We start from the raw sequence: 72089 nt of genomic DNA, 5'->3' as shown, positions 1-72089 counted from the left end.
GGAATACAGGTCAATAAAGTACAGACTTCCTCATAATAACTCCTTCCATGCATTTTGGATTTTTTTTTTTTGGAGGGGGGGGTCCTTGCGGGGTGTCCCTACTTGCTGGTGCCCTGTGCATGTGCTCAAACGTATGTTTGTACTGACAGGTACTGACAGGTGAATGGAGAGACATTGTGCTGGAAGGGTGATAGGGGACAAAGGATGAGTGGCCTTGAGCACCAATAACAATAGCATGCATTCTTTTGTTCTTAGTATTCTAGGCACTTTTCATGTATTAACTCATTTAACCATTCAACAATCCTGTGAGGTAGGTAATATGATTACTTTACAAACGAGAGGAAAACTGTTTACACATTTCTTCAGATTCACGTGGCTGGTGGGGGCAGGGATAGGATTGAAGCCCAGGAAACCCCGCCCCAGAGTCTGCTCCTCTAACCACAATGATTGTCACTAATCAAAGGAGTTTGTAGTGCAGCCCAGAGATGATAGGGAGTGATTTATTAGAAAACGAAATTTGATTAAAATGAAAGTAGGGAGTTCCTACTAGAATCTTCTGACCTGATTTCGGATCCTATGGGAACACTGACTCAAGTATTAAGTGTTAACATCCGTCAACAAGAACAATACAGGCCCCAAACGACATTGCTCAGGTTAAAGCCCCAAGTCAGTAAACCAAGACTTAATACCTAACCTAAATGCAGTTTCAACCCCCCAGGAATGTAACCTTTAACCACTCCGCACGGGAATTCCCGGTCAGCACTAGGAAGTTTGCTGATAGACCTCTTCCATTCCCTTTGGGAGAGCGACACTGCCTAAAATAGTGAGTTCTCTCCTAAAGATTTCCTTTTTCCTGCTCCCTCTCTACCTTGAAAACCTCTTCCTGTTCTGTAGCCCCTTGGCTTTCTCCTCTACTTGCTAGATGGGATGCTGCCTGATTCATGAGTCAATAATAAAGCCAATTAAATCTTTAAAATGTACTCGGCTGAATTTTTGTCACTTAGCACATCCTTCAATTTTTTGCAGCATAATATACATACAGTTGTTATACATATAATAAAGTGCACTAGTTTTCAGTGTACAACTTGAAGAATGTTTATGTATGTATATACCCATATGGTTATCCCCAGATCAACATGTAGACTAATTCCTGTGCCACCAGGCTTTCCCACGTGCTTTTCGCCATCACAATATCCAGCCTCAGGGAACCACCATTGTAGCCTCTGCCACCTCCATCGCCTGTTCCTGGACTTCATGAAATGGTACTCAAATTTGTCTTTGTGAAAGATCACTCATCACCATGTCTGTGACATCCATTTTGCCTGTAGCTGTAGTTAATTCTTTTCCGTTGCTTTGCTACCAATGCATTCTATGATTACACCACAAACTGTCTGTTGATGAACGTTTGGGGTCTTTTCTGCGTTTGAGTGGTTACGAATAAAGTAGTTGTGTACATTCTGGTACCTCTCTCTTGGCAACACACCTACCAGTGGAATCACCGGGTGGCAGGTGGGCTATACCTTCACTGATTCAATTCCGAATTTCCGAAGCAAGAAAGTTAATCATTCTTTGAGTTTCATCCCAGGCCCCCAAACACCTGCTAACATCTAAGAAGAACCAGCCCCCAAACGTGTTCCAGTACGTTAGCTTTGAACAAACCTTGGCCACACTGGCATGAATACCCCTCACCTTCAATGATGTATGAAATTGCACCTGTTTTTCACCTGTCACTCACTTTTGATGGTCTCTACCTTGGATTCCTAAAGGAACGCACACCCTGGACCCCTTTCCCATATAAACCCCTCACCCTTAATGATGACGAGACTCCCTCTTCTCTCCTTTCAGAGTCTCCAGGACACTCAGTCTGCTATAATCTGTCACTCAATGCTATTCAATAAATTTTGCTTTCACTTCCTCCTGGCTTGCATTTGACTTCTATCCTGTGTGAAATAAAGTATCTCCTGGCTGGCCCTGCGGGTTCCCCTCTGAGTTCTCAGACCCGGCCTGCCTATATCGCAACCTTTTGCTATCACAAATACAGACAAGCTGAATAGTCTTGTATATATGTCATTCTGCATATGTGCAAAGGTATCTTTAGAATCTTGGAATTTCTGGGATGGAGGAATATGAAATTTGATTTTCTGAAAGATATTGCTCAATTGCCCTACTTAGGAGTTTATCAAAAACAATGACACTGATCCTCAAACTAAAACTGGACAGGATTAAGAGGACACTTTAGTTTTTGTATCATATGTGTTCCCATCTCATCCTCTTTCTCTGAGAGTCCCCTTCTACATCTTCTCTTCCTCTGTATTCCCTTAGTTCACCAGATCCTGGGTATCAGTCAGGATGAGCTGGGCTATGCTGTGTAAAAAGTGACCCCTGTATCTTAGTGGAAAGTTTCCTTCCTGATCACGTACATGCCCATGGTGAGTCTGTGTCTTGTGCAGGTCTCAGCTTATTAATTACCAATTTTGTGGTTCTGATTATGATTGCAAGATGCACTCCAGGAACAGCCATCAGCAAACCCTGAAAAAGCAGAGACTTATTACTTACAAGACCGAGAAATTATGCAACACACCTGGAGTCACACAGTGAGGTTCAGGGAAGAGACAGAAAGAGTGAGCATGGGCCATGAGTTCTACTTTTATTGGGGTCAAGGGGGCGGGGCTAGAGTTTTGCAGGTTCACTCCTTACTGGCAGGTTGAAGACATAAGTGGGAGAATTTAAAGTGTGGGGAAGAGGGGCCCCTGAATGTCTCAGTCAGTTAAGCATCCAGATTTCAGCTCAGCTCATGGTTTGTGAGTTCGAGCACTGCATTGGGTTCTTTGCTGTCTGCATGGAGCCAGCTTCACATCACTGTCTCCCCCTCTCTGGCCTCTCCCTTGCTCGCTCTCTCTCTCAAAAATAAGTAAAAACGTAAAAAAAAAATAAATAAATACATTGTGGGGAAGAGAAAAGACAAGTGGCCCAAATAGTTATGGAATCAACCAAGATTTCTAAATCAAAGGATCCTCAGCGGGAGGGAGTGGCCTGGCTCTTTACGTAGCCCTGGGGCCTTTGAAGTGGATGCCTCTTTGAAATGGAGGCCTTGGCAATGAAACCTTAAGTCAGGCACTTGCACTGAGAGAGGGGGAGAGAGAAACCAGCCCTCAAGCCTTACACTAAGGTCCGCTGAGGTCCCCACCCCTCACTTTCTTCATGCCAGGACCCAGGCTATTGGAGATGCCTCAGCGTGGGGCATTGCTCATCCTAAGGCACAAGGAAAAGAGGTATGATAAACCACACACTGATTTCTACAGTTTTTGCTTAGTATGTCACATGTCACTTCGGCCCACATTTCATTGTTTATGCAAATGTTACGGCCACTCCTGAGCTCTACCGAGCATAGACATTTAATCTGTCTTCAAGGTGGGGTACCACAGAGGTGCGAACAATAATTCAATCTACCACGGCCCTATTCTCTTCTTACCTTGCAGTGTAGACCTGGGGCCCACACCCTCTCTCTTTCCCTAGGGTGACCCCATGAACTCCCATGGTCTCTGCTGTTGTGGTAGGAACCCCTCCCTAAGGAGAAAGAAAAAAAATGAAGAAGAGAGGAGAGAAGACTTCAAGGTCACTTAGATATGTTTTCATTTTCCTACATCCCCCATGTTCTTTTAAACTGATTCAACTTAATCAGACTTCATGTTTATGTGTGTTACCATATATGGGAGACAAAGAAATAGAAAATGTATAAAAAAACTATGCCATGTGATGTGGGCCGCTCAGTTCTTTTGGGTACGAACCCAACTGAGCGGTGCCGGCACGAATAAAGTTGCTTCCTGGAAAGAAAAGCCTCAGCGTCACGACTCTCTGTGCGAGAATCCTGCAACACTGTCTCAGGTCTGACAAGCCGACAATTGCAGTGCATGCTGGGATGGTCTACTGCACTCCCTAGCCAGGACCTCAAACCCAACACAACTAAAATGGAACCCATTTCGTTCCCTGTCCCCAGCCCAACCTGCCTCTTGTCTTGTGCCTACACCCCCCTGGGTCACATTCAAGTCACATTTGCCTCTGTTGCCTCTCCTATTCCCTCCCCTTCCAACCAGTACTTTGCCAAGTCACACTGAGTCTACACTTACCTCGTCTCTGGATTCCGGCCTCCCTCTGCTCCATTTCTGTCTGCCCTTAGGGCCCTAATTTTGAAATCTGTTCCCTTCATTACTAAACCACCTGGAACATGGGAGGTGTGCAAAAAAATATTTCTGAAATGATGGATTAACTTTCCATAATTCTGTAATGTGTTTTCGGCGAACTAGCGGTAAATTCAGTCCTAGGGATACACCCGGGAACAGTGTTATTCCTGTTTCCTAACTGGGCAAACTGCCTCCTCTCTCGCCCCTCTTCTGTCACGTGTCAGAGAGAGATTGTGGAGATCTTCCTGATGCAGGACTGCTCAATTCCCTGCTACAAAGCCAATCGCGGCTCCCCACTTCCAGCTGGACAGAGTCCAATCCGATCCTGTCTTCTCTTCCAATTCTCATCTTCACCTACCTGCACAGTAGCCAAATCAAACAACTAATCATCTGTGCCCTTGCTAATGTCGTAAGAGTGAAATGGACATATCCAAACACACACACACACACCTACTCTTCCATGAAGCCTTCCTGGATGCCCACCCCTACTCATCTCCTTCTAAATTTCCATAGCAGTGTGGTTGAAACTCTTCTGTACTGCATGCCATTTTCTCCTGTTACAGCTAAGTGTGTTCATGTCTTCTCCCTCCCTCAGGTGGTGAGTTTCTTATGTGCTAGAGCTGTGTCTGCTGTATCCTTGTGCCCAACAGTACCCTAAGCAGAGGAAACACTCCATAAGCGTTTGTTGAATGGATACAAAGTAAACAGGAAGTAAGAAAATGAGGTATGTTCTCCACAAAAGGTAATTTGATCCAGGATGATGCCTGGTCCATACTCTTCTGAGCGCTTACAATATACTAAGCCCAGGCCTGAAGTCCACTCCTTCCTAGGTAGGCAACGGTGGGAGCTCTCACCTCCCTTACAGATCACATGTTTTAACCCAGAAATGTCACAGACCGAGTGGTGCCATGGCTGGTGGGGCTGCACGTGGGCAGTAAGGGTACAAATAGCTTTTCACAGGTCCTTAAACAGACATTTTGAGAATCACAGGTGTTTTCAAAAGCCAAAAACGCCTTCTCGATGGCGGAAAGGCTCAAAGTTGCTAAATGGCTGATGCTGCAGCTCTGAGCCCCCAAGACAGTTCAGTTTCCTTCCTGGGAGGAACCTCGAGATCAAAGCTTATTTGTCTGCCTCAAAGGGGGATGTGACCACCTCAAATATACGAACACACCCTGAAATCCATGGCCTCTGTTTTGGCTACATCTCTGCGCTAAAGTAATAGGGGAAGGGCTATCTGACCAGCTGCCTCCTTCAGAAGGTGGAATTGCTTTGTGAAACTGTGTCCTTTAAGGAAGGACAAAGAACCGAAGATATCCACTCCCTTGGCTAGAATTATTTATACACAGTTCTAAAAAGAGGAGCTTAAAAGGTAGGGTAGCTGGCAAGAAGGTAAGAAAGGCACAGGCAGGCCACTCCTCTCGGGAGTATCTGCACAGCCGCCTCCAGGTAACGGGAGAAAATGGAAGCTTGGAAGGGCAGCCAGCGCCAACATGTCTCCTCCCGCGCCAGCGCGCCGCTCGCGGGCGCCACCTGCTGGAAGAGCTCGGAACACCCCCTTCTGCGAGCCCTGCCTTCTCGATGCACGAGGCTGGTAAGCGGCGTAAGGGCAAGACGTTTGTCCCTTGCCTGGTAGTCAGCAAGGGGCTCAGTTGGCCACGGAGTCACGGAGAGACGCCGACGGGAGGGAGAAACATGTCGCTCCTCATACTATCTACAGTACTGTCCCTGCACCACGCCTAGGGTCAGTAGATTTCCCCATGAATTCTGGAATTGTAAACCCCACAAGCACATCACATTTTATGTGCATGTTAAAATCATTGATTTGGTAAAGGGAAACAAAAAATACTCTGTAACTGGGATTTGTTTTGTTTTGTTTTGTTTTGTTTTAACACACAGGGAGGATTAGAAAATGGAAGCCCTGGGGGCGCCTGGGTGGCTTAGTCGGTTAAGCGTCCGACTTTTGCTTAGGCCATGATCTCGCGGTTCGTGGGTTCGAGCCCCGCGTCGGGCTCTGTGCTGACTGCCGGCTCAGAGCCTGGAGCCTGTTTCAGTCTGTGACTCCCTCTCTCTCTGACCCTCCCCTGCTCACGCTGTCTCTCTCTCTCTCTCCTAGAAATAAATAAAAATATTTAAAAAATAATAATAATAATAATAATAAAGAAAGTGGAAGCCCTGGGGTTGAATACAGAAAAGTAAGATTACCTGTCATCGAATCAGGATTGACACATTGCAACCATTGAATTGATACGTTTTGATTCAAACAAAACCCAAATAGTTCTGATGAACACAAAATGGAATTGGTTTTGAGGCAGGGTGCGTGTGTGCGTGTGTGCGTGTGTGTGTGCGTGTGTGTGTTGCAGGGAGGTGCTTTTGTGTCCACAGCCCGGAGTCAGAGAACTCACCCCCTGGACCAGAAGAGAAGACCACCACCACCAGCTATAGACCTGAGCCCTCTCCTGGAAAAGGTGAGAGCTACATGGTATGACTACTTCCAGGGGTGTGCCCTGGACTCAGACTCCCCAGGTTCAAATCCCGGTGTCTGAAGGTTGTTGTTTCCATTTGACATTAGCATGTTGTCTGACACGCAGATGTCTTTGACAGGAGTAGAAATATTTGGTAGAAATAATGGTGCAGAAGGAATGCTTTTCAATGTTACTGTGTCTTTGCCATGACCAATCTAGCACTGTTCCATAGAACTTTCTGAGAGGATAGAAAAGTTCTATATCTGCCATGAACAGTTGAAATGTGGCTAGTGTGACCAAGGAATTTAAATTTTCGTTAATTTACATTTAAGTAGCCATGTGTAGTTCGTGGTTACTGTATTGGACTGCACAGTTTTAGCCCCAAATGCCACCAGTTTTCTGTGGAAAAATCAATTGTATGAAAATGTTTATTCCATCTGACACTCAGCCTTTTATGGATGTTCCTCTTGGATATTATATATGATTAAAATTTTGAAGAAATAGTGTCGATATTATTAGTTAGAATAGGTAATAGGATCCTACTGGACATTTTTACTTAAAAGTTTTATATGTGGGATGCCTGGGTGGCTCAGTTGATTAAGCAGCTGACTTAGGCTCTGGTCATAATTTCGTGGTTTGTGAGTTGGAGCCCTACATCGGGCTCTGTGCTGACAGCTCAGAGCTTGGAGCCTGCCTCGGATTCTGTGTCTCCCTCTCTCTCTGACCTTCCCCCATTCACACTCTGTCTCTCTCAAAAATAAACAAACGGTAAAATTTTTTTTAATTTATACATCCTTCCTCCCAAGGAAGAAATATAGGCTTTCTTATTTCTGACAGTCACACTCTCTGTTCAGCAGCCACCAGCCCTTGCTTTTCTCATAAGTTTCAGTGAGTAGCAATGAAACTTCCCTTCCTGCCAGGAAGTGGAACATTTCCCAGGAACCACAAATAATAGAACATGTTGTACGTGTTCCAGCTTTCTGCTTTTTGCTCTTAGATGGACAATGTTCTAAAAATTGCATTGCTTTTCTTCTGTTATCACTTTCCAGTTGTCCTTCTGACCATTTAATGTCTTTGGCATAACATTTATACACACAAATTCATCTCCAAGGGGAAGAGGTCATATGACAACTGCAAACTACTAATTCAATGTCAAGTGCTTTGGGAAGGCAGTGGTCTTTCTTTGCAGCTTGCTTTGGTGGAGGAGGTATGGAGGGGTCCTTTGTATCTCCCCCAGGCTCCAAGTAGCATCATACAAAGTACATATCAGAAGAAAACCAATTATATATTTTTAACAACATTTTAATGTTTTATTTATTTTTGAGAGACAGCAAGCTAGAAAGGGGCAGAGAGAGAAGGGAACAGAGGATCCGAAGTGGGCTCTGCACTGACAGTGGCGAGCCCGATGTGGGGCTTGAACTCACCACCGTGAGATCACGTGAGATCATGACCTGAGCTGAAGTCGGACACTCAACAGGCTGAGCCACCCAGGTGCCCCAAGGAAACTGATTGTATTAAAAGATCCATGGGGTGGGGAGAAGGGATCATGTTAGAGTTCATGTCACTGACAGAAAAGTTCTTAGAGCTATACAAAATCTGTGTGATTACCATTGAACTTTTTTTTTTCTTTTTCTGCTCTCATCAAAGGAAGATATCGGTATGTATCCTTGTATTCTTGTAACAAGTCCACCACTGATAGCAATAAAAACAACAGCCACAGTTTATTGAGCACTAACTTATGTGGCACTTGACAATTGTTATTGGTCTCACACTTTGTTATCTTCATTTTAAGGATGAGAAGGCTGAGGTGTTCAGAAATTCAACATTTGTCGTCTGTGTGTATTTTTTTTTATTTTAAGCCTTTAAAATAATTTTTTAAACGTTTATTTATTTTTGAGACAGAGAGAGAGAAAGAGCACGAGCGGGGGAGGGGCAAAGAGATATGGAGACACAGAATCCAAAGCAGGCTCCAGGCTCCAGGCTCCGAGCTGTCAGCACAGAGCCCAACGTGGGGCTCAAACCTATGAACCATGAGATCATGACCTGAGCCAAAGTCAGACCCTTAACCAACTGAACCACCCAGGCGCCCCAAACTTTAAACTTTATTTTGAATAGATTACAGATTCACAGGGAGTTGCAGAAGTAGTATAGAGCAGTGTAGAGCATGCTTATAGTACAACATCAAAACCAGGAATCTGACAATGCGTGTGTGTTTGTGAGCATGTGTGCAGTTCTGTGTCATGGGAGGAGATTCATGTAATCCAGTGCAATCAACGTACAGGATTATTCTATCACCACAAGGATCTCCTACTACCACTTTATAGTCAAAATCATTCCCCTTTCTCCCATTCTTAACTAACCCTGGCAACCATTAATCTGTCATTTCAAGAATGTTATATAAATGGAATCGTAAGTAGGTGATCTTTCGAGGTTGGCTTTTTTCACTCAGCATACTCCTGAGAGTCAGTCAAATGATTGCATGAATCAATGGGTCGTTCCTTTTCCTTGTTATGAAGTAATTCATGGTGTGGATGTACCATAGTGTGTTTAAGCATGAGGGCATGTTGGTTGATTTCAGTTTTTGTCTATCACAAATAAAGAATCTATGAACAATTGCATTCGGGTTTTCACTTTTCCATAAGTTTCTAATTCTTTGGGATAAACGCAATTACTGGGTTTTATGTTTAGTGTTTTGTTTTATTTTGAGAAACTATCAAACTGTTTTCAGGAGTGGCTGTACCATTTTACATTCCCATCAACAGTGTGTGAGAAGTCTACTTTAATTTCTTCTTTTCCAATTTGTATGCCCTTTATTTCCTTGCCTTGCTTTATTGCTCTGGCCAGAACATCTAGCATTAGATTAAATAGCATCAGTGAGGTGCACATACTTGTCTTACCCAATTTTATAGGGAAAGCATTTGGTCTTTATTACGTACAAGGATAGCTGTGGGTTTTTCATAGATGCTGTTTATCAGATTGAGAAAGTCTCCTTTTATTCCTAGTTTGTTGAATTTTTTTTATCATTAATAAGTATTTGATTTTGTCAAAATATTTTTCTGCACCAATCGCTATGGCCATGTTTTATTTTCTTCATTAACCTCTTATTATCATGGATTGCATTGATTTTCAAATATTGGAACAGCCTTGCATCCCTGGGATAAACTTCACTTGGTTGTGGTCTATAATTCCTTTCATATATTGCTGGATTGCTAGTGTTTTGCTAAGAAGTGTTGCCTCTATTTTTAGGAGGGAGGCTGATCTGTAGGTCTGTAGTGATACCCCGATTCATTACTGGTATTAGTAATTTGTGTCTTCCCTCTTTTTGGTCAGTGTTGCTACAGGTTTATCAATTTTATTTACCTTTTGAAAGAACTTTTTGTTTCGTTAATTTTCTCCACTGCTTTCAAATGTCATTGATTTCTGGAGCACCTGGGTGGCTCAGTCAGTTAAGCATCCGATTCTTGATTTCAGCTCAGGTCATGATCTCACAGTTGTGAGACTGAGCCCTGCATCGCTCTCCACACTGAGCAAGGAGCCTGCTTGGGGTTATCTCTCCCTCTCCCTCTGCCCCTCCCCCGCTCACACTTTCTCTCTCTCTCTCAAAATAAATAAATAAGCATAGCTTAAAAATAAAATTTCATTGGTTTCTGCTATCTTTGTTATTTTCTTCTGCTTGCTCTGGGGTTATTTTACTCTTTTTTTTTTTCTCATTTATTTTTAGCTTGTTTGCTCTGAGACTGTTTCCTTTTCTAATGTACGCAGTGTTACAAATTTCCCTCTCAGCACCACCGTGGCTGTGTCCCACAGGTTTCCGTATATTGTATTCTCGTTTTCATTCAGTTCATTTATTTTTTTACTCTATATAACTTCAATTCTTTTAAATTTGTTAAGGTGGGTTTTTTATGTCTTGGTCTGTCTTGGTCTGTGTTCTGCAAATGTTTAAAAAGAATGTGTTTTCTGTTGTTGTTGCCGTTGGGGAGTGTTCTACACATGTTGACTAAATTTCTGGTTGATGGAATTGTTGAACTCTTCCATGACATGCGGGGTGGGAGTTGGCCTTACTGCTGCTGAGCGGTGGTAAAAGTCCTGACTCTTCATCTACTTCCCTCTAAGACCACCCTAGAGAGGAAGGAGGGGGTACCTCCTTACTATCAATAGGGGGTGGAAGTTCAGGTTCCCCATATGGAATCACAACACCATATTGGTGAGAGTCTTCTGCCCAAGGAAAATGGAAGTCCAGCTCTCCACTTAGCCTTCTCTGACATTATATCAGCAGAGGGAGGAAAAGGGTAGTGGTGTCCCTTTAGAGCTTACCTTGAGAGGAAGCCTAAGCTTTGTCTTTGCTGGCAGGGGTGGGTGTGGGGCTAAATATTTTTCAGAGGTTTTGGCTAGAGTAGAGCCAATTTAAATTTTCTGTCTTCCAAAGCTGCCCCTTTCTTGGTATATCTAGTTAGAGGGAGCAGCGGTCTTTTCTTGGGGGCTTTGTCTTTGCATGTAGGCATTTCTAGATTGCCTGCCTCTCTAGTACCAGTCTGGGGTCATGAGGCAAAAACAAAAACAAACCTCAGGGAACTCAGCACCATGTTGTTCCCAAGGCCCTAGCCAGTCTGCCTTCTCTCCACTTTTCAGACACTTTTTATGCTTTTTAAATAAAAAGGGTTTTTAGTGGTACTCAGCAAAAGGAAAAGTGTGTCTATTCTATCTTCCTAGTAAGTCCCGGTCCCATTTTCATTGAAAGCCATGGTGCTGTGCTAGCCTGGGGTCAGTTTGTATATATCCTGGCTGGGAAGTTAGAGTTCTTCACTTGCATTTGACAGAAGATCCAACTCAAATTGGTTGTAAAAACATTGGAATTTATTGTCTTGCTTCCAGAATGACTCCAAGCAGGGCTGGAGTGTATGTTAGCTAAAGGGATGGATGACGGCTTGGAAAAATAACCCTAGAAAACTGGCTCAGTCTTGCAGTAAGGACTCAGGATCATATTGGGTTTATTATTGGGACATTTGCACTTTCTGAACTAGCAAGTAGGAGTCTAGAGTTTCCAGAACAGTGGAGAAGGGACAGGAGGGTCTACAAGTTCCTGTAAAAATATCTAAGGAAAGCATATGAAACATATTATTTGAAAAGATCAGCTAACATTTAGTTTAAAATATAATTTCCTGTTTCTAGATTTTCTGAGTACTTGTGGGGCTTTCCATGAAATATTAACTGGCTAAAGTGAATAAAAGCAATGCACAGAGCAGTACCTACTGTATGCTGTTTGTACAAGGCACAGTGGGGAGAATGGCAAATATATAAGTAATTGCTTGATTATGCATAAGACAGCGACGGAAAGACAAACACAGCTCATGGCATTGTTACCTAGTGGGAAGAGAACTGGGGACCTGAGAACAGGAAGGCAGACTTTTTAACTTACAATACTTTTGCCATCTCTTGAGTTCTGATCTATGAGAATTCTCAGCTTATCAACATCCTGTTTCCACAGTTCCACTACAAACAACTTCAGATCTTTTTAAAATTTTACTGGTAAGAATTACTTATATCTTCTCAATAAGAATCATTTTCAGATACATGTACAGCAAATATCTTCTCCACTCTCTTGCTTGCACTGTACTCTCTTTTGTCTTTCCGAGTTTTAAATTTAAGGACGGCAGTGTATCAGCCTTTGCCTTTAGGGTCGGTACTTTTTTGTGTCCTGCTAAAAAGGATCTCCCCATTCCACGGTCACAACGTCGCGCTGTTATTTTCTAGAATTGTACCTTTCACTGAAGAGCCAAAAATTAAGTCCTCCATTAAGAGAAACCTCGGGCTGCACGTAGCCCCAATCCCAGTCCCAATCTCAGACTGTTCAAGGCTAAAGCCATCCTTGGACCGCCCTCAGTTCAGCTAATCAAAAAACATTCCTATGGTCTGAGTCAAGGCTGGGAACTGCAGATACAAACTAGCCGATTTCTCACCGCTTGCCTGAACCCCACGTGGGCCCTTTGAACTCACCTCATAATTGGTCATTTTCAAAGCATTCTCAAAAGTCTTGATTGGGTCCCACCAAACGTAATGAACACCTCACAGATACTGAATGGTCTAAGTTGTAATTGTAATTGGTGCTTACGTGATGATGTTGCATGTGCTGTAACACCCCCAATCCCTTACTCCTTAAAAACCCTATTCGCTATTGTTCTTGACTTCATCTTGCTGCCAGACACCGGTAGGCGGATGAGCCCCTGCTCGAGCTTGTAATAAAGACCCTTTTGTATTTGCATCGGTGTCGGCTCCTTGGAGGTCTCTGGGAACTCGCGAATCGGGCACAACATCACATTTAGGTGTACTCTTGAACTGATTTTTTTTGTATGAGGTAGAAGTCAAGGCTCTTTACCCACCTCCACTCCCCTACTGTCATTCAAGTGATCTAGCACCACTTACCAAAAATAACTTTCCTATTGCCTTACGATGGCTCCTTTGCGGGGGGGCGGGGGGGTAATGCGTCTACAAACCTATGGATTTATCTCTAGCCTCTCCTTTTCCAGTGATCTTTTCATTTATCTTTGCTGTTTTAATTATGTCTTTATAATTTATAATAAGTCTTGATAACTGTAGCAGATATTCTCCAGTGTCCGGACCACGTTCCCCACCCTCGACCCGAACACGCTAACCGAGAGAGCGCTCGAAACCCAAACCACGACCTTCCGAATTGCCCTTCAGAAGATGGAAGGAAGGTAATTAGGAGGAGTCAGCCTTTCTGCCCTCAGAGTCCTGCGCGTCCTACCTGCGCCTTGAGGGGCGCAACGCGGCACGCATGCGCGGCCTGAAGGCCGGGATTGGACCGAGCCGCACGGGCTGGGCGAGGGAGGTCTCGCGTCACTTCCGAGGTGGGAGGAGGAAGTTGATTGACCACGGTCACTGAGGCGACCAGGTAGGGGCTACGGAGGAAGCGACCTTGGTGGCGAGGGGCGGAGGGACGCTCCCGGAGCTGAGCGGGCGTGTCCTGACTCGAGTGCTCTCTTGGCCCCTGGTGAGGGGAGGGAAGCGGGTGTGGAGGCCGCGGACCCCGAGGGGCCTCCGGCGGCCCGCCGCCCCTCATTTTGAAGGAAGGCTCAGCGCCAGCATTTACCCTGCGGTTCCGCCTCTGGAGCTTTCCCCAGGGCCGCCGGCGCCTTCGCTGAGGTCCCAGCGGCGGTGTGTGCGGCCGGAAGGGGCTGTGACCGGCCCGGGCTGTGCCGAGCGCCAGCTGTGCGCTCCCAGCTCGGGCCTGTCCATTTCCCCGAATCCGCATTCGCGGACGTAGGCCGCACAGCGCACGCGCGACCAGGGCTCCAGCGCCGGAGGCTGGTGGCGCTGGCGCCAGGTGTCAGAGACCTGGGGCTAGCAAGAGAGATCCCGTTTTCGCACGGCAGGCGAGAGTATTGACTGTTGGGCGCCCGCAGCAGGGGCTGTTTTATTAGCCTACTCGTCCAGTCCTTGCCGTGACGCTTCTTGCCCATGTGACTTTGGGCAAATGCCTTAACTCTTGGCGCCTGTGTACTCTGCTGTAATTTTGGGAATAATACGCCCACATTCGTGAGGTTGTTGTAAAACGTAAATGAGATTGCCTGTAGAATGCACCCTCCCCCCCGCCCCCGCAATGTCTGGCACATAGTAGTTACTCAGTAAATGGTACCTGCACAATTCTCCTTTAATTTCCCTTTGGTATAGTGATTTGAGAGTTGAGAAGTTACTTTTGGAGTAACTTCTGGGCTTCATGTACACCGTGTTTGTGAACGAATAATTGATTCTCGTAGTGGAATTGTCAGGAAGTGCTTTTCACGTCTATCCCAAGCTGTATGGACCTAGAGCAGGGGCAGAGTTGGTGGTGAGGAGAACAAAGAGGAAGTCAGTTTCTGCAGAAGTGGCAGGTGGAAAAAGGGATCCTCAGCTGGATGATCCAGAGATACAATGAGTAAAATGGTGGAAATCTTGAGAAGGATAGGGAGGGGAACTAGGTTTTTGAACACCCACCAGAATGTTTTCTCTCTTACTCCTCACCACAAAAGAGCAGAGTGGGTGATATCTTCATGTGCTTTCAGTGGAGTTATGCAACAAAGAAGTGGAGGAGGCAGGCTTTGAGAACTGTGTAAAATCTAGTCATTCTGGTACGGAGGTTGCCTTTGAAGAGGTCCTTGTTAAAGAAGTTATTATTCAAAAGGTAATCTGGAGGCTTGTCATAATGTAGTTTTATGTACCTACAGAGGTCCCCCAACTTTTTTCCCAAGGTAGTGCTGCTTTTTATTTCTCCTGAGGCTTACGATAGGAAGGAGTGGAGATGGGAAAAGAAGTCGGGTCATGACTGGGCCTTGGTCAGGGTTGATCAGTAAGACTGAGTGCTCCTTGGCGGGGTTTTCTGAGATGGTATTCTGCCATCCCCCAAAACAATGTGATAAGGCTTCCACATTAACAGTTGACTACAGTTTATGTAGTCCCGATAAGCTTCCTTTAAAAGGAGGCATTATAAAAATGGATTTGCATAAATTACGTCTTGTTGAATTTCAAATCTTTTTCAGTAAGCAGAAGACCACCTAATTTGTTTCATTGTTTTCCTTTGCCACATTTAAAGCTTCATTAGAATCATTCCTTTTATTCCTTGGTGGGGATTTCTTTTATTGTAGAAAACACAGTCTTTGGAGAAGAAAACACATTTATACCATTGAAAAGGATCTTTGTTGTAATTTTTTTTCTGGATTGTAGATTGATTAGGAACCTGGTCAACACATTAACACAGTAGTTACCGTATGTTAATTTTATGGCATATACTGAGCCATTTACCCAAGAGGGAAGTACTATTTTACTTCCATTTTTACAGAGGAAGAAACTGAGGCTCAGAGAAAGTCAAATGATGTGTCTACATTTGGAGAATCTGAGAACAGAAACAATGTTAAAGGGAGGGTCTCTTAGGATGCCAGACAGCACTGGAACAAAGGGACATTTTCTCATGAAGGCAGTTTCCTACTGGGAGGAAACGGCACTTATCCTCAAGCAAAAGCCTAGTGTTTTATCTGCATGTCCTGGGCCACCGTCAGCACAGCTGGACTGGGTCCTCTAGGCTCTGAAGCCCAGGTCTGGAACGCACTGCCTTGCGGTAATGGATCGCTGATGGGCTTTGCTTTGAAAGGACCTGATGCTGTACACAAGAGCGTGCAAGCCGTATAAATGCATGATCACTCCACATCCAAAAACAGTCTTGGCTTTATAAACAGATCTATTTAGGTTTCTTTTTTACTTAAAACTTTTTTTCTTGATTTTTAAAAATTTTAATTCCAGTACAGTTAACATACAGTGTTGTATTAGTTTCAGGTGTAGATAACGTGATTCAACAATTCTGTATATTACTTGAGGTTCGTAAGATAAATGTACTTTTAATTCCCTTCACCTATTCATACCCCTCCCGCATACACCTCCCCTCTGGTAACCATCTGTTTGTTCTCTATAGAGTCTTTTTTTTTTTTTTTTTTTTTTTTTTTTTTTTTTTTTTTTTTTTTTTTTTTTTTTTTTTTTTTTAGTTTCTCTCTCTCTCTCTCTCTCTTTAAGTTTATTTATTTATTTTGAGAGAGGCAGAGAGCGAGCATGAGCTTGAGAATCCCATTCAGGCTTTGCACTGCCCACACAGAGCTGGACGTGGGGCTTGAACTCACAAACCATGAGACCATGACCTGAGCTAAAACCAAGAGTCAAATGCTTAAATGACTGAGCCACCCGGGGACTCCATTTGTTTGTCTTTTTTGAAACAAACAAAAACTTGGTATTTGTCTTTTTCTGACTTACTTTGCTTAGTATTCTACTCTCTGGCTCCATCCATGTTGTTGCAAACGGCAAGATTTCATTCTTTTTTATGGCTGAATAACACCCCATTGTATATATATACCACATCTTATCCCATCATCTATTGATGGACACTTGGGCTGCTTCCATAATTTGGCTATTGTAAGTAATGTTACAATAAACATAGGGAGGCATATGTCCTTTTGAATTAGTGTTTTTATAGTCTTTGAGTAAATACCCAGTAATGCGATTACTGGATTGTAGGGTTGCTCTATTTTTAATTTTTTGAGGAACCTCCGTACTGTTTTCTACAGTGGCTGCAGTAGCTTGCATTCCTGCCAACAGTGCAAGAGGGTTTTCTTTTTCTTCATATCCTCACCAATACTTGTTTCTTTTGTTTTTGATTTTAGCCATTCTGACAGGTGTGAGGTAACATCTCATTGTAGTTTTGATTTGCATTTCCCTGATGATGAGTGATGTTGAGCATCTTTTCATGAGTCTGTTGGCCATCTGGGTGTCTTTGGAGAAATGTCTGTTCATGTCTTCTGCCCATTCTTTATTTGGGCTATTTGGTTTCCGAGTATTGAGTTTTATAAATTCTTCATATATTTGGATACTGACCCTTTCTCAGATATGTCATTTGCAAATATTTTCTCGCATTCAGTAATGGGTTGACTTTTAGTTGTGTTCTTTCCTTCACGGTGCAGAAGGCTTTTATTTTGATGTAATTACAGTAGCTTCTTTTTGCTTTTGTTTCCTTTGCCTCAGAAGATGTATCTTGAAGGAAGTTGCTGCAGCCGGTGTCAGAGAAGTTATTCCCTGTGTTCTCTTCTTCAGAGTTCTTTTGGATAATACCATTCCTATAGTATACTTAAAATATTTCATTCAGAGTTGCAACTATATGTTTGTATAAAGGAGCTGTGTTTGTGTTTTAGTCAAGAGCATGGAATGAATGTACCTTCCCTAACATATGAATTGCTCTTTTCCTCCACTTTTTAAGAATAATAATAGTTAACATTCATTGAGTGTTATGTGCCGGAGTTCATACTAAGCATTTTATTAGATTATTCAATTCTCACAATAATCCTATAAAGTAGGAACAGTTATCTTTATTTATAGAGAAAGAAATGGGCTTATAGATGTTAAGAAATTTATACAAAGGCACAGAGCCAGTAAGGGCAGAGCCAATTCAATGTACTCCAAAAACTAGTGCTTATCTATGTATTTCATTCATTCCTTCATTTAGAGGTATTCATTGAACATAGAAACTCTCTACCAGCGATGTGCTAGGTGTTTGGGATATAGTTATGGTCAAAATAGACACAGTCTTGTGGTTGGGTTGCTTATAAGTCTAACAATGGAGACAGAAAGAGAATTACAAACGAAGTATCAATGACAGTTGTAGCACATGCTCTGGAGGACGGTAGAGGGTGCTATGAGAATGTATAATGAGGCCATTTGGCAGGAGGAGGGAGTGAGGAGAGACAGGGAAGGTTTTGCTGAGACCTTTAAGGACTGAGTTGAAGTTAAACTGGGCAAAGAGCTACCAGGGAGAGGCAAGGGCATGTGCGAAGCCTCGAGAATAGGAGCAGCTTGTGTCTTGTAGTTACTGACAGACCTGTGTGGCCAAAGGATGAATGTTGCCCAAGTCAAACACACAGTGTAAGTAGGGGTCTAACCCTAAGAGCAGTAGTGCTCCCCAGACTTGGTTTATTTATAGTCAGCTCCACAAACCATATCTACTTTCCAGTTCTGATTGGAGTCCAAACTCCTTCTTCAAACGTGTGCTTAGACCTCTGGTTGCCTACAGGATGGAGATTGGGGATGAGAGGAGGGATAAATACCTAAATATGAGATGTGATTGGCATTCGTAATTTGCACTACAAAGCTAAATAGAAACTGAGTGCCAGGGTTTTGTTTCATCATATTGTCTCTGGTTTGCAAAATGATTTAGCAAACATTTTGTAGCTCCACTATGGTCCACACCCTGTGTTAGCAACCTAGGGTACAAATGTATAAGGACAATGTTTTCCTTCACCATGAATAATTTAGTTAATGTTTATTTGCCTTCCATTTAGGATGCTGCAGTTGTTTTATCAACATTATTTTTCAATATACATTTATTTTGCATATATTATATGCTAGGCACTGTGATAGGGATATAGCATAAACAAATAGTCATAGTCTCAGTCCTCAAGCTCCTGGTTGGGGCTGGAGGGCAGAGAGAGAGAGAGAGTCAGGAAGATGAGATTGAAGAGGTAGGCAGGGGTCAGACCATGCAGGCCTCCTAGGTCATACCAAGGATTTAAGGCTTATCCTAAGAATGGTGGGAAGCCATTGAAAATTTTCAGTCATGATAGTACCATCAGTGGGTCTGTGTTATTAAAAAGTCACTTTGGCTCCTCAATGGAGGCAAAAGTCGATGGATTTGAGAGCTATTTAAGAAGTAGGATCAATAGCGCGTGATAATATGTTCACTCTGGGGCGAGAAAGGAGAGGGAGCTGTCAGGGCTAATTCTTCATTTTCCAGCTTGTGCTTCTGTGATAGGAAACCCTGGAGGAAGAACATGATATCAGTTTTTGGAAAATATGTCTTTGAAATAATCCAAGTGGAGGTGTCACAGAGGCAGTGATACAGGAGTATCTGGCACTCAGATGACAGGAATGGGCTAAATCCCTAAAAACTCTTGTCAGGGAGTAATTTTTTAAATTCTTGTATTGAGGGAGCCATCAAGGTCAGGAAAGTGGCAGTAAGGTGGCCCAGTAGGGAGTAGAATTCCCACACATTTATGTTGGGGAAAATAAAATCTGCCGACCTAAGAAATGATCTTCACAAATATGTAATGAAAGAAACTAGTTTTATTATTGAATGAGCATTAACCTAGGCTGGGATACATCACAAGGAATCTGCTAATGAGATTACAAAAGCAAAAAAGAAATTCTGCCATTTATAATCATTACATATAAAGTCTCAAGATTAATGGTAATCTTTAAGAAGACTTGACAGCAGCATTTGATGTACATGCTTTCATAATTCATCCTAAATTCACCTGGTAGTTGTGGTGGTCATCTGTACTAATTAATTGCCTTCATCTGAAGGTAAAGTAAAACATCTTTAATCTCTTTGTGCAGGTAATAGAGGTGTGTAGGCTAAACTCCTACCCCGACAGGGAGCTGAGGCACTGTCTTCTTTGATATTTACATTTATTTATTTATTTATTTATTTAACATAATTTGTTGTCAAGGTAACTAACATACAGTGTATACAGTGTGCTTTTGTTTTCAGATGTAGATTCCCGTAATACATCCCTTCACATAAAACACCCAGTGCTCATCCCCACAAGTGCCCTCCTCAGTGCCCATCACCCATTTTTCCCTGTCCCCTGCCCCCACCATCAACCCTCAGTTTGTTCTCTGTGTTTAAGAGTCTCTTATGAGTTTGGCTCCCTCTCTGTTTGAAACTATTTTCCCCCTCCCTTCCCCCATGGTCTTCTGTTAAGTTTCTCAAGATCCACATATGAGTGAAAATATGATATCTGTCTTTCTTTGACTGACTTATTTCACTTAGCATAATACCTTCCAGTTCCATCCATGTTGTTTTTTGCAAATGGCAGGATTTCATTCTTTCTCATTGCCAAGTAGTATTCCATTGTATATATAAACCACATCTTTATCCATTCTCCAGTTGATAGACATTTGGGCTCTTTCCATGGTTTGGCTATTGTTGAAAGTGCTGCTATAAACATTGGGGTACATGTGCCCCTATGAATCAGCACTCCTGTATCCTTTGGATACATTTCTCGTAGTGCTATTGCTGATTTGTAGGGTAGTTCTATTTTTAATTTTTTGAGGAACCTTCACACTTTTCCAGAGTGGCTGCACCAGTTTGCATTCCCACCAACAGTGCAAGAGGGTTCCCGTTTCTCTACATCCTCGGCAACATCTGTTGTTTCCTGAGTTGTTAATTTTAGCCACTCTGACCCGTGTGAAATGGTATCTCAGTGTGGTTTTGATTTGTATTTCTCTGATGATGAGTGACGTTGAGCATCTTTTCATGTGTCTGTTGGCCATCTGGATGTCTTCTTTAGAAAAGTGTCTATTCACGTTTTCTGCCCATTTCTTCATTGGATTATTTGTTTTTCAGGTGTTGAATTTGACAAATTCTTTAAAGAGATGGCTTTGGGGTGCCTGGGTGGCTCAGTCACTTAGGTATCTGATTTTTGATTTGGCTCAGGTCATGATCTTATGGTGAGATTGAGCCCCAAGTGAGCCGCATTTTGGGCTCTCTGCTGGCCTGTTTAGTATTCTCCCTCCCTCTCCCCTTCCTTGCTCACACTCTCTCAAACTAAATAAAATAACTAACTAACTAACTAACTAACTAAATAAATAAATAAATAAATAAAAGAGATGGCTTCTAGGGCTCTCAGAGAAACATTCTTGAGTTCTGCAGCTAGCTTATTTAGCCTTTAAAAAAATTTGCATACTTACCAAAGGGACAGAGGAAAGATTTATAAATCCTAGGTGTTTTTTTTTTTTTTTAAATGCTCTAAGAAAAAAGAGGGAGAAAAAAATGATCTTGTTCCCTTTTGGCAACAAGGAAAGGTCAGTTTTAAAAATTTACTTATACTTTTAGTGTAGTAAAATGTTGGAGTGGAGTACACGCAGGATGGGGATTATTCTGAAGGTGACTTTTAAGTGAGCTCCATGTAGTTGGGTATAGTTAGGATGCCCTCCAATGGCAATATCCAGCCCATAATTTCTTGTACATTAATTAAAAGAAAAATGTAGATCTGGATCCTGATGGTGTTTGCAGCCAAAACTCTTATCACTTCTCCTACCCAGTGTTAAAAAACAAAATTCAAAGAAAGTAAAATTTAAAGATTTTATTAGGTTGGGACGCCTGGGTGGCTCAGTTGGTTGAACATATGACTCTTTATTTCAGCTCAGGTTATGATCCCAGCGTTGTGGGATTGAGCCCCGCATTAGGCTCCACGTTGAGCATGGAACCTGCTTAAGATTCTCTCTCTCCCTCAACCCCTCTGTCCCCTGCTCACTTGTGCTCTCTTCTTTCTTAAATTAAAAAAAAAAAAAAAAAAAGTAAGGGTCTTATTAGCTTTACTCAGTGATTCATGAATCAGGCAGCACTGCATCTAGCAGGCAGAAAGGAGCTCTGCAGAACTGTATGAAAGGAAAAGACATTTATAAGCAGAGGGGAGTGGGAACAAAGAAGCTGTATTAGCAAAAAGTGGATTGGTATTGGCAAGGTCACTTTCCTTTAGGGGAGGCAGGGGTCTGTCAGACAAATTACATCACTAATGTTAACCAGATGATTCCTGATTGGTTTAAGATTCCATTTCTGGCAGAGGCTGACACTGTAATTAAGACTTGGTTTTGATACTGTAGGGCTTGGCTTACATGACTCCATTTTGGGCCTGTTTAACCCCAGTCATCCACATATGATATCTTTCTTTTGTGGATAATGTTATGATCTTAACGCAGAAATGAAATTTCCATTAATCTAACCTGGAAAGCCATAAACATGAGGATGAAAATTGAGATTGAATGGCATGTAAATTTAGCTTAGAAGCTTCTTGCCACCCACCAAGGTAGGAAATTGAATAAATGTTTTTAGATTCTATTTGAGCTCTCTCTCTCATCTTCTTAAGTTCGTGGTAGCCTAAGACTTGGCTACTCATCTGCTTTGTGGAGGGAGAGGTCTGCTGATAGCAGCTGAATTAATGGAACGTTGCTTACAGTAGTTTGAACTTGTTTGCTAAGGTCATGTTTGCACTAGGAACACAAAGGTTTGAAGGGAGAAGTAAGTTTTTCCAGGTTTATGTGAGTAGTCCTTAGCAGTTGTTAAACTGCAAGGTATATTAGGAAACTAGTATTGGTTCAAAATTCTCTGTGAGTATGGTATAGCCCAGATTGGCTTAAAACATTTGCTTAACTGAGCCACCCAGGCACCCCAAGATTGGCTTAAAACGTTTGCTAAACTGTATCAAGGAAATTGTACTGAGTTCCTGTTAAGCAGTTAGCTTCTTTACATTCAATTCTTGCATAAAAGCCCTTGTATTTTGTTTGGGTGATTTCAGCTGAGTACAGGGATTTATTCATTTCCTAGACAGTGTTAAAATTCTTTCTGTTTTAGGCTCCAGCTAAAAGATTATTAATATTATTATTATTTACACCTTATTTGATGTACTTAACAGTTAATGTGAACTTTAGAGTCTGAATACATGGTTCAGATCTCTATTCTGCCATTTGCTAGTGGTGTGATTTCAAGTGCTTTTCTCATTTAGCAAATGGAAATAGCTATCATATCTACCTCACAGGATTGCTATGAGGATGAAATGAGATCATGGGTATGGAGTATGTGACCCACTACATTGCAAACACCAAAAAAAGTAATTTTTATTAATAGTTTTCTTCATGCAATAGCCAATTATGGCAACAAGCTAAAAGTTACTTTTTAAAGTAGAATTTGGACATCTGTGTAATATTGTTTCACTCCATTAAAGTTATCATGTGTGTTAGAAACAGTCACAGAAAGGGTAAAAGATTAATTATATTGGATATAGAAATGTACTTCTTGTTTAAGGAGTTGGTATATATAGTAATTTCTACCACATTTTCAAGGGAATGAAGGATTGTGACATTAGATCTTGTGGCATTCTGTAATATGGGTTATGCTTTTTATGCATCTGCAAGCAGCACAGTCCCTCTTTTCCTGTCAGTTTCCAGATCTTTTTTTTTTTTAATGTTTTATTTATTGTTGAGAGAGAGAGAGAGACAGCATGAGCAGGGGAGGGTCAGAGAGAGGGAGATACAGAATCGGAAGACGGGCTCCAGGCCCTTAGCTGTCAGCACAGAGTCCAATGCGGGGCTTGAACCCATGAACCATGAGATCATGACCTGAGCTGAAGCAGATGCTCAACTGACTGAGCCACCCAGGCTGAGCCACCCAGGCGCCCCTTCAGATCTTTATAAAGGGTGTGAGTTTTCCTCTCTTCTCAACCTGGAAATTTACAAATTGTGACAAATAGTGGTTCTCACATACCTGCACATGCACCTCTCAAGGGCCCAATCCAGTAGGTTGCACAAAGTGGTATAGATTTTGCTCTCCACTATCTTCGGGATAGTGACTGGGGCCTGAAGTTCCAGCTCCTGAAAACTAGGAGATAGGAGGACCATGAGGGAGCCCAAGGTGCTACAGGTGTTCCGTTTGCTCATTTCACATATGCTGTCCTTTTGTTCATCATTCATGCAACAGTATTTACTGAACATCCACTTTGTGTCTGGCACAGGAAATATAGAGATGAATCGAGGGGCTTAGGCCACCAGAGAGAGACCACATGTGGACAGATCACGTATAGCCAGGTGTTCCAAGAGCTCTGGCATGAGGCACCAGACAATCCTGGGCTTTCTTCTTCATCTCATTTCATACCTATAGGTTGAGAAACACTCACATGAGGTAAACATGCAACAGCAGAGGATGTTTTTAGCATCCCGGGTAAGCAATTTTAATGGACTCCTCTCATCACTTTATAGTGTACAAGGAACAGCTAGCTCTTTCTTTCTTACCTCATAACTATCTTGAGATGTGTGGAGAATGAAGGTTATTTCCTTATTTTATAGGTAGGAGAGCTCGGATCCAAAGGGATTGATACGTTCCATTGTAGAACAGAAAATAAATGGTGGCAACATTTTGACTCCAAATCAGTTGCTCCACCATTGTGATAATTATAGTGATTTGCATTTCATTTGTAATTCTGGGCTGCCTCAGTTTAAGGAATCTAGACTTCTGGAAATCCAGGTGTACTAATTCACTCAGATTTAGAAGGTAAATATTTGTATTGCAGAAGGATTTTCCAGCAGAGGGTAGGTATTCTAACTTGTGGTGTCCAGATGGACTCGAGGGGGTTTGTAGATCTCCTGATATCATTTCCACAGTTTACCTGTATAAACTTGTGCTTTAGCAGATTCAACAGTAACGAGGTTTTCAAAGAACTCTATACAGAGAAAAGGTGGAGAATTTTAAAAGTTGAATATATAAATTTAAAAACTATGGGACTTAAATTTTTCTCAGATAATATTTCTTAGTAAATGCTCCAAAAAATGTTAAAAAATAAAATTTAAAAACATTTTTAAAATGTTTATTTGTGAGACAGAGACAGTGCAAGCAGGGGAGGGGCATAGAGAGAAAGATACACACACAGAATCCGAAGCAAGTTCCAGACACTGAGCTTTCAACACAAGAGCCCAATACGGGGCTCAAACTCACAAACCGTGAGATTATGACCTGAGCTGAAGTTGGACGCTCAACCGACTGAGCCACCCAGATGCCCCAAAAAATAAAATTTGAATGCAACTTTGTAGGAAACTGTTATGTTCCCTAGTGTGTGGTATGTGTTAGAATATTGTACCGTGTAGAACTGTCTCAGTTAATGAAAAGGGGGATAAAAGAGAAGGTCACGTCATTGTTAATTGGTGGATAAGGAGTGATGAGGAAATTTAAGTAGTTAATTTGGCCACCCATGAGTGCTGGACATAGCAAGGATGATTAATTTATCCATTTTCTTTGTTCGTTCTTTTCACCCTGACATTACCTAGTACTTTTGTAAGTAGATAACCCAGCAATTGTAGAGATAAGTGCCATCATTTCTAATCCTTCCTGCAACTGTGTGAGGCAGGTATTAGACATATTTTGCAGAGAGGTAGTTGGCAGAAATATTAAGTAACTTGTCTAGAGATACTTACCTAGTTAGTCTGATTATTGGTATTTGAACCTAAGTCTGTCTGTTTCCAAAGACAATTTGCTATATCATATCAATAATTTTAAATCAATATTCACACCTCTCATTTATATCTCAATGGAAAAATGGTAGCTGGAAACTTGATCTTAGGTAAAAATCAAGACAGACTTCTATTTAAAGAGAAAGTAATTGTTGGGAAAAAACCCACTGAATTGTAAGAAACAAAATTTGGTTTTGAAGTGTATTGGAAGGAAAGCTTGGTTGGACAACTGTAGCAACTGACACCAGGCCAAGTATACTGGATAAAGTGAGGAAATGCAAATTCTTAGAACAGGAAGCAAATTTCACAGTGGTGTAAACTTGAAATTTATTTTTTTCCCTCAACATTTGAAATTTCACTCGGCCACACATCACATCTTATAAGCCATCTCTTTTGAAAGTTTTTAATTGACAGGCAGTATTTGATTATAAATGCATTCAGATGGGATTATTTGAGAGACATAATTTTCATTTGATTAGGTTTGTGTTATTATCATCAATTTTAATTTCTATCAGTAGAAAAAATTCTATTAAGTCCTTGGGATGGGGTGTGAAGATTTCTGGTATGGTAAAGAGGTTACAAATTTCCCACAAAAACTAACTTTAAACAGGACAAAATTGTCAAAAAGAAGCATTTCAGAGGTCTGGAAATTGACCAAAGACACACCACAGTTTTATGAGTTTTAACTTAAGAAGCTCCACAAAGCTCTCACAGTGAATATTGGAGAAAAATTCCCCTGTGCTTCTGGTATGGGGAGGGAAAAGTAACTGTTTTTGAAATATGTCAGAGCATTCTGTTCTTAACAAGACCTGCCCTCAGAAGAAACTGTCTTATCTAGAGCATTTACTTAGGGAAAGGGAAATCCTCAATTGCAGCTCCCTGTAGTCATCCTGTCCTATCTAAGGAAGAGGAAGAACCCTGAGAACCACTGATGAAGTTCACAGTTTGGGAGACAGGCTCACCAAAAGACTAGATCTAACCATAGAGCTATAGTACGCTTCCACTGCCTGTACATTTCTCCACGCCTGGTTACTGCAGTTCTTAACCAGCACACCATGTTTGCTTTTCAAGAAAGCATTACAAGGCATACTGAAAGACAACACGGTTTGAAAAAAACTGAGCAGCATTAGAGCTAGAGTCAGATATGGCAGGGACGTTGGAATTATCAGACCGAGAATTTTAAAACTATAAATAATATGCTAAGGACTTTAAAAGAAAAAGTAAGCAACACACAAGGACAGATGGATAATGTAAGCAGAGAGATAGAAAATTTAGGAAAGAATAAAAAAATGCTACAGATAGAAAATATTCTAAGAGATATGAAGACTGTCTTTGATGGGCATGGCTGTGGAAAGAATCTCTGAGCTTAAACATATGACAATGAGAACTTTCAAAACTGAAAAGCAAAAAGACAGGAAAATATACAAGAACTGTGAAACAACTATTAAAGATGTAACATATGCATAATGAGAATACCAGAAGGAAAAGAAAGAGAAAGAATCAGAAGAAATATTTGAAGCAATAAAGATTGAGAACGTTCCCAAATTAATCTGAGACACCAAACCAGAGATCCTGGAATCTTGAAGAACACCAAGTAAGGTAATGCCAAGAAACCTCACAACACCTAGGCATACTATTGTTAGACTTCAGAAAATCAGAGGTAAGAAAAAAAATCTTGGAAGAAGCAAAAAAAAAAAAAAGTTACCTATAGAGGAACAAAGAAATATATCTGATTTTTCCATAGAAACTCTGTAAGCAAAAACAGAATGCTATGAAATTTTCAAAGTGTTAAAAGAAAGAAGCCGAGAAATACAGATTTTTAAGTTTTTGTTTATTAAAATGTTTTTTATTTATTATTTTTGAGGGACAGGACAGAGTATGGGTGGGGGATGAGCAGAGAGACAGACAGACAGAATCCGAAGCAGGCGCCAGGCTTTGAGCTGTCAGCACAGAGCCTAATGTGGGACTCAGACCCACAAGCTGTGAGATCATGACCTGAACCAAAGTTGGATGCTTAACCAACTGACTACCTGGTGCCCCAAAGTTTTGTTTATTTTTAAAGTAATCTCTGGATCCAACATGGGGGGTCAAACTCACAACACTGAGATCAGGAGTTGCATGTTCCACTGACTGAGCCAGCCAAGGGCCCTACAAGGCCTAGAATTCTATGCCCTTGGAAGATATCTTTCAAAAGTGAAGGTGAAATAGACTTCTCAAACAAAAATTGAGGGAATTTGTTGTCACTAGACTTGCCTTGCAAGAAATGTTAAAAGAAGTTCTTCAGAAAAGGAAAATGGTATGTCAGAAACTCGGGGGCACCTGGGTGGCTCAGTCGGTTAAGCATCTGGCTTTGGCTCAGGTCATGATCTCACGGTTTGTGGGTTCGAGCCCCCACGTAAGGCTGTGTGCTGACAGCTAGCTCAGAGCCTGGAGCCTGCTTCAGATTCTGTGTCTCCCTCTCTCTCTGACCCTCCCCTGCTCACGCTCTTTCTCTCTCTCTCAGAAATAAATAAAATATATTTAAAAAAAAAGAAACTCACATTTACATCAAAGAAGGAAGAGCATTGGTGAAAATAAAATAAAAGCTTATTTTTCTTATTCTTAATTGACCTCATAGGGAACAGTTTGCTCAAAATAATAGGTAAAATGTATCAATTTGTGTGTGTGTGTGTGTGTGTGTGTGTGTGTGTGTCCTTAAGTATAAGTGAAATGAATGACAGCAATGATAGATGGAAGAAAGGAATTAGGAATATTCTGTCGCTTGCATTATCTGTGAAGTGGTATAGTTTTATTTGAAAGTGGCCTTGGATTAGTTATAAATATATACTGCATTCTGTAGGGCAACCGCTAAAAAAAAGTTTAAAAAGACGTAGAATTGATATTCTAAGAAAGGAGAGAAAATGGCATTATATAAATGCTCAGTTAAAATTCCCAAATGTAGGGGTACATGGGTAGCTCAGTTGGTTAAGTGTCTGACTCTTCATCCCAGCTCAGGTCTTGATCTCAGGGTCATAAGTTCAAGCCCCTCACTTGGCTCTGCACTGGGTGTGAAGCTCACTTAAAACAAAACAAAAACTCCAAAATGTAGAAAAAGCATGGAAGACAAAAAAAAAAGGAGCAAAGAATGATTACAACAAAGAGAAAACAGTAACAAATATGGTAGATATTAATCTAAATATATCAATAATTAAATACCAGTGGTCTAAAAAGCAAGACCCAACCATATGTTCCCTACAAGAAACTCATTTTATTTATTTATTTATTTATATTTTAAAATGTTTTATTTATTTCTAGGAGAGAGAGAGGGAGACCGCATGAGCAGGGGAGGGTCAGAGAGAGAGGGAGTCACAGACTGAAACAGGCTCCAGGCTCTGAGCTGGCAGTCAGCACAGAGCCCAACGCGGGGCTCGAACCCACGAACCGCGAGATCATGACCTAAGCGAAAGTCGGACGCTTAACCGACTAAGCCACCTAGGCGCCCCAAGAAACTCATTTTAAATATAAAGACACATATAGGGATGGAGAAAGATATATCATGCTAACTAATCAAAATAAAGCAGGAATAGCTATATTAATTTTAGACAGAATAGACTTCAGGGTAAGGAAAGTGATCAGGAATAAAGAGGGCATTACATAATGATAAAGGGGTCAATACTCTCCAAAGACATAACATTCCTGAATGTGTATGAACCTAACTACAGTGTGTCAAGGTACACGAGGCAAAAACTGATAGAACTCCAAAGATAAATAGATGAATCCATTATTACAATTACATTATTCCATTGTTACAAGATACTTCAATACCTCTCTTATTAAGAATATTATGATCAATTCTATGCCCACAAATTTGATAACCTAGATGAAATTGACCAGTTCTTTGAAAGACACAATCTGTCAAAGCTCATATAAGAGGAAATAGACAATCTGAATAGGCCTTTATCTGTGAAATAAATTGTATTAATAATTAATGTTCCAAAGTAGAAAGCACCAGACCTGAGTGAATTCACAGGTGAATTCTGCTAAACATTTAAGGAAGAAATCATGCCAATTCTCTACAATCTCTTACAGAAGATAGAAGCAGAGGGAATACTTCCTAACTCACTATATATGGCCAAATTACCCTGTTACTGAAACCAGACAAAGACATTACGAGAAAATAACACTACAGACCAATATCTCTTATGTACATATATGCAAAAATCCTCAACAAAATATTACCAAATTGAATCAAGGATTGTATAAAAAGAATTAAACACTCTGACCAAGTGGAATTTACCTCAGCATACAAAGTTAGGTGAACATTCAAAAATCAATTAAATAATCCATCACATTAACAAACTAAAGAAAAATTATGTGATCCTATCAATGGATGCAGAGAAAACATTTCACAAAATCGAATACATGTTCATGATAACAACAACAAAAACAACAACTCAGCAAACTAGGAATAGAAAAGAACTTCATCTTGACTGAGAACATCAAAGCTTCCCTGCTGAGGTCAGGAACAAAGCAATGATGTTCCTTTTCACAACTGCTTTTTAATGTAGTACCAGAAGTCCTAACGCAGTAAGATGAGAAAAGGAAATGAAAAATGCACTGAGAAGGAAGAAGTAAAACTGTCTTTTCTTGCAGATGATATGATTGTCTATGTGGAAAACCCAAAAGAATCAGTAAAAGACAAAAACAAACTGGAACTAGTAAGCAATTATAGTTAGATTAAGAATACAAAGTTAATATGTAAAAGTCAGCCACTTTCCTGTATACTAGCAATGAACAATGGAATTTGAAACTGAAGACAATATCATTTATGGAAGCATCCTCCCCTTCCCCAAATAAAGTACTTAAGTATAAGTCTAACAAAATATGTATGAGATGTATCTGAGGAAAACTACCAAACTCTGATATATGGAATAAAATAACTAAATGAATAGAGATGTATTCCATGATCACAGATAGAATGACTCAATATTGTCAAGATGTCAGTTCTTCTCAACTTAATCTATGGATTCAACATAATCTCAGTAAAAATCCCAGCAGATTATTTTGTGGATATTGACAAACTGACTCTGAAATTTATATGGAGAGGCAAAATACCCAGAATAGCCAACTTGATAACTGAAGAACAAAGTTGGAAGATGACATTATGCAACTTCAAGACTGACTATAAAGCTACAGTAATCAAGACAATATGGTATTGGTGAAAGAAGAGACAGGTAGATCAATGGAACAGAATAGAGAGCCCAGAAATGGACCCACAAAAGGTACAGTCAGTTGGTCATTGACAATGGAGCAAAGATAGTTTTTTCAACAAAGGGTTCTGGAACAACTGCACATCCACATGCAAAAAAATGAATCCAGACACAGGCCTTACACCCCACACAAAAATTAACTCAGATGGGGTTATAGACCTAAATGTAAAACACAAAGCAATAAAACTCCTGTAATATAATATTGGAGAAAACTTTGATGACCTGGGGTATAATGATGCCTTTTTAGATACAACACCAAAGGCATAATCCATGAAAGAAATAGTTGAACACCTAGGGCTCCTGGGTGGCTCAGTTGGTTGAGCGCTGACTCTTGATTTCAGCTCCCAGGGTTGTGGGATCCAGCCCTGCGTTGGGCTCTGTGCTGAGCTTAGAGCCTGCTTGAGACTCTCTTTAAAAAAGAAGAAAAAGATAATGTGGACTCCGTTAAAATTAAAAACTGCTCTGGGAAAAATAGTGTCAAGAAAATGAGAGGACAAGCACAGATTGGGAGAAAATATTTGTAAAAGACATATATCTGATCAAGGACTGTTATCCAAAATATACAGAGAATTCTTGAAACTCAATAGTAGGAAAACAAACAGCTCAAAATTTAGGCAAAAGACTGAACAGACACCTCAGCCAAGAAGATACACGGATGGCAAGTAAACATATGAAAAGATGTTCAATATCATACGCCACTGGAGAATGGCAAAACAACAGTGAGGTATCAGTACACACCTATTAGAATGGCCAACATCCAAAACACTGACACCACCAAATGCTGGTAAGGATATGTAGCAACAGGAACTTCCATTTATTGCTGGCAGGAATGCAAAATGTCACAGCCACTTTGGAAGATAGTTTGATGGTTTTTGTTGTTTTGTTTTGTTTTCGTTTTGTTTTACAAAACTAAACTTACTCGGATCCCTGGGCAGCTTCAGTTGGTTGAGTGTCTGACTTTGGCTCAGGTCATGATTTCCGGGTTAGTGGGTTCAAGCCCTGCGTCAGACTCTGCTGACAGTTCAGAGCCTGGAGCCCGCTTTGGATTCTGTGTCTCTCTCTCTCTGCCCCTCCACCGTTCGTTCTCTCTCTCTCTCTCTCTCAAAGCTAAAAAGTTTGAACGTAGTTCTACTATATGATTTAGTAATTGCACTCCTTGGTATTTACTCAAGCAAATTGAAAACTTACATCCACACAAAAATCTGCAAACAGATGTTTTTAACATCTTTATTCATAATAGCCATAACCTGGAAGCAACCATGATATCCCGCAGTAGGTTAGTAGATGAATAAGTTGTGGGACATAGGGGTATTGCATACCTTTTGTGGTACAAAAGAATGTTATTCAGTGTGAAGGGGATGTGAGCTACCAAACCATCAGAAGACATGGAGGAACCTAAAATATATATTACTAAGTGAAAGAAGCCACTCTGAAAAGGTTGCATACTATATGATTCCAACTCTGATCTTCTGGAAAAGGCAAAACTGTGGAGACAGTAGAAATATCAATGGTTACCCCAGGAGTTGGGAGTGGGGGTGGGGGAAAAGAATGAATTAGCAGAGCACAGAGGATATTAAGGCAATGAAACTATTCTGTATGATACGACAATGGTGAACACATGTCATTATACATTTTTCAAAGCCCGTAGAATGTGCACCCACAGTGAATGGTAATATAAGCTGATGTGTCCATGTAGTATAAGCTGATGTGTCCATGTAGTAGGTTCATCAGTGGTAACAAATTTACCACCATGATGGGGAATGGTGATAGTGGGGGAAGTTGTGCATCTGTGAGGATAAGGGTATAGTTTTGCTGCGAACCTAAAACTGCTTTAAAAAATAAAGTGTATTAATTAAATAATTGAAAAGAGAATGGTAGTCACAGAACAGTGGAGTTACGTGTTCAAAGCAAAAACTCACCGCCAAATTCTATATCAAATTTTATATCTAAAACTATCCTTCAAACATGAAAGTAAAATAAAGATATTCTCATATAAACAAAGACAGATAATCTATTGATTACAGACTTATCTTTCAAGATATAGTAAGGCAAGTTCTTTAGGCCAGAAAGATATGACTCCAGACTGTATATTCTCTTTGCAGGTAGAAATAAAGAGCCCTGGAAACGACTAACTTGTGGGTAGCTGTACAAAAGACTGTACAAATACACTTTCTCTTAACTTTTGTAAAAGTCATAAGATCTTATCAAAGCAGCAATAATTAACACTCTTGGGTTTATCACATGTTTTGATGTAATATGTGTGACAGTAAATTCACAAAGGAGAAGGGTGGTGGCCAGAATGGGGTGTTTGAAATGAAGATTTTAAAGGGTTGCTGCTTGACTATGGTGGTGGCTAAAGTGGGTGGAAGACAAGATAATGGAGGACAGGTCACGGAACTAAGGCATGGATAGGTAGAAGCATGTGTATGTGTGTATATAAAATCTCCAGGAATTATAATGAAGAAGGAGCACCAGGGAAGAGCTAGTTTATGAGGGACAAAGGGGAGAAAACAACCACCCCTGCAGAGGTCTGCAGGGGAATCTGTCCTCGGGAAGAGCCAGTCGTTGCTGGTACAGGAAGGTGAAGGAGCTATTTGGAGTAGAAGATGCAAGAGTTGAAGATGCCAGTGATTTTGCTGATGACTGACCAAGAGGATCACGTGTTTAATATGGGGAGGGGTGGGAGATGGGATCAGAAGGGAGCATGGAGTGGTTTGGGAGCCCAGGGTTGTCTCAACAGGTCTGGGCTTCCGGTGGTGACTGGTGTAAACAGGGATAAAAATTATGATGAGATTAGTCTTAGTGGTTTCTGGGCAGATGGGGGTGGTAAGGTTGGGCATTGGGGTAGGGGTGGGGGTGGAGGGCCTTCCTGGGAGCTTTTTCTGGACCGCTGTTGATGGAATCTAGAAAAGATTCCCATCCCTGTGAATGGAGGTTGGCAGATAGCCCTTGTCACTCCCAGGGTGGCACATCTCTGTTGGTAGACAACTGCAGCGTTCTTCAGGGGCTTCAAACTTCAGTATCTATTAAAATCATCAGAGGGGGACGTCAAGGGTCCAGATTCCCAGGTGTCACCCTTTCTGGTATTACTGATTTCAAAGGTCTACACTGGCTGGGGTCTTAGACCTGGATTTTACCTGGTGCTTCTAATCCATGTAGTGATTATTGGACTACGATGACTAATGTAGCTTGGAGCTAGCTCGTTTGAAAAATACATCAGTAAAAGAAGCCTGGAAAAGTCTGGTGATTTACTCTGTAGTCACTAGTCTCAAATCACAGGAATGGTATAAATCAAGCCCCCACCTCCCATGCTGCCCCACATATATGCTACTGTAACTTTACTTTGACCGGTTTGTTCCTTTTGATGTTCTAGTTGATGGTATTTAGTAGCTAATTTTATTTTGCAAAGTTGATACTTTCAGCGCAGCTAATTATTCGGTTTTCCAACCTCATTCTGGCATTTCTTGACTTATAAATTTGACTTTAAAACTTGTTTTCACCTCATACTATGGCTAAGCTTATTAGTGCTTATAGCATCCGGGAAAAAAAGCTTCATTACATAACAGCATATATTTAAATGCAGCTTAAAAGATAGCCCTTACACTGTTACACACTCTGACAACAAATACGGTGAACGTGTGAAAGATGTTGTCAATCTGAAGTATTTTTTCTTTTAATATAGACTCTGGAATTTGCCAAATATTTTTTAAGCCGAAAAAGGCTCTGAGAAAGAAATAAGGGGAAAAAATTGTTTGGGGGGGGGTAGGTGGGAAATCAAAGAGTGGGTGAAATAAATACTTTGACTGACTCCCTACCATGGGCCTGTCCTGAGGAGACATAGCGGTGTCTCACGGAGCTGTTTGCTAGGACATTATGAAAATAAGGTGACAGGGCACTTGGTAGGCTATTTTTAAATGAAATCTTAGAAGCTGGCTATGGAAACCCCCTCTCAGGTTATTCTGCCTTCCTTCTCCTTTTGCCCTTTCAGTTTGTGAAGTTCCTTTTTTAGTATGTTTTCTGGCATAAGAGTCCACGCTTTACAAGTTTTAAGTAGAAGCATTGTAAAAACTGCCTCAGAATAAAGGCCATTTCCTAGTTAAATTTCACAATAATGTTTTTCAGTTCTAAAAATAACTTGGAATTCAGGGTGAAGCATCATCCTAAATAAATTACAGTAAGGCAGATTATCTAAGAGACGGTGGACAGGGACAGAAGATTTATCCAAATCTGCGAGGAAACTAAGAGAGTAATTTGTTAGAATTTAAAATAATCTGATTTCAACCATGAGCCTCCTTGAAATTGGACAGCATTTACTGTTTAATCTTTTGTGAATGACACACTTACTTTTTCTTTTTTTATTGTGATAAAATATACGTAATAAAGTTTACTATCTTTTTAAGATTATATTTTTAAGTAATCTCTACACCCAATGTGCGGCTCGAACTCATAACCCTGGGATCAAGAGTTGCACGCCCCACAGATAGAGCTAACCTGGCACCCCACAAAGTTTACCATCCTAACCATTTTTAAGTGTACAACTCAGTGGTATCAGATGCATCCGTAGTGTTGTGCCACCATCGCTATCATCCATCTCCAAAATTCTTTTTATCTTGCAAAACCAAAACTCTGTACCCATTAAAATATAACTCCTATCCCTTCCTGCTCCCACCTTAGCCCCTGGCAACAGACTTTCTGTCTCTAAGGATGTGACTGTTCTTAAGTGTCTCACAGAAGTGGAATCATAAAGTATTTGCCCCTTTGTGACTTATTTCATTTAGCATAATGTCTGCAAGGTTTATCCATGTTGTAACATATTGCAGAATTTCCTTCCTTTTTAAGGCTGAATAATATTTTGTTGTATATAATATTTTGCTTCTCTGTTCATTGGTTGATGGACACTTGGGTTGCTTCCATGCTTTACCTATGGTGAATAATACTTCTATGAGCATGGGCGTACACTTATCTCTTTGGGACCCTGTTTCTGATTTTTTGGAGTATATATATGTCCACATTGTTTTGATTACAGTAGCCTTGTGGTAAGTTTTGAAATCAGGAAATATGAGTCTTCCACCATTGTTCTTTTGCGAGATTGTCTTGGCTATTTGGACACATTTGAGTTCCCATATAAATTTTAGGATGGATTTTTCTATTTTGGAAAAATGTCCCTAAAATTTTGCTAGGTATTGCATTGAATATGTAGATCACTTTGGGTAGTATTGATATTTTAATAATATTAAGTATCCCATTCCATAAATTTGGGATATGTTCCCATTTATTTATATCTTGTTTAATTTCTCTCAGTAGTATTCTATAGTTTTCATTTTATAAGTCTTTACCTCCATGGTTAAGTAAATACTTCAGTATTAATTTTTTCAGCTTTGTTGTAAATGGATTTTTGTGATTTCTTTCTCAGATTAGCCATTGTTTAGCTATAGAAATACCAACTGATTTTTGTGTTTTGACTTAATATATTGCTACTTTCTTCTATTTATTTATTTTCACACCTTTTATGTAGTCTTTAGGGTTTCCTATGTATGAGATCATACCATCTACAAACGGAGATAATTTTACTTCTTCCTTTCCAATTTAGATGTCTTTTATTTCTTGCCTCATTCCAGTACTATGTTGAATAGAAGTGGTGACATGGGCATCCTTGCTTTGTTCCTGATCTTAGAGGAAGAGTTTTCAGTCTTTTACCATTGAGTATGTTGTTTGCTGTGGGCTTTTCATATATAATTTTTATTAATTTGAGGTAGTTTCCTTCTGTTCCTATTTTGTTGAGTGTATTTATCATGAAAAGGTGTTAAGTTTTGTCAAGTGCTTTTTCTGCATCATTTGAGATGGGTATGTGGTTTTATTCCTCTGGTTGATGTGGCATATTACATTGATTAATTTTCATATGTTGAACCATTCTTACATTTCATGGACATCTCAGTTGGTATACTTTTTTTAAAAATATGCTGCTGAGTTTGCTTTATTAATATTTTGTTGAGGATTTTTGCATCAATTTTCAAAAGAGATATTGATCTATAGGGTTTTTTTTTTTTCCCTGTGTTCTGTTTTGGTTTTAGTTTTTTTTTCTTTATAGTGTTTCTTTTCTTGGTATCAGTGTAATGCTGATCTTATTGAGTTAAGAAGTGTTCTCTCCTCTACAAGTTTTGGAAAAGTTTAAGGACCGGTATTCTTTAAATGTTTGGTAGAATTCATGAGTGAAGCCAGCTTTTCTTTGTTGACATTGTTTTTTTTTTTTATCATTGACTCAGTCTCCTTAGTAGTTACTGGTCTATTCAGATTTTCTATTTCTTAGTAATTGAGTTTTGGTAGTTTTGTGTTTCTAGGAATATGTCCATTTTGTGGAGCTTATACAGTTTGATGGCGTATCATGTTCATAGTATTCTCTTGTAATCCTTTTTTATTTCTGTAGAATTAGTAGTAATGTCCTCACATTCTTTTCTGCTCTTATTAATTGGAGTCTTCATCTCTTTTGTCCATTTTGTTGACCTTTTCAAAGCACCAACTTTTGGTTTCATTGATTTCTCTATTTTCTATTCTGTTTCATTTATCTCTGCTCTAATTTGTATTATTTCATTTTTTCTGCTAGCTTTGGCTTTAATTGGTTCTTTTTCTAGTTTTTATAAAGTATAGAGTTAGGTCATTGAGATCTTTCTTGTTTTATATTGTATGTACTTATAGCTATGAGTTTCCCCCTTAGTACTGTTTTTGTAGTATACCATAGGTTTGGTATATGTGTGTGTGTGTATGTATGTGTGTGTGTGTAAAATATGTTCACTTAATATAATAAATAGTTAACATACATAATATATATTTAAAAATACACATACATATGTGTATTTTTAAAGTTTATTTATTTCTACTGAGAGAAAGAAAACACACATGAGCAGGGGAGAGGTAGAAAAAAAGGGAGAGTGAGAATCCCAAGCAGGTTTCACAAACCATGAGATCATGACCGGAGTGAATATCAAGAGTGAGACGCTTAACCATGTGAACCACCCAGGTGCCCTGGTATATTATATTTTTGTTTTTATTTATCTCTGTTTTCTTTTATCTCTTGTTATTGATTTCCAACTTTATCCTCTCATGGTTCATAGAAGATACTTTATATGATATCTATCTTTTAAATATTCAGACTAATTAGAAAATTTGTATCTAATGTATGTATATCCTGAAAATTGTCCCATGTGTAATTGAGAACAATGTGCATGCTGTTCTTGTTACGTAGTGTTTTATACATCTTTTAAGATCTAGTTGGTTTATTGTGTTAAGTCCTTTATTTCCTTCTTATCTATTGTCTGGTTGTTCTTTCCATTATTACGAGTGGAGTATTAAAGTTTGCAACCACTGTTGTAGGACTGTCTGTTTTGCCTTCAAAATTTGTCTGTTTTCACTTCATGTATTTAAAGTCTGTTTTGTCTGATAATTAGTGTAAGCCACCCCTACTCTCTCTATTTGCATGGAGTATCTTTTTCCATCCTTTCACTGCCAACTTCTTTGTGTCTTTGGATCTCAAACGAGTCTCTTGTAGGCAGCATGTAGTTGAATCATGTGTTTTTATTTATTCTGCCAAGTTCTGTCCTTTGGAAAGTTTAATCCATTTACATTTAAAGTAATTACATAAGAAAGGACTTAGTTCTGCAATTGTGCTATTCTCTGCTTACCCCCCTCCCATATCCTATATTAATGTCTTCTTTTACATGTAGTTGATTTTTTTGTAGCGAAATGTTTTGATTCTCTTTTCATTTCCTTTTGTGTATGTTCTTTAGTTATTTTCTTTGTGGTTGCCATTGGGATTATGTTTAACATCCTAATGTTGTAACACTGTAATTCGACTTTATACCAGCTTCACTTTAATAACAAAAATTAAATTTAAGACAAAAATTCTCCTTTACAGCTCTGTCCCCATCCCTTTTGGTTGTTGATGTCACAAAATTACAACTTTATAGATTGTGTGTCCCAGAGGCTAAACTAATAATTTGAAATGCGTTAATCTCCTAAATTATGGAGGAAACAAGATTTGGAGTTACAAAATTACAACAAGATTAGCTTTTAAACTAAAAACTGTTTTTTAAAAAAAATGTGTCTTTTAAATCATGTAGAAAACAGAAAGTGGAATTATAAACCGTTGTAATAATTCCAGTTTTTATAGTTTTGCATGTAATAACTTTATTGAAATCTTTATCTCTCCATAGGACTTTGAAGTACTGTTTAGTGTCCTTTTTCATTTCACCTTGTAGGACTTCCATGAACATTTCTTGCAGAGCAGATCTACTGATAAACCATCTCAGCTTTTGTTTATCTGGGAATGTCTTACTTTCCCTCTCACTTTTGAAAGACACTTTTGTCAGATAAAAGATTCTTGGCTGACATTTTTTCTTTTAGCACTTTGAAGATAGTGCCCACTTCCTTGTATTTGCCAGAATTTGTGATGAGAAATCTGTTGATCGTCTTATTGAGGATCTCTTGTATTTGACAAATCTCTGTCTTTGCCTTTAAGAAAGTTTGATTATGATATGTTTTGGTATGGTCCTCTGTGAGTTCATGTAACCTGGAGTTCATTGAGTTTTTTTAGTGTTTATATTCATGTCTTTCAGCAAAGTTGGGAAGTTTTCAGCCACTATTTCTTCAAGTATTCTCTCTGCCCCTTGCTCTCGTTTGTGTTTGAAGCTTCTACAATGTGTATGTTGGTTGGCTTGATGTGTATCATGGTTCCCTTGTAACTCTTCACTTTCTAGTCAGTCTTTTTTTTTCTCCTGTTTCTTAGATTCAGGACTTTCCCCTTGTCCTGTCTTCAAATTTGCTGATTCTTCTGCCTGCTCAAATTTTCCTTTGAATCGCTCTAGTGAACTGAATTTTTCATTTCAGTTATTGTTCTTTTCAATTCCAGTGTTTCCTTTTGCTTTCTTTTTCTGTCTTGTTATTGATATTTCAGTTATTTTCATACATTATTTTCTTGACTTTCTCTACATCTTTCTTTAGTTTTTTGAGCATCTTTAGACAGTTGCTTTAATGTTTCTCTTTGTAAGGTAAATCTATCTTTAGGTCTTTTGCAGGAACAATTTCTGTTGTTTTTTTCCCTTTGAATAGGCCATAGTTTCCTCTTTTTTGTATGCCTTTTGACATTTTGTTGAAAAGTGAACATTTGAATCTAATAATGTGGTAACTCTGGAATCAGATTTTCTCTATGCTAGTGTTTCCTATTTTTTGTTAATTAATTTGCTTGCTTATTTTTGTAGGATGTGTCTGTGCCAAGGATCAGCCTGATATATAAACTAAGGTTGTCTCGGGTCTTTTCTGAGCCTAGTTTTCTAAAAGCCTACTTTCCTTGGACATGCATGGTCACCTTCTAATTTTACCCATATATTCAGTTGCTTTTGAATGTCCTACTCTTTAATTATTGGCTCCCAAAAGGAGAAAAAGAGGAAAGCGACAGGAGGATACCATGCTGCTGGCCCTGTAAATAGCCGGCAGTCACCTCATCCAGAGGTGGAGATGCTTGCTTCAGTGGAGAGAGGTGCAGCCACAATGGCTGCCTAACTCTGTCTGCACCTCTGTCACCAGAAGCAGCGGTCAGCAGTCAGGCACAAATCCATCATATTTAGAGCAGAGGGTCTTTTTTGCCCATCCTCACTCCAGCAGGCTGTGTATAAGTTGCTCCACAATTCTGTGCACAGCTGTGTGTCCCTGAGGTGGAGCCTGTGTAGCTACTACTGTGTTCACAGCTGAAATTGACTGAAATTAACTACAGTTTACCAGCCAGGCCTTCTCAAGGAATTTGCAAACCTTCACTAGATTCCAGAGTTCTAAAATATACAGTATCCCTAACATTCTGCTAGGGCAATTATTGAGTAGGTTGGAAGAGGGGTTCCTGGTGCTTCTTACTCCACCACTGTCCTAGAATCCTTCTTCTTCTTTTTTTAACGTTTTATTTTTGAGAGAGAGTAGGGAAAGGGCAGAGAGAGAGGGAGACAGGGTCTGAAGCAGGTTCTGCATTGAGAGCTGAGAGCCCAATGCCGGGCTCAGACTCGCGAACCATGAGATCATGACTCGAGCCAATGTTGGATGCTTAACCGACTGAGCCACCCAGGTGCCCTGTCCTAGAATCCTTCTAATGTACATTTTATTTGCTTATCTTTTTATTGTTTGTCTCTCCTATTGAATGTTATTTCCATAAGGACAGTGATTCACTTTGTGTATGTTCACTGTACCACAAAGCCTGGAAAATTGACACACAGTAGGTGCTTGGTAAATGTTTGTGGAATGAATCTATATGATAGCAGATATAGTGGCTAATTGTGCTCAAGTTTCGATACAAATATTGTGAGGTACTGTGTTTCATGCTTATTTCCAAAGCTGATGCCCAAGTCCAGTTTCTGTTAGATATTCTGGTTTAAGCCCTACCAGCTCCTTTTAAACACACTCGGCACCTTGTTTACATGGGCACCTTGTCTGTCATATTCATATTGTTGTAAGTAATTTTTTAAGGTGATAATCTAACACTCAGGAGTCACAAACTGGCAGCTGCCCCGGGCCAGGTTGTGTGTTGTGTGACCAGCACAGTGGTTTGAATTGTTTCGACTTTGAATTAAAGCTTCAGGCGAGGCTTGTCTTTTAGACAGGCCACTACTATGTGGTTTTACAATGATTGTTTATTTCATTATCACAATTCTGATCACTTAAATTTTATGTTTCTTTGTTTATTGTCAGCCTCTCCATCTAGGCTGTGAGCTCCATGAGGTCAGAAACCATGTCTACCTCATTCATCGCCTCACACCCCAGTCCTAGCTGAGTCTGGTACTGGATGGTGCTTGATCTGTGAGGTGTGAATATAAGTAATCTATTTGATCTCTTCACCAAACACGCTCAAATATGAATAGCCCTTGAAGCGCCTGCTTGGCTGCCATTGCCCAGTTCCTTTCGCTGATGCTCTCCAGGAATTGCTTTCTTCAGTGAGTTTAGGGGTCAGCACCATGTGTGTTCAGATCATGAGCATGTACAAGATGCTCCCCGTGTCTCTTCATTGGAATAGCCATCCCTGTGTTGAAATTATGGTACACGTTTGCAGATCGTAAATTTGCCCATGTCATATAGCAAGTACACAACGTGGTGGACTCGAACCCAGCTCCCCGAGTGCCAACTGATACCTTTTCTGCTTCACACCCACAGTGAGTGTGCTGTTTGGCTTCGGTCAGGTCCTCTTGTGTGTTTGCTAGGAAAGAGGGTGAAATCATTCCTACATCTTACAGTAATACTTAATTAATGTTATAAAGCACATTAGACACCCAAATTGTTTTGTTTTGTTTCATTTTTTTGTGGCAAGGTCCTAGGTAGGCATCATAAGTGCTGTTTTTAAAAAGCAGAACTAAGACTTCAGTTTATAATAAACATGCCCTGTCCTTGTGGAGGTAGCGTGCCCTGCAGGGTCTGGAGCTGTGCGTGGCTTCTCTCTTCCTGCCCTCCCTGGCTGGGGCTGCTGTGCAGCGGGTGCTCAGTCTCACTGGAGAGCAGGGCTTGCTTCAGCGTGGTTGCTCTCCCAGGAGTGGACGCTCAGGAGCCCGGTCTGAAATAGTCTCGGGCCTTCCTTTTGGTTTTATCTTTACTAATGCCAGCCAGCATTCCTTTAAACTGGGGGCCCTGAGGCTGGCATCCCAAAATATACCCTCCAGGTCACTTGTCAGTGGCCCGTTCCGGCACTCCAGAGAGGGCTTGCTGACCTGAAGTTGTCCTCTGGCCTATACTCTAAGTCAGTCTGTCCCAGGCCAAAAGACCAGAGAAGACACTGGCACCAGGACCTGCCACTGGCAAAGTAGCTGCCATCTGAGGTAGGATATTGTTCTTTCTCTCCGTTGAAGGCAGCCTTAGCTGCTGCTGCTGCTCATACGCTTGAGACCAAAAAAGAGCAGCTTTCTCTGCTTTTAGTTTCTGAAAATAGATCTGTATTTTCAGATATGGGTCATAAGTATGACCCGTAGCTTGTGTCACCTTTGGTAGACCAGCTGTTTAGAGCTGGTCAGTTATGAAATATAAGAGTGGGTGTAGGTGTGTGGGAATGGGATCCTAACTGCTTTTGGTGCTACTAAGCCACTGCTTGCCGCATGATTTCAGCGTCCTGCTTTCCAGTTGGAACTCCTCTCTGCCCTTTAGCCCCATTTTCTTGTGCATAACATGGCAAATTATTCCATGACTAATCCTTCTTTCAGACCTGAAATCATTTTTATTCTTTAACCGTGGAAGGCTTTTGGATGCCCTCTTTTGATTTTCAGATGTGGCTGTTAAAGGCTTAATTTCCATGTGTGGTTCTGAGTATATTCCAACAAATTGTTTTTACTGATGGCTCAAATTATTTTTTATAATTGCTCGAGAGAAGAAAGGAATCTTAGGAACAGATTCCATCTGTGAAATGCAATGTAGAATTTTGGCTAAGGATGAGGAAAAGAATAACATTAAAGTGACATTTCTGCTCAGAGTTGATTTCTTGGAGATTGTCTTGTTTCTAGTTTGAGTTTCCAAAAGGAATGTCTCGGTAGAATAAGGGAACAGCTGAATTTCAAAGTCACAGTGAGAATCCATGAACTTTCTGGCTGCCCAGACCCAAGTAACACTCACCCCGAGGGACTTTTCTACCTTTATCCTCTTTTAACTTAGGTCCACAGCTCCACAGTCTGTGGATATGAAGATACAGGTGGACGAGCTTGGTGCGTAAAGGCCTGACCTCTCTAACTTCTACACACCAGTTGATGTGACTTATTACTGTAAGGTCATGCTTCAGGTCACTTCCCTGTCAATTAAGAGAGTAGACATGGCAGTGAGTGCATGCATTTCTATTAGGCAGTGCACCTGCACATCTACACCATGTGTGATCTATGGTTCCTCTTCGAGGGAGGCTTACTCGCCATTTTCCTTTTCTGACCTCGCTCTCTCTTTGTGACTTGCCCTACTTTCTGCTCTAGCTCACAGCGATGCTGGACTGTCCTTCTATCTACGAGCTGATCTCCAAACGCTAGAAATCGTGAGCTAGACTTTTTTCCCCCCACTCTCTTTTTTTACGGTCAGCCCTGCCTTCCCAGTTCTATCTGAAACTAGCAGTTGAGCATTTTGGTATAAAATTCAAAACTTGTAAACATATTAAAATCCTTCTTAAATGCCATTTTCAAAGAAAACAGACCCTCTTTGACCTTGTTTGACATAAGAGATTTATTTCCTAATCTGGAAATGTGGCCAGCCAGGACACAATTTCTTTCTTTTACTTTGAAGCTGTCTCTTTGCTTGGAGAATGCCCCTGGACACCAGAGCAAGGCAGTAGGGCTGAGTTGTCTCCGTGTCTTGCTCTCTTGAACATCCTGACTGCTGAGAGTGAGACGAGGAGCTGGCCCAGCTGGTGCTCAGAGACCCGAGAGGCCTAGTGGCCCAGGGGCCCATCAGTATGGCCATATGCACTGCAGAGTGGAATAAAAGGAGGAAGGTTTTTCAGAACTTGAGAAGCTCCTGGAAAGTTGGGATTGTCAATATGACCACCTTCACCTGGTCAGGAAAGTGACCTGAATACCTACCCTGAAATTGAATGTGATGCTCTCAAATAAATGGCTTGCTCTGGAATGTCTTTTCCTACCGTCATCTTCCTGAGTTAGCTGGGCACACCTGGTGCTGATTTATAATTTACTTTGCATTCTGATTCTGTAACGACTTGCCAGACTGAATGCAGATGTGCGCTCTCCCCACAGAAAGCCGGCCGTGGGCCGAGGATGGATCCCATTAACGTGGTGCCATATTTGCCTCAGGCAAAGTGGTCCCCAGGGCCAGGAGACCAAGACTGGCTTGCCATGTTGTGTCAGGTGCTCAAGGAATCACAGAAGTGTACAAGACGGTGTGTAGTTTTCTCTCTTTTATTCGTGTCCTAGATTGCTGGCTTGGGTTTGAAATAGGTGCATGAAAATGCAGTTTGTTGGGAGCGTCGTTGTTCTCCAGGGGGGGACCTTGCAAGGTGGGTTTGTTTTCATCCTCCTCCTCCCTGGGCGTCAGAAAAGGGTGGCGGTGACAGATTGACACTTGTCTGCTCTCTCCTTGCTGTGTTGGCCTCGATAACTATTCTGGTAGACACACTTTCTGATACAAACTTTGGCATATGGGATCCTGACTTCTGACAGAGTTGGGGTATCTTTTTTCCTATTTGTTAATGTAATTAAACCAAAGGGTTTATGAAGATATAAAAATTAAACTCCAGTGAACTCTGTGTTTAAAGAATTTCCTTCATTTGGAAAAAACCAATTTTCATAGACCAGGGACTCTTTCAAACAACCTTGGAAATCCGAGTGCCATGAAACTGATTCCTGGGTCAGGAGCTTTTAGTTAGTTGTGGGCCATGATGCTGCTGACGGCAACCACATTTACTGGGTGTTCACCCTTTTCTAGAGACTAGGCGCACATTTCCAGGTAATAATTCATCTGACTTCATAACAGACTTGTGAGGTGGGCACTCACATACCCTCATTTGGCAGATGAGGATACTCAGACCCAGCGTGGTGAGGTCCTGTACCCAGGCTGGTAAGTAAGTGGCTGAGCCAGGATGCAAACCCAGGCAGGCGGCTCGAGGGTTCATCCTTGTAACCCCTGCACTACTGTCACTTTGCCATAGTTAGTGTTTTCCATGTGGTCTCTGCAACCTCTGAATCTGGGGGGTAGCAGGCCCCCCATAAACTTCAGTGGAGCTCTGGCTCAGCCCCAGGTTGAAGGTCTGAAATGGGCAGGCTTCACAAGACTGTTCTCTAGGGACCTGTGGAGGAGTATGTAGAGCCGTTTCCACCCAGCTGACCTGATGGAGCCCTGGGCCCCCACCCACAGGCTGAAGCCTGTTGTCCCTTTATGAGTCCCATCTTCACCTCCCTGGTCACCCTAGGCAGTGGCTAGGTCCTGGGTAATTCTGGGCCAAGCAGGGTGGTCCACCTTGGAACCTGCCTGGTATAAGGATCTGGGATTACAGTGCGATCAAGCTCTTCCTAGACAGCCATCCTGCTGGGTTGAAAACTCTCTACCCCCACATTTATTACGTGACAGTTCTGAGCTATAATTACCTTGGAGTCTACCCATGTTTTCTAATTGCTATAGTTTTCTGGTGAAGCTACACTAACAAATTAGCAGTCATTCCTGCCCCCTGAGAATTCATCCCTCCCACCCCCAGGAAACACTCCTCCAGCCTTGGTCTTCACGGGTGGGTCCTGTGAAGATCCCCAGGTAGCACCCACAGACCCGTGAAACTCAGAGGTACTGGTACCTACTCTAAGTCCCTGCTTCTGAGTACTTCCCAGATGCTAGACCTTTGTGCTAGCGTTTCCCCTGGGACTCGGCCTCGCCTATAGGCTCTAACACCTGGCCTCAGCTGCCAGTTGTGGGCAGGGGATGGTGCCAGTAGTACCCGGGAAAAGAGTTGGGCACTTTAGAGGCCACTTTAATTGCCAGTCCATCCAAGTGTAGGCTTGGCACAGTGTAGGGTGAGAGGGAAATGTAACCACTTAGCAGACAGCAGTTAGGGATTTTTCAGAAGTAGATGAAGTGGAGGTTGATGGGAAACAGTAATTTTTACAGATGTTTGTCTAAGAATGTTAATTTTTTTATGGTGACTAAGAAATTGGATATATTTGGAAAGGCAGATGAAAAAATAAACTAAATACTAAACTAGTTGTGTTGACAGCTCAAATCCGAGCAGAACGCCTTTGCAGTCTAGCAGTTTAACTTAGGTCAGGACAGCTCACCCTGATTCTAAGGTTCAGGATCAAAGCCAACTCAGCGTGTAAGTGGATCTGCATTGGGGTTCAGCGGGTTCCAGGATTCATGGTGTCCACAGAGGTGGTGGTGTTTTGGGAATGGAAGCAGAAATGTTTTTTTAAATATATGGAGGTGAGGACATGGGACATTCAGCAGGTGAGTGGGAGTTTTTACGTAGTTACTCCCAATCTGACAAATAATTGAAAGCTTTATGCTGGTTCACAGGAGCTCTGCTCTTGGTTTCCAGTGTCTTCCTCCCTGAACAGGATTACTATGCTGATAATGTCTCAGTCCTGGAGGTGGACTGTGGGTGGGGGCTTTCTCTATAATAGACTCAACCCACATGTCAAATGACCTTACAGGACATTTCTTTCAAAGTGACAGATGTGCTGTTGCTCCTCACAAACTCATTCCTGACCTACCTTTAATCCTTTGTCTTGCTTCTCTCTTAGCTTGCTGTGGGCATAAGGGCATGGGTGAGTGGCAAGGGATTGGGGAAGCCTGTGGTGGGGAGGAGGCAAGGAAATTTGGGGCAGTTGTGGAAGGAGTGGATGTCTGTCCTAACAGCTGACCACTGTTGCACAAATATGCCTGTGGCCTCCTGATTCATCTGGCTAACTGTGGCTGCCCTGCGAATGCTCAGTGAGAACACGGCTCAGGGATGGCAGGACAGTCCACTTCACAGCCTAAGTCTGTGCCTACACTTGGCAAAGGGCAGCTCCCCTCTGCCCTGAATTCCCTTTGGGTGCCTGTGAGGCCTGTGACCAGGAGGGTATTTGTGGGCCATCGCAGAGAGCATCCAGAGGACACCCCACCCAGAAACATCCATATGCTTAGGGAGGAGTATATATATATGGATTGGTGTGGTTTTCACTTTCCTCTTTTAAAAAATGTTTTCTAGTTTCACAAATAGGGGTTGAAAATGATAATGGGTATACCTAAGTTCCCCTAAATAGTCTTCTGAAGGAGATTCAGGTGAGTGTCGATGGGCCAGAGCCTCCTATAACAGTCCTAAGAAACTGGGTCCTGTGCTGAATGACTCCCTTGCTTGTTCTGGGATTGCTGTGTGCCTCTGAGAGGCATCGTGAGGTCTGTGGCTTTGCCGTTTGCTCATGTCAGAGTGAGAAAAGGCAAGTTCCATGATGTTGGGCAGTCGGTATAGAGCACAGGGCCTAGAAAGATATTTGTTGGGCTCAGAGCTAAAGTCTGCACAAGAGAGATCTGGGCTCTCTATCAGTCTAGGGGGAGGAGGGCTGGCCGGTTCCTTGAGTTTTCCTATTTTGTCACAAATTCGTTGGGTTTGGATTCTTTCAGGAAGAGTCTGCTGAAGGTGAGGGTCATGGACTTTATCACCTCTACGGCCATCCTGCCCCTGCTCTTTGGCTGTGTGGGAATCTTCAGCCTCTTGAAGCTGCTGCAGCGGGTGCGAATGAAGGCCTACCTCCGCAACGCCGTGGTGGTCATTACAGGCGCTACCTCAGGCCTGGGGCGAGGTGGGTCCCGTGGGCAGTGCTGTCAGGAGGGGCAGGGAACTTGGCCCAGACACGAGGAACAGCTCAGCTGCACAGGTGCAAATAAGCGACGCAGGCTGGGTGACTGGGGAACAAGAGTCTGTCACTGTCTCTGGTCCGCTTGGAAGAAGCAAGAGCTTAAGTGCAGTGAGAATGGTGCCAGCATCAGTGTTGGGAGGCAGAGGTCATGAGGAAGGCCGTGGCAACCTAGAGACTCCGCGCCTCATCTGAGGGGGCAGCCTTACTCAGCCCCAGCTGGTTGTGAAATTAGGGACTTTTATGTGAAGGCTCCTGGTTTTCAAATACGACAACTAATTTAAAAAATATTTTTATCCCTGTGAGGGCTGAACGAAATGTGCCTTTTCCTGGAGTTAGCCAGCCTCCCTGCTTCCTGGCCTTCCGTGTCCCCTTCTCCTCACCTTCCTCTCACTGGGGCTGTGCTTCGGCAGGATTGGAAACAGAATAAATGATACTGAGCCGTGGCTCACCTAGGTTCTCCAAGTTCGTTCCATCTACTTTGGTGAACACGGGGAGCCTCTCAGCCCAGGAACTGTATGCTCGGATGCAGGCCCAGACCACCCCCTGCCTCATAGATGAGTCTGTAGAGCTGCCGTCATTTCCCGTGCTCACATGTACAGCGACTCTGGCAGAGTACCCAGGGCACATGCAGGCATGTCACATGGGCTTCCCCCTCCTCATTGGCACCCACGACACACCACACCAGTGCATCATGCACACTGGTGCTCCAGTCCATGGAAGAAGGCTGAGTGAGAGGCACCAAGAGTCGTGGTAACCCCGTCCCTGCTCCATCTGTCCATTGGTATCATAGCCCAGCCAGCACTGATGGGACGTCACCCATTTGTGAGGCTCTGGGCCAAGTGCTGGGACAGATGAAAGACAGGGTCCCTTCCTTCAGGCAGTTCACAGTCTGATGGAGAGGGGCAAGGACTTGGCTCAGTATATTGACATTTCAGTGATGGATGCTCGCATTGAGGCCCAGCAGGAGGATGCGCTGGGTTGTGCTTTATCTCCCTGAATCCTCACGGCTAAGATTCAGAGACTTGCCCTAGGACTTCTAGATTCACCCCCATGTCTGACTCCAGGACTCAGTCTTATCTCAGTGGGAGGTGGGGAGTTGGCCCAAGAAAGGAAAGCATGGACCAGCAGGGAGGGCATTGCAGAGAGCCTCAGAGCAGGGAGCAGCATGGTGCTGCAGGGCTGGGAAGCACTTGGGGGTGGCAGGAACAAGAAGGAGCAGACGGGGGGGAGGGGGGGCCTTGACTACAGGGTAAGTGGCTTGCAGGCGGCCAGGGGGAGCCTGGGAAAGCTTCAGGTGGACTCATTTGCATGCCGCTGTGATGTTTTAGATGGAGTCTCTGGGGGTGAAGCTGGGCTGTCATTAGATATCTAGACCTGCATGGGGACAGCTGCCTCCAGGCCCTTTGCCACAGCCAGTCCTCTGACCTTACTCAGCTACTATATATAGGGTAGTCAGCAGCCACTTCTCTTGATCTCAGAGAGAAGCATTTTTTTTTTAAAGTCCTTGAAGAGTATTTGAGAGTTGGCTGGGATGGAAGGGGACTTGCAGGTGCTCTAATATGGGAATGTTAAAGAAGGACACTGTCCTCTTCATCATTCTACATTTCCTCTTCTGGAAACGAAGCCTGGGAAAGGAAGAGAAAATATAATTGAAAGAAAAACAAAACCTCTGTATGTGTGTGTGTGTGTGTGTGTATCCTCTATTAGGTCAGCCTTTTCCCAAATTCCAAATCACTCTGCATCTATTCTGCCCCATGTTACACCTTAGGGAGAAGAGTCCATGGGTCTCTCCCCCCTCCAGCCAGGTGGAATGGGAGCAGATTCTTACGCAGCCGTCTCAAGTACAGACAGTGCTGGTGGAGACTCCCAAGGAGGTGCTGCTGCACCCGAGCTTTCAGAGGAGGAAGAGTTGCCCTTGGTGGCTCTGCTCTGCCTGCCATGTCAGCTGCTCTGAAAGTCTGGATTATGTGATAAATCTTCAGACAGCTTTCTGTATTCCTCTTATTTTGTACATTTAAGCTACATGAGCTTATCCTTTTAAAACAGTAAGACCATTGACTAAAGGAACAGAATGTTCTGGATACCCACTTTAGCCAGCCTAAGCCCTGAGGTTGTGAATAACTATCTTGATTTAAGAGGCCAGGAGTGCCCGCAGCAGTGGGGACTCATCTGGCAGCCCCAGCTAGATAAATGGTATTTTGGGACTGTTTTCCTTTTTCCCTTGACCCTCCTGCCTCCCTGTGTCAGCTTTTTCAAGAAATGAAAATGGAATCCTTGCAATCTGTTGTTTTCGTTTCTGTCACTCCCTACACAGACTTTCATTTCCTCCCTTTTTGGCTTTGCTGGGAAGCACAGCTTAAGCAGAACATGCGTGACCATTTTCCAGAAGCTGTTTCTATGCTGGTGTGCCTCCCCCCCCCCCCGCCCCTTTGGTTCTGTGTGTCTACACGTTGGGCGGCACCTCACAACATGTCCTTGTATCCATCATGTCAGGATGAAATGGGGTGAGGAGGCCAGCCATGTCTGAGATTCCTCATCTTTGGGAATGGTTTTGTAAACCAGATGAGCAGATCTAGCCTCAGGAATGCTGCTGTCTGGCTTTGAGGGCAGCCGCCACCCCCACCCCTATGAGGCGTTTGCTGCTCTGCTGAGAAAGCACAGCAAGGCCGGCTGGTCAGAGGCCGTGACCCTGACCAGGCCATCTGGGGACAAGCAGAGTGAGGGCTGAAGCTTTGTCTGGGTTTGCGCCCTTTGTCAGGATGAGCCAGTGAACACACCAACCAGATCTTCAAAGAAGGTGATATAGCTCCCCTGAAAATATCTTGGTTTAGTCCACTTAGCACTTCCTTCCAAAAAAGTCCACCTGGAGACATACCAGGAGGTGCTGGTCTGGGGATGATAAGTAAAAGTTGTAAGAGTAGCTCAAGGAGGAGCTGTAGAGTGAAAAGAGAGGGCTTTGCACAACGAGACAACCCAGATGTCAGAGAACTTTTCTCTCCACTTTCCCAAAGGATGCTGGAGTTTCTCCTCCCTTCCTGCTTTTGACACTTTTGTGGGGGAAGGGCTATCAGACCAGTACAGCCTGCCTGGATCCTACAGTCTCCTCCCATCCCAGCCAGAAATTGACAAACTTGATCTCTCAACCACCTGCTGCATGGCCCTCAGGGCAGGCCGGTCCTTTCCCTGAGCCAGGGTGCTAGACATCACATGCCAGCCTGAGCCTCTGAGATTTTCGGTCCAGGACGCAGTGGGTGGCTCACTGGCTGCTGGGTCAGCTAGGGGCTGAGGGGTCTCTGCAGACCTGCACGTGGGCATCTGAGGGAGCCTAGCCCTTGGGCGGGACAGGCAGTGCCTCTTCAAACCCTCACCTTTCAGTTTTCCCCAACAGTCAGTTTTTAGAACATTTTTAAAAAGCAGCTTAGGGACACCTGGGTGGCTCAGTCAGTTTGAGTATCCAACTCTTGACTCAGGTCATGGTCCCAGGTTTGTAGGATCAAGCCCTTGTCAAGGTTTCTGGTGAGCATGGAGCCTGCTTAAGATTCACTCTGTTTCTCCCTCTGCCCCTCTCCTCTGCTTGTGTTGTCTCTCTCTCTCTCTCAAATAAAAATAAATAAAAAGGCAGCTTAGAAATATGAAAACAATGAATACTTATATGGTGCTTTTTCTAGAGTGCTTTTTCTGTACTGTAATGTATCTATTTTAACTCATTCAGTCCCAGAGCTATTTCTGTCTACATTCTAAAGAGGCAAGTGAGAAACACAGAGGTTATAACTTACCCAAGATCACAGAAGCAGGAAGTGTCAGAAGTCAGTGTTGGATGTAGCAAGTCTAGCTCAAGTCCATTATCGTGACCACTGGGCTGTACTGCTTTTCATAAGCTGTTCATTTTCAGGGCACTAGACTTTCAGTTAGGCCATGTTTGGCCACAGAACAAGCAAGAAGCAAGAGCCCTTCACCCTCGGCTTCCTCCCTCTCCTCCACGCACTAGTCCTGGTTCTGGAAGTCTCCTCTCCCTGCCCGTCCCACTGGGCCTCAGGGGACTTACCTGTGACCCTAGCTGGACTAGTCTTAGAGATACCACCCCACTGCAGCTGGCCACAGCCCCTGCCTGGGGTTATGGCCACAGAGCCTGCCTCAGTCAGACGTCCCTTTGCCACTTGGCAGGGGAGCTGTGCTGATGAGGGTCAGCCCCCCCAGGAGATGAAGTGGAGAGAAGCCCCACCTGGTTCCTGCTGCCGGGGGCCCTCAGCAGCCACCGCTCCTGCCTCTCCCAAGCCTTGGCCTCTCAGCTCTTTTCTCTTGATTCTTGAGCTATCCTAGCATCCTCCTGATCAGTCTTTTTGCTTTGCCCCAGTGAGCAGTGGGTCTCTTCTTGCCACCAAAAGAACACTGACTAACAGGTACCTTGGTCTCAGTTGATGTCCTCATCACGTGTCACCTGGAATGTTGTAGTGGGCTCAGCAGAGCCCAATCCCCACCAGTCTCCTTCTCACCCAGCAGGAGGGACACTTTACACTACAGCCTCCCTTCCCGATCCTGATCCTTCACTTCTGTAGCACTCAGCATGCGTCCCCTCTTTAGACTTGTTTGCCATCTCCCAGCCTAGCAAGGCTGACACTCTATGTCCCAGATGGGTCTGTCCACGGTCCCTCAGGTGCTTTTCAAACTCCGCCCCCTTAGCCTTGAGCACTTTCCAGAGAAACAGCCCCTCAGGACTGGGGGAGGGCCCCCCATCCCTTCTCAACAGAGTCCTGAGCCCCCTATGCGTGTATGAAAATGGGGATAATGCTCACAGGGTTGTTCAGAGCTAAAGATCATTATGGAAAGTCCTGAGCATGGTACCTAAGAAATCTGTCTGCCAGTCCCGACCTTCCTCCTGCCTTGTGGGTGTCTGTTGTACTACTGACCCTGAGCTCTCTTAGGGCGACAGCAAAGCTCATTTATTACTGGGGCCTTAACTACCTGGCTTCATGCCTGGTCCACAGCAGAGGTAAATACACTGGTGTAGAGCATGTGAAGAAACAAATTCATATTCTGAAACATCAGGTAAATTTGGACTGACCTGCACTAGGGAAGAAAAGCATTGAATCTCCTCAACTGTCAAGGTTCTTTCTTCCTCCCTTAGAATGTGCCAGAGTCTTCTACACTGCAGGCGCCAGGCTGGTGCTCTGCGGCCGGAACCGGGAGGCCCTGGAAGAGCTCACCAAAGAACTTGCTGCTTCTCTGACCACCAAGGTGAGCCTGGGGGTGTGTCTTCCATGGGCACGAGGTGCAGTGTGTCGTCTGCAGGCACCTGAGGAGATAGCCTGGGCTGCTGCACGTGCAGGGCATCCACATGGTCACTCCGTGCCCAGGGAGGCAACAGGTCCCCACGGCCTTTGGAGGGAGAACTGCCACACGGTTCACATCCCCACTCTGCCATTTACTAGCAGTGCACGTTTAGGCAGTTCCCTCTGTGAACGCTTCCTCTCTGCCTTTACCTGGCTAATACCTAGTCATCTCTGTATGGTGAGGGGTCAGGAAGGTTGGCCATGACTTCTAAAATTTTAATTGTGGAAAAATATACATAACATAGTATTTACATGCACATAAAGGTATACATGTAAAATATTCATGTCATATTATTATAATAATGTTAACCATTTATAGGTATATGCCTCAGTGGCATTATACACATTCAGAGTGTGTATAACTGTCTCCACTTTCTATACGTACAACCTTTTTATCATCTCCAAAAAAAAAAAAAAAAACCCTGTACCCATTAAACAATAATACACTTTTCCTCCCCTCTCCCCAGTGCCTGGAAACCTCTATCCTACTTTCTTTCTATGAATTTGTCTATTCTAGATACCTTGTATAAATGGAAAATACATTTGTCCTTCTGTGTCCGGCTGTTTCACTAAGCATTGTGTCGTCAGGGTTCACCCATGTTGTAGCGTTTATTCTATTTTCATTCCAGTACTCCATGCTGGAGTAGTAGTCCAACATATATACCACATTTGGTACATCTGTGCCACATTTTATTTCTCCATTAGTTTGTTGATGTACACTAGGGTAAATAACCTTTTGGCTATTGTAAATAATGCTATACTGAAGGGACCTGTACACATATCTGCTTGGGTCCCTGCTTTCAGTGTTTTTGACTGTGTACCTAAGAGTGGAATGGCTGGGTCATAGGTAGTTTTATATATAAGCTTTTGAAGAATTGTCAAGTGTTGTCTACAGCAGCCATACCATTTTACCCTCCTGGTACCTTCTACCAGCAGTGCACGAGGGTTTTGCTTTTCTTACATCCTTGCCAACACTTGTTATTTTCTGTTTTTTATTATTTTTCAACATTATAACTATCCTAGGAGATATAAACTGGCATCTCATTGTGGTTTTGAGTTGCATTTCCCCAATTTCATAGGATGCTGAGCACCCCTTCCTGTGCTTACTGACCATTTGTATGTCTTCTTTGGAGAAGCATTTCTCAAGTTCTTGTCCCATCATTTTTAGTCAGGTTGTTTTTGTTTAGTTTTCTGTATATTCTGGGTATTAATCTTTTATTAGGTCTATGATCTGCAAAGATTTTTCTCATTCAGTAGATTTTCTTTTCACTTTCTTAATAGCACTCTTTGATACAGAAACATTTTTAACTTAATTATTTTTTAAAGTTTACTTAAGTATTTATGTTGAGAGAGATTGTGAGTGCACAAGACAGGGAGAGAAAGGGGGAAGGGGCAGAGAGAGGGAGAGAGAGAGAATCGCAAGCAGGCTCCACACTGTCAACCCAGAGCCCAGTGCCTGGCTCAATCTCATGGTGGTAAGATTATCACCTGAGCCAAAATCAGGAGTCAGATGCTTAACCATCAGCCACCCAGGCATCCCAGAAAAGCTTTTAATTTTAGACAAAGCTCAATTTATTTTTTCTTTGGTCACCTCTACTTTTGGTATCATATCCGTGAGGTTGTTGCCAAATCTAATGTTATGAAGATTTTCCCTGATATTTTATTCTAAGAGTTCTATAGTTTAACATCAACATCTAGGTCTTTGATCCATTGATTTAATTTTTGTAGATGATGTTGTATACTTCATTATTTTGCATATTCATATCTAGTTTTCCCAGCACCAGCTGTTGAAAAGATTGTTCTCTCCTGCTTGAAAGGTCTTGGCACACCTGTTAGAAATCATATGACCATGAATGTGAAGGTTTATTTCTGGGCTGTCTATTCTGTTTATTGGTCTCTATGCCCGTCTTTATGCCAGTACCACACTGTTTAGTTGCTGTAGCTTTGCAGTAAGTTTTGAAACCAGGAAGTGTGAGTCTTCCAGCTTTGTCCTTTTTTTTTCGGTATTGTTTGATTATTCAAGGACCTTTGAGATTCCACATGGATTTTTTCTATTTCCTCCAAGAAATGCAATTTTTTCGATGGGGATTGCGTTGAATCTGTAGATCACTTTGGGTAGTGTTAACAACAGTGTTAAGTCTTCCAGTCCTTGAATATGAGAGGCCTTTCCATGTATTTAGGTCTTCTTTAATTTCTATTAGTAATGTTTTGTGATGTTTAGCATACAAATCTTTGACCTGTTTAGTTAGATTTATTCCTAAATATTTCTTTTAGCTGCAATTATAAACGGATTTACTTCCCTAATTTCCTTTTCAGATTATTGATTGCTAGCGTATAAAAACATAGCTGATTTGGGGCGCCTGGGTGGCTTAGTCGGTTAAGCGTCCGACTTTCGCTTAGGTCATGATCTCACAGTTCGTGGGTTCGAGCCCCGCGTCGGGCTCTGTGCTGACTGCCAGCTCGGAGCCTGGAGCCTGTTTCAGAGTCTCTGTCTCCCTCTCTCTCTGACCCTCCCCTGCTCACGCTCTCTCTCTCTCTCTCTCCTAGAAATAAATAAAAATATTAAAAAAAAAAAAAAACATAGCTGATTTGTGTGTGTTGACCTGGTACCCTGCAACTATGCTAAACTGACTTGTATTAGCTCTAATAGCTTTCTCTAGATTCCTTGGGATTGTCTAAATATGGAATCCTGTTCATCTATGAATAGTTTTCTTCTTTCTTTCCAGTTTGGGTGCCTTCTTTTATTTCTTTTTCTTGTATACTTACTCTGATTAGAACTCTAGTACTGTGTGTTGCCAGGAATTTACCCAAGGGATACAGAAATGCTGATGCATAGGAGCACATGTACCCCAATGTTCATAGCAGCACTCTCCACAATAGCTAAAACATGGAAAGAGCCTAAGTGTCCATCAACAGATGAATGGATCAAGAAGATGTGGTTTATCTATACGACGGAATACTACATGGCAATGAGAAACAATGAAATCTGGCCATGTGTAGCAACATGGATGGACCTTGAGGGTGTTATGCTGAGCGAAATAAATCAGGCAGAGAAGGACAAATACCATATGTTACATGTATAGGAGGATTAGGAGGAACTTGACGGAGGAACAAGGGGGAGAAGAAGGGGGGAAATGGTGGGGGAAAGGGAGAGAGGCAAACCATGAGAGACTCTTGAATGCTGACAAAAACTGAGGACTGATGGATGTGGGGGGGGGGGGAGGATGGGCATGGAGGAGGACACTTGTGGGGATGAGCACTGAGTGTTATGTGGAAACTAATTTGACAATAAACTATTTGTAAAAAAAAAAAAAAAAGAACCTCTAGTACTGTGTTGAAGAGCTGCAGTGAGAGCAAGCATCCTTGTCTTGTTTTTGATCATAGGGGGAACACTTTCCATCTTACACCATTGAACATATATTAGCTATAGGTTTTTCATAAGCATCCTTTATCATATTGAGGAATTTCCCCTCCATTCCTGGTGTTCTGAGTTTTTATCATTAAAGGGTGTGTTAGATTTTGTTACAAACCTTTTTTGCATCAATTGAGACAATCCTGTGGGGTTTTTCCCTTTGTTCTATTAATGTGATACATTGATTGATTTTATTATGTTGAACCACCCTTGCATTCCTAGAATAAAACCCACTTGTTTGTGGTGAATAATTTTTTTTTAAAATGCTGTTAAATTTGGCTTGCTAGTGTTTTAACATCTATATTCATAGAGAATATTGGTCTGTAACCTTCTTGTGATTTCTTTATCTGAACTTAGTATCAGAGTAATGCTGGCTTCACAGAATGAGTTAAGAAGTGTTCTCTCCTTCCTCTCAGAGTATGAGAAGTGTTGGTGTTAATTCTTCTTTAAAGTTTGGTGAAATTCACCAGTGAAGCCCTCTGGTGCATGACATTTCTTTGTTGGGAGGTTTTAAGTTATTGTTGTAATCTCTCTGCCTGTTTGTTTTATGTCTGCTAAGATTTTCTGTTTCTTCTCAAGTCGGGTAATTTGTGTTTCAAGGGATTTGTTCATTTCTTCTAGGTTATCTCATTTGTTGGCATATAATTGTTCACAGTATAATCTTTTTTTATCTAGGTAAGGATGCACTTTCATTTCTAATTTTTTTAAATGTTTATTTTTGAAGGAGAGAGAGAGACAGAGCATGAGTAGGGGAGGGGCAAGAGAGAGGGAGACACAGAATCCAAAGGAGGCTCCAGGCTCCAAGTTGCCAGCACAGTGCTTGATACAAGGCTCAAAATCACAGACCACGAGATCATGACCAGAGCTGAAGTCGGCGCTTAACCAACTGAGCCACCCAGGCGCCCCTATCAGTGCCATTTTTCCAGGAGCACTTGGTCACTTCACGTCTCTGTGTCACCTTTTGGTAATTCTCACAATATTTCAAACTTTTTCATTATTATTGATTTGTTATGGTGATTTGTGATTACAACTCCCTGAAAATTCAGATGATGGTTGGCACTTTTAGCAATATTTTTAAATTAAGATATGTACATTGTGTTTTTAGACACAATGCTATTGCACACTGATCGACTACAGTTTAGTGTAAACATAACTGTTTTACCCACTGGGAAACCAAAAACTCACTTGACTTGCTTTATTGAGATAGTTGCTGTCAGTGGTCTGAAACCAAACCTGCAATATCTCTGAGGTATGCCTACATATAACATCCGCTTTTGTCTCTTTTAACCTTTTCTGATTTAAAGTCTATTTTGTCTGATATTAGGACAGCCACTCCAGCTCTCTTTCGGTGTTTATTTACATGGAATATCCTTCTTTCATCCTTTCACTTACAAGCTAATTTTACCTTTGGATTTCAAATGAGTCTCTTACCCTGAATAGCCAAAGTAATATTGAAGAAGAAAACCAAAATGGGAGGCATCACCACCCCAGACTTTAGCCTTTACTACAAAGCTGTCATCATCAAGACAGTATGGTATTGGCACAAACACAGACACATAGACCAATGGAATAGAATTGAGAACTCAGAATTGGACCCACAAATGTACGGCCAACTAATCTTTGACAAAGCAGGAAAGAGTATCCAATGGAAAAAAGACAGCCTCTTTAACAGATGGTGCTGGGAGAACTAGACAGCAACATGCAGAAGAATGAAACTAGATCATTTTCTCACACCACACACAAAAATAAACTCAAAATGGATAAAGGACCTGAATGTGAGACAGGAAACCATCAAAACTCTAGAGGAGAAAGCAGGAAACAACCTCCTTGACCTCCACCGCAGCAATTTCTTACTTGACACATCCCCAAAAGCAAGGGAATCAAGAGCAAAAATAAACTATTGGGACCTCATCAAGATAAAAAGCTTCTGCACGACAAAGGAAACAATCCATAAAACTAATAGGCATCCGACGGAATGGGAAAAGATAGTTGCCAATGACATATCAGATAAAGGGTTAGTATCCAAAATATATAAGGAACTCACCAAACTCCACATCCGAAAAACAAACAACCCATCGAAGAAATGGGCAGAAGATATGAACAGACACTTCTCCAAAGAGGACATCCAGATGGCCAACAGACACATGAAACGATGCTCAGCATCCCTCCTCATCAGGGAAATACAACTCAAAACCACACTGAGATACCACCTCACGCCAGTCAGAGTGTCTAAAATGAGCAAATCAGAGGACTCTAGATGTTGGCAAGGATGTGGAGAAACGGGCACCCTCCTGCACTGTTGGTGGGAATGTAAACTGGTGCAGCCCCTCTGGGAAACAGTGTGGAGGTTCCTTAAAAAACTAACAATAGAACTCCCCTATGACCCAGCAATAGCACTGCTAGGAATTTACCCAAGGGATATAGGAATGCTGATGCATAGGAGCACATGTACCCCAATGTTCATAGCAGCACTCTCAACAATAGCCAAAACATGGAAAGAGCCTAAGTGTCCATCAATGGACAAATGGATCAAGAAGATGTGGCTTATCTATACGATGGAATACTACATGGCAATGAGAAAGAATGAAATCTGGCCATGTGTAGCCACACGGACGGACCTTGAGGGTGTTACGCTGAGCAAAATAAGTCAGGCAGAGAAGGAGAGCTACCATATGTTTGCACGTATAGGAGGATTAGGAGGAACTTAACAGAGGATCGTAGGGGAGAAGAAGGGGGGAAATAGTAGGGGAGAGGGAGGGGAGGGAGGCAAACCATGAGAGACCCTGGAATGCCGAGAACAAGCTGAGGGCTGATGGGTGTGGCGGGGAGGGGAGGGTGATGGGCATGGAGGAGGGCACTTGTGGGAATGAGCACTGGGTTTTGTATGGAAACCAACTTGACAATAAACTATTTTTTAAAAATAAACAAGTAAAATAAAATAAAATGAGTTTCTTAAAGACAGCATACAGTTGGATTTTTAAAAGATATTCCAGATATTATCTGTCTTCTGATTAGAGATTTTAAACTATCTATATTTAAGCTAATTACTATTAAGGAGGGACTTCTGCTGCATTCCTGTTTGTTTCCTGTGTACTTGACAGCTTTTTTGTCCCTCATTTCTTGCATTGCTGTCTTCTTTTGTGTTTAGTTTATTTTTTTTTAGTGAAGTGTTTTTGATTTCCTTTGTATTTCCTTATGTGTGTATATTTTACAGCTGTTTTATTTGTGGTTTCTAAAGGGATTAATAGCATACAAAAATTCTACTGCGGAATGCCTCTGTCCTTCCCCCTTTCTGTTATTCATGTCATAGATTACATCTTTGTTTGTTACTTGCTCACTAATAGATTAATAATAGTTTTTAAACACATTTGTGTTTTACATCTGTGTAAAAAGTGGAGTTACAAACCAAAATTACAATACTACTAGCTTTCACAATTGCTCATGCATTTATTTTCCCGGAGATCTTTATTTCTTCATATAATTTTGAATTATACTGTCCAGCTTTCTTTCATTTCAAACCTGAGGGACTCCCTTTAGCATTTCTTGCACAGCAGGTCTGGTGGTAACTAATTCCCTCAGCTTTTGTTCATCTGGGAATCTTAATTTCTCCCTCATTTGTGAAGGATAGTTGTGCCAGATACAGAGTTCTTGGTTGACAGGTTTGTTTTCTCATTCAGCCCTTTTAATATATCAATCTTCTGGCCTCCAAGGTTTCTGATGAGAAATAAGCTGATTATCGTATTGAGAATTCCTTTTATGTGAGAAGTAGTTCTCTCTTGCTGTTTTCAGGATTCTCTTTTTGTCTTTTGACAGTTTGATGATAATGTTTCAAGTGGGCCTCCCTCTGATTTTATTCAACTCAATGTTGAGCTTCTCAGATGTTTAGATTCATGTATTTCATTAAGTTTGGGAAGTTTTCAGCAATTATCTCTTTTTTCCCCCAGTTTTTACTTTTATTTGACAATCAGTGATTAGTTGTTATCCACATTAATGGTCTGTGGATTTTTAGAAGTGGTGACAGGTACATAGGTGACCAATGTATAGAGCTTGTTTGGTGAATTTTCATCCTCATTATGTTTTCTGAACGACCGCAAATGGTTATGGGATGGAACGTTTCTTATTTCTTTGGCCCAGATAGCTTTTTGAACTTGCTGTCATTGTTCACATATGGAGTTCCCATCTACTTCATGGCAAAGTTCTGGGTCTCCTTGGGTGCCCAAGGGGCTTCTTGAAACCCACTCCATGGATGGACTTGTGAATGTTAATGATGTGTTCTGGGGTCCCTACCTCACTGATGGCAGAATGGCCCTTCTTGCCACCATTCTTTGTGGGAACCATTCTGCCAGGTCCTCCACCAGTTATTTCTTCAGATATTCTATCCTTCCCTTTCTCTCTCTCTCTCCTCCTCAGATTTCCACAGTGTGTTTATTGGTCCACTTGATAGTGTCCCACAGATCCCTTAGGTCCTGTTACTTTTCCTTCTTTTTCTCTTGTTCTCAGAGTCAGTAATTTCAGGTGTCCTCTCTTATTTCACTGATTCTGTCTTCTCTGTGCTCAAATCTGGTTTTGAACTTCTATTGCCTTTTCTATTTCTGTCATGGTACTATTGAGCTCCAGAATTTTTTTTATAATTTCTGTTTCTTTAATGATATTCTCGTTTATACATCAATTTTCTGCCTTTTTCCATGTCTTCCTTTAGCACTTTGAGGATCTTTTAAAGACATTTGTTTTAAAATCTTTGCCTAGATGGGCCGCCTGGGTGGCTCAGTCGGTTAAGCGTCTGTCTTCAGCTCAGGTCATGATCTCACGGTTCGTGGTTTGAGCCCCGCATCAGGCTCTGTGCTGGCAGCTAGCTCAGAGCCTGGAGCCTGTTTCGGATTCTGTGTCTCCCTCTCTCCCTGACCCTCCCCCGCTCACACTGTCTCTCTCTCTCTCTCTCAGAAATAAATAAAACATTTAAAAAATAAATAAAAAATAAAATCTTTGCCTAGGAAGTCCATTGTCTAGGCTTCCTCAGGTGTGTTTTCTGGAGATCTATTTATATTTTTGAATCTCAGAATAATAAGTGTAACTCCTTTAAATCTATTGGAAACCATTTTAGCCAGTGGTGGTTAAAATAATGCAACTTGCATCCACACTGCACTTCAGTGATCAGAGCAGCAGTCCACCATCAGAACACAATCCTGATTTTTAGGAGACAAGGTCCTTATTGCCCACATTGGCCCCAAGCTACACAAGAAATGTGGGTTGCCTTTCCTACAGCAGCCTGCCCCAGGGATGGGGGGTGGGGAATGGAAAGCTACCACCAAGCTGATGGCTAGAATTGGCCAAAATTATTTGTAATTTGCCAGCCAAGCACTGCCCTAGAAGCTGCAAGCATCAGATAGACCAGAGAGTTCCAAACTGTCATACTAGAGAGTTTCTGCAGGTACAGCATCCAGGGGGAAAGACAGATTCCTGGTACTTCCTAGTTTGCCACCTTCCCTGGTTTCATATCCCTACCTCTTTTGTCTCTTGTTAAACTCACTTCCATTGGGAAGACCTGCAAGTTAGACTGCTCGGTTGTTCATTTCTCTGGCATCCTATACGTCTTCATGACGTTCTTTACAACTGTAGAATCCGTCTTCCTCACTAGATGAGTATGTTTCTAGAAGACAGGACCCATGTTTGTCTTGCTTTTTGCCCTGTGCCCAGTGCCTGGCACATAGAAGATATATTTTTAAAAATGTTTCATGAACAGATGAAGGAAAGTGACTTAACCTGAGAAGGTAGAGTCTCTATTGAGATGTAATGGCACTGTTCAGCACCTGCCAGCACAGGGCAGCAAGGGGAGTCTGGCTCCAGTAGTCAGTTTCAATTCAGGGTAAAAGTTGCCCAGGTCAGGTGTGAGCACCATAGGCAGGATCCTCCAGGCCACGCTTCTTTGGAGACAGGTGCTGGAGACTGTGTCATGTCATGCCCAGTGGGCTACTCCCCGCACTCTGAAAAGCAGGGACATGTGTGGTTCACGTTGCCTCACTCTGAAGGTGCATTTGGTTTCTGTCGTATTTGACCAGGTGCAGACACACAAGCCTTACGCGGTGGCCTTTGACCTCGCAGACCCTGGGGCCATAGTTGCAGCAACAGCAGAGATCCTGCAGTGCTTCGGCTCGGTGGATGTGCTAATCAACAATGCTGGCATCAGCTACCGAGGCACCATCGTGGACACTACCATGGACGTGGATAAGAAAGTCATGGAGACAAACTACTTTGGCCCAGTTGCTCTAACAAAAGGTAACAGTCCTGAAATAAAAGAAAAAAGTGCACTGATAATGTTGGCATCCTTTTTCCTTTACTTGGTCCCTTTTTAGCTAAATATTGCCCGTGTCCATCTATTTTATGCTGGAATAGGTGTTGTCATTAGAGCTTGGGTGTTAGTTTTCTCCAGGCTTTACTTGCATTTTCTTTATCTGCTTTATAGCCTTAAATCAAGACGTTCTCCGCAGTGACAGCTTTCGTTATACAGCAGTGCCCCCATTCCCTCTTCATGGTGTTTGGAAACCCATACAGAGGGGGGATGTTTTTATGTCCAGCCATGGGTGTCACTCAGGGGGAGAGGCTCCGCCTAGTAAAGGGGGCTGGCTGACTATTCCTAGTGATTAGGCTTCTGCCTGCCTCCCTCCTTGCTTCCTTCCCAGTCCTTCGCTGGCCTCCTCCCTCCTGCTGGCAGTCTGCGGGGCCCAGGAGACCTGAGAGTCCCGAGCAGGCCTGGTGCTCCCCATTGAGAAGCCTTCACTGTTCACCTCCCTGGCTCTGACTACATGTAATAAGCGAGGCCCCCTCCTGTCAGTGTTAGCTGCGGTGACAGGAAAAGCCCTGCCCTAAACTTCTGCTCTTTCTTCAGCACTCCTGCCCTCCATGATCAAAAGGCGACAAGGCCACATTGTTGCGATCAGCAGCGTCCAGGGCAAAATCAGCATTCCTTTCCGATCGGCATGTGAGTACTTCCTTCTCTGTCTCCCACATGCTTTTCTGTAATGTTTTCTCCTGATTATACAAATAACACATTTAGTGTGCAGAATTCAGACACTAGAGAAATACTCCATACGGAGTGTGGAGGGAACTGATCCATGTGCTCTGAGCAGAAGGTCTAGCCTCAGATCCCAGCTCCATTCCTTACCACCACCACCCGCCCCCCCGCATGACCTTGTGCAGGTGTCCCCAGTGTACCCCCAGTCTGCATCTGCAGAAAGGCCACAGGGCCAGTCCTAGCGCAGAGGGGCCTCTGGGAAGATTGACTTTCACTTCAAGCGCAGAGAGAGAAGTGTCGGAGCGGTGCCCAGCAGGGCCGTGCGCACGTTCACCACCATCTCGTTATCAGTGGGCAGCGTCCTCACACAGGTGCTTCTGCTTGGTCACTTTGAGGCATATGCCTCCAACCTTTATTCGTGTAATCAAACGCGTGGTGAAGCACACAGAAATGGAATCACACTGTACACACTTTTGTGGTTGCTTATTCCACTTGACAATATAGTAGTAATTCATGGAATTGATAAGACGTGAGCTATTGAGCCATTTTCCTGGATGTGTGAAGATCATGTTCCCTCAGTTCTTGACCAGTAGCAGTGATGTACTACACAGAACCTCCTTAAATACTTATATCTCTGGGCACTCATGGGAGGGTTTCAGTAAGATAAATTCCAAAAACTGGAAATATTAAGTAGGACCAGAAAATTAACACTGCCACATTGACCTCCAGTTCGCACAGTCACCTCCATGTACGAGTGACTGGGCCAGAATTTTGAGATAATCACTTCATTCTGCTGTCTGCCGTCACGTTGTACCTGCAAGCAGACAGAGCCTGGATCTTTTATACTAAAAGATTTTAAAGGTGATTTCACGGACTGCCCTCGGAGCTCCTTCCTTTGCTCTGCCCTGTGCAGTCAGTGCTGACCTCATCTGCTCTCACCTCCGAGTGCGGGCCTCCTCCTGGCGCAGCCGCACGCTTGGCTGTGAAGGGAGGGGGAGCAGAGCCGGGTGAGCACTTTGCCAGGACGGGACCAGACACCCAGCCGGACACCATCCGAACCAGAGCTGTGACAACGACATCCTCTTCCTCTCCAGACACGAACCCCTGCTCTGCCTTGTGGTTCTAGGTGCATGTCCTCGGGCAAGTAATTTCCCTGACCCTCCGTGTCCTTGCTTGTGAAGACACTGACAGTTCCTGCACGCACTGCACAAGGCTGTGTTAAACACGAGACACCCGGAGACAGAGTACTTAGTGAACTGTGCATGCTCCATCCATTTCTTTCTGTGGTTATCTCCCAGCTCACCAGCATTCAACTCCGACAGCACAGGACGGCTCCCTAAGATAGCTCTAATGGTTCAGGAAGAAATATAATCACAAATGATAAAGCAAATGAGGCAAAATGTTAATAACAGGTAAATCAGGTTAAAGGATATACAGTATTCTGTGTACTAAATTACTTACAAACTGTACTCTGATTTAATCTCCCTGAATTTTGTTCTCCACTTGCGTGTGGCCACAATAGGCCCCCAAGTTGGGTTGGGTGCTTTATAACGCCCAGGCTTGATGTGGCGGTGCACTGGGCATGTTGGCTAATCCTGGAGAGCAGCAATCTTTTTAACTGTAAAATGGGAGAGCAGCTTTTCCCGCCTCCCACTGCTGCAGGGGTGATCCGGGGGGCGTGTTGAGCCCCGTGCCCTGCAGGTTGAAGGGGCTCCCTGTTGACAGCCATGGTGATGGTGCTAAGTCAGCCTGGCTGAGGACCTACGGCCTGCGACTCTGCAAGACTAGTCATCAGGGTGCAGCCTTCATGTGGGGCCCCCAGGGTGACTCTTCTCTGTCCTTGGGCCTGGGATGTACCCCTGAGAGCACAGCTCTCTCCGCCCACTTGCCCGCTAACTCCTCATCCAGCTCCTGGCAGCACAGCCCAAGCCAAGGGCGCTCGCCTGAGAAAGGTGCCGCAGTCAGTTCCAGCGCCACACTCTGTCACGTGTCTGGCCAGGACACTTCCTTGCTTTTTCTCTTCCTGTTGTTTTGGCTGCTGGATGCTCCTTTCCTAAGACTAAGCCATTTAGAACTCTGAATTGGAGGAAACTGATTTTCGGTGGAGATGCTGTGTGTTTCCCAAGAATGTCATTGTCAGGTCACAGTATCCCCCCTCAGAGCACCTTTCAGCACACTGTGGAGCTGTGGCTGAAGGGCAGCTGTGGCTCGATTTCTCCCAAGTGCAGCAAGATGATGGCTCTTCCAGGTGAACAGCCCTTCATGGAAGGTTATCAAACAAAATACAGAACAAAGCTAAGCATGGATTTTATAAACACGCCCATGTGTGCAAGGAGGCCCACTGGTAGCTCTGTTCCAGTGACGAGACCTGGAGACAGCGCGTCAAGTGCCACTGATGGTGCCGGTTCTATGGTCTGGTGGCCCACGGAGAGCATGGCCGGCCTGCACGGCTGCCACCGAGGCTGTCCCCCCTGTGTCACCAGGGGGACAAAGCTACTGGCAGGAACAATAGAAACAGTAGAGCTCACTTCTGTTAAAAAAAAAAAAAAAAAAAAAATTACTTACGTGTAAAATCACGTATATGTACATAGAGTACCTAAAAAGTAAACGCTGAGAAACTGTTAGCATAGGTTACGTCTGGAGAATGGAATTAGAAGACAGAAGGAAGACTTTCACTCTTAAATCCTCTGTCCCACTTGAATGTTCTACTCCTTAGGCCTTAAGTTGTGTTATATATATATTTTAACTCTTAACATTAGAATAATTTCAGACTTAAAGAAAGGTTGCAGGAATAATACAAGGAGCTCCCATGTCACCTTCATATAGATTCCCCAGTTGTTACCATTTGACCACATTTGCTTTATCATATTCAGTGTGTGTTGTGTGTATGCATGAGCATGTGTATTAGATTTATTTATTTATTTATTTTCTGAAATCATTTGAAAGGATTGGAGACATGTGGCTCCTTTACTCCTACACAGTTCAGGGAATTTCCTAAGAACACGGATATACTGCACTTCCCCAAATCAGGAAATGAACATTGCCATAATACTATAATCTGAAATTGTAATATCAGTTTTTAAATAAAGGCAAATGAATGGGAATGAATACGTGGGCCTGTCCCAGACCCTCTCCCTCACCTGCATCTCTGGCCACAAACCTTTGCAGATGCGGCCTCGAAACATGCAACCCAGGCATTCTTTGACTGTCTTCGTGCTGAGATGGAACAGTATGAGATTGAGGTGACTGTCATCAGCCCCGGCTACATCCACACCAACCTCTCTGTAAATGCCGTCACTGCTGATGGGTCCAAATATGGAGGTGAGGCCCTGGTTTGTCTTTTCTTCCACGGAAAGCTGTTGGCTGGCCGTAGTGAGATGGCCACCCGATAATTCTTTGGTTATCTTCATTTGGAATATAATTTTTTAAGTTTATTTATTTATTTTGAGAGAGAGAGAATGAGTGGGGGGGAAGGGGGGAGAGAGAGAGAGAGAGAGAGAGAGAATCCCAAGTAGGCTCCATGCTGTCAGTACAGAGCCCAACACAGGGCTCCATACCACGAACCATGAAATCATGACCTGAACCTAAACCAAGAGTAGGGCACTTAACTTCCGGAACCACCCAGGTGCCCCTGGTATACATATATATTTTAGAATTTTTTTAATGTTTATATCTTTTTGAGAGAGAAAGACAAAGTGTGAGCAGGGGAGGGGCAGAAAGAGGAGTCACAGAATCCAAAGCAGGCTCCAGGCTCTGAGCTGTCAGCACAGAGCCCGAGGTGAGGCTTGAACTCACGAACTGTGAGATCACGACCTGAGCCAAGATCAGACACTCAACCAACTAAGCCACCCAGGCGCCCTGTGATTTTGTTTAAACTGCGATGCCCTTGGAGGCCAGATTCACAGGTCCCGCAGGTGTCTGTCACCCAGTAGCATTGCTCCTTTGTGTCCCCAGAGTCCCTCAGCTGCCACAAGGAGCAAACTCAGGAAACTCGAGATCATGACCTGAGTCAAAGTCGAGATCATGACCTGAGCTAAACCAATGGAGCCCCTCAGGCGCCCCTGGAATGTAATTTTTAAAACTAAAAACCTTGATGTATGGGTGTTGGTTGTATATACTGTTGAATAATGGTCAGTTACCATGAGCCGTCCTTAGCCTGAGCCTCACCATTGTAGTTGTTGGAACAGGGTCCCTGTTGGCCAGGACTCGGTCCCTTACACGACTTTGAGGGCCAAGCTGAAATGCTTTCAGACTTCATGCTAACCCTTTCTCAGTGAACTAAAGTACAAGTAAAGTGCAATAATCTCATGGAAAGTATGGGTTGCTTGACCCAAAGATTCCCCACTCAGTGTGCTTGAGAAATGACTGATTTCAGGATACTCCAAGGAAGGAGCACTGTCTTCTGGGGGGACGCTGAGTGCACCAGTCTCAGAATCTCCATCTTGCCTCGGCCAAAGACATGGTGAGCTGACCTGCAGTCACCACGAGTGGGCTGAACGGCCTGGCCCCAGCATGCAGGCTCAGGCCAGCCCCCCGGACCAGTTGACCCATGCGTGCTCTTGCTGTGGGAGCTGACTTGCTTTCCCACACCTGCGTGGGGCCTGCTCACCTCTTAAGTACTGACCTGCCATGTCCTGCCTCCCTGGATGTGACCTCTTGGGCCTGTGCTATGATGTTAACCGAGGGACTCCTGTTGCGGTGCCTCACCCAAGCCAGACCTGAACCAGCACTGCTCGTGCCCTGCAAAGGCACTCACTCAGCAAGCCAAGAGAAACCGTATAGAAGCATAATCTAGAGATGTTTGTTCTTATTTATACCTAGTGGAATCTTTTTTAAAAAGTGTTTTTGAGAGGAGAGAGAGAGAGCAAGCAGGGGAAGGACAGAGGATCTAAAGCGAGAGGAGGGGACAGAGGAACTGAAGCAGGCTCTGCAGTGACAGCAGAGAGCCCAATCCAGTGATCGAACTTGCGAACTGCAAGATCATGACCTGAGCCGAGGTCAGATGCTTAACCAACTGAGTCACCCAGTCACTCCTAGAAGAATATTTGTTAAAAACTTCTCTCCTTGGCATTTAAAAATAAGCAACGATCAGAAAATACTTCTCTGTTAACAAAAACAGAATGAAAGCAGGTATCGGTGAGGAAGCTCATGCACTTTGGACAGCTTGCAAATGGTTTCAAATGGTCTAAGCCAGTGGCCTCTCCTCTCCGCCTGCCAACTGGTTCTACTTGGTCGGCCAGCTTGTGACATTACTAGGAAAGAAGGACCATCAGTTGGTGTTAACCAGCCTCACACCTCGTAACTCCCTGCAGCTGTCTCTAACACCTTAAACAAACCTAGGATTTCTTCCTGTCCCTTATCCAGTTACCACATGATGTGGGGACTGGGATGTCTCTTCCTGACTCACGTCACTCTCAGTCCAGCCAGGTTGTCGTGAACGTGAGGGGTCGTAGTCTCCTCCCATCCCCCCTCCGGCAGACCTCAAGCCAAGCTACCCAAGACAAGCCAGCTGCAGCACCCTTGGCTGTGTGTCCCAATAGACACCAGTTCCCAAGGAAGAAGATTGGTGTGTGTCAGCGCCCCTTGAGACCCCATCTGGGCTGGCCTTTGTCCTTTGTCCTGAGCCACCAGTTCTAAGCACTTACAGGGTCACCCGTCTACCTCGTTCCCACGTCTCACCCACAGTCCCCTTCTCCCTGCTCACACACAGTAAGCTCGGACGGCTTCCGCATTTCTTTGGAGCCCAGAGTAGTCAGGGATGGTGGCAAACCCCTTGCCCCCCGACAGACTGTGGCAGGAGCTTCGTGATGGGAAATTCAGCAAGCCCAGCCGACATCGGTTCATGTCAGCTCAAGTCCTGCAAAGAGACTTCTGCTTCTAAGTTCATGTGTTTCTTTTATTTTGTTTACTTTAGTTATGGACAAGACCACGGCCCAAGGCCGAAACCCTGTGGAGGTGGCCCGAGATGTCCTGGACGCGGTGGGGAAGAAAAAGAAAGATGTGATCCTGGCCGAGCTGTTGCCTTCCTTGGCCATTTATCTGCGAACTCTGGCTCCTGGGCTCTTCTTCAGCCTCATGGCCTCCAGGGCCAGAAAGCAGCGGAAATCCAAGAACTCCTAGTTGTGCGTGCGAGCTGGGATAGGGAAGCAGCGCCTCCTGGGTGCAGCTGCTCCATGGGGGCCAGCTGTGTGTGTTGAGACTTTACTGGATGTTTGTCTCATGGGTGGGGAAGATGGAACAGATGCTTGTCCTGAGGATCCCTGGCTAGGCCTCTGCTAACCTTCTTCCCGGGGTGAGGGGTGAACCTTACGGAACAAATGGGGAGCGGAGTTTAAACTAAGAATCTGAAATAAATGAATGAGCAGTAAGATCTGTAGTCCTCAAGGGCTGGAAGCGTCATGCCTCCTTTGAGTTCCAGCCTCCGCCAGCTCCTAGACAGTGTGTCTGTCTTGAAGACCGAAGACATCCTGACATCACCTGACCCAGTTCTCAGGTTTGACGTATCTGTACCACGTACCTAACTGTTTTGGCAGAGTCACTTGTGGCAGGCTGTCATAAGAGGCCATCATCCACATCCATTTTCAGGGCCCTACAGTCCGTCGTCCAACATGACCAGTGCACTAATACATCTTCCGTCTTTCAGCATAACCCAAGTGATGCTGGCTTTGGTACCTGAAAGGAATTTTCTGGTTTCCCCGTGACTCTCACCTGATGCCCTGTAGGCCAGGCCCCACTCCAAGCACAAGACGAATCTGTTAAGGAAACAACAGGCAAAAGGGAGAGGAAAGCCCTGCATGGTCCCGTGTACTCTCTAGGAAAGAGGTCAGAAGCCTGGTCAGGTGGGGAGGAATTCTAAAGCGGCACCTGGTCCCTGGAGAGAGCAGTCATTTGCTAGCTGTGCCTTTTGGATGCCTGCTTCCACCTTGCTGGTTTCTTAAAAATACATGGTTGAGGCTCAGTGAGTGAGTCCACTTCATATCTAAAGTTAAGGATGAAACTTTTCTTGTTACTGAGGCTGAAAGTGGAAATTTTGGGTGCACTGTATGGCTTTCCCAACTTGGAATAAATATCTTGCACGTCATACAGGCATCTTGCATTGTATCCCAACTCTGGTCCTATGGAGCCTGTATTTTAAAAGCTATCCCTGAAGTAAAAACGGCCGAAGCCACAGCCTATGGTTAGTGTTTAAGGCCGTCAAGTTTCCTGGGAGCCAGGAGGGTGAGGAGTGGGGCACTGGGTCTGGTGATCTTCCCCCACTCCCCCCATGGCCTGAATATTTGAAGGGCCCCTGGTTGAAATGTGGATATAGACACACGGGTTGGCTCCTCATCTTCCAAATAAACCATCTACGTCCCTCCTGACACAGAAGAGAAAGACCTTCCTGTTCACATCAGGGCTGTTAAAGCCAGGGAGGAGCTGGGCCCAAGGCAGCAGTAGCAGCTACTCCAAAGCCTAGCGTTGAAATAAATGGCTAACTGCATAGCAGGTGCTCAGGAAAAGGCAGTGACAGAGAAAGCTGTTCCTCTAAATGGGAACTAGAGAACATCTCTCCTTGGACACTTGTTGACGGGCACTTTCAGCAGGGCCCATATCCAGGTGCTGCCCTTTTCTCTCTGAGAAACATAATGGGCAGCACCTGGAGGCCTGTGTGATCTGCTGCCCTCAGACAAGCACACGGTTAGCAGCCACACGGTCCATCATCAAAAGATGGCATCAAACGCACTTGGCGGCCACTGTGATAGTGGCTGGGAGCCCCCAAGCCCTGACTGGGGTGCAGCCAGGCACACAGAACTTAGAGCAGACATTAGGGTCTCAACCTAGACATGACACTTGAGCCAAAGCCCAAACCACTGGATGTGTATTTACCGCACATTTTTTAAAACTCAACTCACGGGGCGCCTGGGTGGCTTAGTCACTTAAGCGTCCGACTTTCGCTTAGGTCATGATCTCGCGGTTCGTGGGTTCGAGCCCCGCGTCGGGCTCTGTGCTGACTGCCAGCTCAGAGCCTGGAACCTGTTTCAGTCTGTGACTCTCTCTCTGACCCTCCCCTGCTCACGCTGTCTCTCTCTCTCCTAGAAATAAATAAAACATTAAAAAAATAATAATAATAAATAAAATAAAACTCAACTCACTTTCTAAAACTTACTTTAGAAACTTTGTATTCTACCGTACGAATAGCGGATAACGTAACAGAAACAACCATTACTCTCGCTGGATCCGGCTGTCTGCCAAAGGCTGAGGCTGAGGCCCGGCCGCTCTTGAGAAGGTTGGCAAGATCAGAGAGGTATTGAAGATGTGCTCGCACCACACAGATGCTCTCTCCAGCCTTAGAAACTACGAAGAGGACTAAAGGGCCAGCAACTCAGGGTTCTTCAGGATCCATATGTGGCACAAGAAGACGCTGGGGGCCTCTGGAGTTGGGCGTGGCTCCCTGGACAGAGCACTGCCTGGTAAAGGCGGAGCTTGCTGTCTCAACTGGAATGGTGGCCACAGCCCTTCTCTGGGGGCCAGGACCCCACCTTGGCATCTCTTTTTAC

General features: G+C 43.0%; 1 protein-coding gene across 2 annotated transcripts; it reads left to right on the top strand.

Moving 5' to 3' along the window:
- Positions 1 to 13511: 13511 nt before the first annotated feature.
- On the top strand, positions 13512 to 70722 carry DHRS7B (dehydrogenase/reductase 7B). Of its 2 annotated transcripts, XM_039227400.1 has the most exons (7): positions 13512 to 13553; positions 47566 to 47744; positions 52927 to 53036; positions 62600 to 62816; positions 63427 to 63519; positions 66721 to 66873; positions 69467 to 70722. In XM_039227400.1, the coding sequence occupies exons 2-7, from the start codon at positions 47591 to 47593 to the stop codon at positions 69670 to 69672; spliced, it is 933 nt and encodes a 310-aa protein (XP_039083331.1). In that variant the 5' UTR covers positions 13512 to 13553; positions 47566 to 47590; the 3' UTR covers positions 69673 to 70722. The 2 variants fall into 2 exon arrangements, with proteins under 2 accessions (XP_039083331.1, XP_039083332.1); XM_039227401.1 differs by lacking the exon at positions 66721 to 66873.
- The last annotated feature ends 1367 nt before the right edge of the window (positions 70723 to 72089 follow it).

The sequence above is a fragment of the Hyaena hyaena genome, unplaced genomic scaffold (assembly GCF_003009895.1).
Source record: "Hyaena hyaena isolate Hyena2069 unplaced genomic scaffold, ASM300989v1 scaffold_27, whole genome shotgun sequence".
NCBI classification, from domain to species: domain Eukaryota; kingdom Metazoa; phylum Chordata; class Mammalia; order Carnivora; family Hyaenidae; genus Hyaena; species Hyaena hyaena.
Note: the sequence above shows the minus strand (reverse complement) of the source record. Positions and strands in the feature narration are given on the sequence as shown.

What these genes read in the sequence shown, in the direction of transcription:
- DHRS7B (XM_039227400.1), top strand. Translation starts at nt 47,591, where the DNA reads ATGGACTTTATCACCTCTACGGCCATCCTGCCCCTGCTCTTTGGCTGT. An exon ending in TACCTCAGGCCTGGGGCGAG is followed by an intron (nt 47,745 to 52,926) that starts GTGGGTCCCGTG and finishes TTCCTCCCTTAG; the next exon opens with AATGTGCCAGAGTCTTCTAC. An exon ending in CCCAGTTGCTCTAACAAAAG is followed by an intron (nt 62,817 to 63,426) that starts GTAACAGTCCTG and finishes CTCTTTCTTCAG; the next exon opens with CACTCCTGCCCTCCATGATC.